Consider the following 72,089-nt stretch of genomic DNA (forward strand, 5'->3'; position numbering starts at 1 on the left):
GGGATCTATGCCCATGGCAGTGTGGTTGAACGAGGTGACCTTTAAATGTCCCTTATAAACCAAAACATTCTATGATTCTGTGATTCTATGATTGTAGATTTCGCTAAGTGAACTTCCATTGAATCCTTCTCTAGTGACGGGCATGGCTCAGCTCCCCCTTGAGATGTCTAAATAAGTCTATGCACATATGTGCCTGCAGGTAGCAATATGCATGTGAGCATTAAGCCTGCACTCTTGCTTGAGTCAGTTGAGAATTAAGCAGTGAAAAACAGAGAAATTAATCTGATCCACTAGTAAATGGCTATTTCACAATGAGCTGAATCATTCTTGGTACACCTTTACCTACTACATCCCTGAGAGGAAACCCTAAGTAGACACCTGTTACACAGATACATACATCCAGTGATCTGAATCTGGGGCTACCAAAGGAGTTTGCAAAAACTTTATCCTTTCCTCCTTCCTCCTTTTATATTTTTTTCCCCCCAGACATGGCATTTATTCTTATATCTTCTTTCTGGGGGCACTTCAAATTTTTTCCAGAAATTAACTTAAGCAGTTGAACTATGTCTTGCAGGGTTTATATTGCTGATGTGCTTAAGAACTTTGCTAACTCAGAGCTCAAAATACATGTTTAAGTCCTTTACAAGATCAGGGCTGTTGTTAAATAAATGTGTGTGTTGATTCAAGCCTAACTGGCTTAGTATTAAGAACACAAGACTATTAAGAATCAATTGATTTAGTTTTAATATAGAACATCAAATATATATCTAATTTAAAAAGCTCAAATAAATTGAATACAAACAAGTTTGAGTGTAACAGTGAAGTTACAAATTTTAACATACAAGAGCCAAGATACAGAAACAGTGCAATTCATCTAATACAGTAATAATAATTCAAACATATTGTAGCTATATAATATTTTTATTACCATCAGACTATTAAATGCATAGTTAAATCTATGCACAATATGCAGTGTAGGCAAATCTATTGTTACTCTAAAAACTGTAGCTTTTTCATTTCCTAATTGCAGTTTCATGGCACTACCAAGGTTTTGTGTTTAATTTATATAGGGATTTCTATGATCCTTAGAGCTGTTAATAGAATAGATTCACAAAGACCCCTATTATAAGGAATGTAAGACTGGAAAGACTGCTATTCATCATACCACCTTTCATCAGCAGGATTAAAAGAGTTTTTATCTACATTTTGCAAAAGGGAATGGAGTCACAAAACGATGATCTCATTCACCTGCTGCTGAGCAGCAGGCCAGTGGAAGTAGTACTAATAAAATCAAGGCCACTCAGGTCCTAAAATGATGCCTCCACTGAGGCACAGGATAGCTTATGAATCAGGTATCTGTATATACTTATGTCTGACTCTTCAAGGACAACATAAATATGCAGGGCCAGGACCTAGCCAAGTCTGCTCCCAGGATCTTCTTCCTTCAGTAAATAAATACCTAGAATACATAGAATAAACCAGGTTGAAAGAGACCTTCAAGATCATCGCGTCCAACCCATCAACCAATCCAACACCACCTAAACAAATAAACCATGGCACCAAGCACCCCATCAAGCCTTCTCCTGAAAACCTCCAATGATGGCGACTCCACCACCTCCCCAGGCAGCCTATTCCACTGGGCAATCACTCTTTCTGTATAGAACTTTTTCCTACCATCTAGCCTGAACCTCCCCTGGCGCAGCCTGAGACTGTGTCCTCTTGTCCTGGTACTGGCTGCCTGGGAGAAGAGACCAACATCCGTATGTCTACAACTTCCCTTCAGGTAGCTGTAGACAGCAATAAGGTCACCCCTGAGTCTCCTCTTCTCCAGGCTAAGCAACCCCAGCTCCCTCAGTCTCTCCTTGTAGGGCTTGTGTTCCAAACCCCTCACCAACTTTGTTGCTCTTCTCTGGACTCGTTCCAGCAAGTCAACATCCTTCCTAAACTGAGGGGCCCAGAACTGGACACAGTACTCGAGGTGCGGCCTAACCAGTGCAGCGTACAGGGGCAGAATGACCTCCCTGCTCCTGCTGGCCACACTGTTCCTCTTAGCTGCTTGGGCACACTGCAGGCTCATGTTCAGTCTACCGTTGACCAGCACCCCCAGGTCCCTCTCTGCCTGGCTGTTCTCCAGCCACTCTGACCCCAGCCTGTAGCTCTGCATGGGGTTGTTGTGGCCAATGTGCAGAACCCGGCACGTGGATGTGTTAAGTCTCATGCCGTTGGACTCTGCCCATCTGTCCAGCCTATTGAGGTCCCTCTGCAAAGCCTCTCTACCCTCCAGCAGATCAACTCCTGCCCCCAGCTTGGTGTCATCTGCAAATTTACTGATGATGGACTCAATCCCCTCATCCAGATCATCAATAAAGATGTTAAAGAGCATGGGGTCCAGCACTGATCCCTGGGGCACACCACTAGTGACTGGCTGCCAGCTGGATGTCGCACCATTCACCACCACTCTCTGGGCTTGGCCCTCCAGCCAGTTCCTAACCCATCACAGTGTGCTCCCATCCAATCCATGGGCTGACAGCTTGGCCAGGAGTTTGCTGTGGGGGACGGTGTCAAAGGCCTTGCTGAAGTCCAGGTAGACTACATCCACAGCCTGCCCCACATCCACCAGGCGGGTCACCTGATCATAGAAGGAGATCAAGTTGGTCAGGCAGGACCAGGGTGCTGCACTTTGGCCACGGCAACCCCATGCAGAGCTACAGGCTGGGGTCAGAGTGACTGGAGAGCTGCCAAACAGAGAGGGACCTGGGGGTGCTGATTGACACCATCTAAACATGAGCCAGCAGTGTGCCCAGGTGGCCAAAAAGGCCAATGGCATCCTGGCCTGTATTAGGAATAGTGTGGCCAGCAGGAGCAGGAAGGTCATTGTGCCCCTGTACTCTGCATTGGTTAGGCCACACCTTGAGTACTGTGTCCAGTTCTGGGCCCCTCAGTTTAGGAAGGACATCGAGACACTTGAACGTGTCCAGAGAAGGGCAACAAGGCTGGTGAGAGGCCTTGAGCACAAGCCCTATGAGGAGAGGCTTAGGGAGCTGGGATTGTTTAGCCTGGAGAAGAGAAGGATCAGAGGTGACCTCATTGCCCTCTACAACTACCTGAAAGGTGGTTGTAGACAGGAGGGGGTTGGTCTCTTCTCCCAGGCAACCAGCACCAGAACAAGGGGACACAGTCTCAAGTTGTGCCAGGGGAGGTTTAGACTCGAGGTGAGGAAAAAGTTCTTCACTGAGCGAGTCATTCGTCATTGGAATGGGCTGCCCAGGGAGGTGGTGGAGTCGCCGTCCCTGGAGGTGTTCAAGGGGAGATTGGACGTGGCACTTGGTGACATGATCTAGTTGTGAGGTCTGTGGAGACAGGTTGGACTCGATGATCCTTGGGGTCTCTTCCAACCTTAGTTACTGTGATACTGTGAATACTGTGTGATACCTGCCCTTCCTAAACCCATGCTGGTTGGGCCTGATCCCTTGGCCATCCTCTAAGTGCTGTGTGATTGCACTCAGGATGACCTGTTCCATAATCTTTCCTGGCACTGAGGTCAGACTGACAGGCCTATAATTCCCTGGCTCATCCAACGGCCCTTCTTGTGGATGGGTACCACGTTGGCCAGCTTCCAGTCATCTGGGATCTCTCCAGTGAGCCAGGACTGATGAAAAATCATGGAGAGTGGCTTGGCCAGCTCATCTGCCAGCTCTCTCAGCACCCTAGGATGGATCCCATCTGGTCCCATGGACTTGTGGGGGTCCAAGCTGCTGCGGAGAGCTCCGATCACTTGCTCATGGAACACAGGGAAACTATGCAGCTCCCTGGCCCCTTCTGCCAGCTCTGCAGGCCAGCTGTCTGGTAGATGTTCTTTCCTGCTAGTAAAAATTGAGGTAAAGAAGGTGTTAAGCACCTCTGCCTTTTCCTCATCCTGTGATACAACATTTCCCTCCATGTCAACCAAGGAGTGGAGGTTGTCCCTGCCCTTCCTCTTGCTATTCATATGTTTATAGAAGGACTTTTTGTTGTCCTTCACAGCAGAGGCCAGTTTAAGTTCCAAATGTGCTTTTGCCTCCCTAATTTTCTTCCTACATGCCCTAGCAACATCCTTAAACATTCCGTGGGTTGCCTCCCCTTTCTTCCAAAGGTGATACACCCTCTTTTTTTCCCTTAGTTCTATTAAAAGTTCATTACACAACCAGGCTGGCCATCTGCCCCGGCGGCTCCTCTTCCGGCACATTGGCACAGCCTGCTCCTGAGCCTTCATCAGTTCTTTCTTGAAGCAGGTCCAGCCCTCCTGGACCCCTTTATTTTTAAGGGCTTTCTCCCAAGGAAACCTCTGAATTATTTCCTTGAGCAACCTGAAGTCCGCCCTCTGGAGGTCCAGAGTGGAGGTCTTCTTGCTGCCCCTCTTAGATTGACCGAATACCGAGAATTCAATTATCTCATTGTCACTGGCCCCTAAACACCCTCCGACCACCAGCCCTTCCCTGTTGGTGAAGAGGAGGTCAAGCAAAGCCTTGCCCCTGGTAGGCTCACGCAGCACCTGGGATAAGAAGCTGTCCTCCATGCAGTCTAAGAACCTCCTAGACTGTCTCCTCTCTGCTGTGCCTCCCTGATGTACAGGACCACCCCTCCACCCCTTCTTCCTTGCCTATCTCTCCTGAAGAGCCTGTAGCCATCAATTGCAGCGCTCCAGTCATGTGAGCTATCCCACCACGTCTCTGTGATGGCAACTACGTCATAACTTTCCTGCTGCAGCAAGGCTTTCAGCTCCTCTTGTTTGTTTCCCATGCTTCGTGCATTAGTGTACATGCACCTCAGCTGGGCTGCTGGTTTGGCCTCTGACCCTAGCTCATTGCCCCCAGACTGTTGTCTGAGGGGACTAGTTTCAGCCCCTTCCCCCTTCAAAACTATTTTAAAGCCCTGTCGATGAGAGCTGCCAGTTCCCTCTCCAGATATAATATAAGATATAATCTCTCACTCTGACCAGTTCCTTAGGTGTAGACCCAATGCTCATATAGTTTAGCAAAAGTTTCTGGATAGGTCTCCATATAATCCATACCTAGAAAAACTTCAATTTTCTTTTGAATCCACTCTTCTTCATTTTGTTGGAAAGCAATAAACAAGCTAGCAAACAAAATTATTCCCAAGCATGATATAAATGAAACTTAAATACTGCTGTAATCTCAGGTTTCAACCTGTCAACAAATTATCTCAGTTAGCAATACAGCTTAGCTTCATGTCCTGTCACCCATTAGCAAAACACTTAGAGACATATCTTACCCAAGTTGTACAGTAAGAAAGCTATGCAAGCACTTTCTGGAAAGCCAGGGATATAAGTAAGTCTAGTAAGTCCTGAGAAAAAACAGCAACAATAAAATACCTGAATCTGGTCACAACAAAGTAGTTTCTCAGAGATTCTCAGTGGTAAGCGAAGTAACTACCTGAAAAGGTCTGGCCAATGTACAAATGACCCAGAGAGCTACGAAGTTACCTTCAGACATCACATGGTAGTTATTAACATGATCCCACAAGTCCCCTCAGACAGAAAATTTGCTCTGTTGCATGAAACCTATTACAATCTTTTTTCCCTCTTACTAGTTAGAATGCCCTGTCCAACCCTTCTCAAGGCTCTCAGTGGTTCTTTCAATGGCCCATTTTTCAGTTGTCTGAGATCTTGAGTCATTAGTACTGATGCTGTTACCCACCGTTCCTTTGAGTTTGTGAATCTGAGCATTTGATTTGTTATGGGTGTTTGTTGTCCTATTCTTTAATACTGAATAGCATTAACTAGATGCCCACACAAACCAGACATGCTTCACAGTACATATCTATACCACATGTAACCTGAATTAAGACTTGTGCATGTGGGACAGAGCTAATGACCCACTTCAGGGGTGAGACATCACAGCATACTAACACTGTGGTGGGCTTTCCAGACCGGTGTACAGTTGCAGTGTTTAAGCACCATAAAATTGCATTTAGCTCATCTAGATGCAGACAATAGACCATATATCTTCAAGGGATTACCTGGACCACATAGAAAAGGAGTTACCCTGTGCCTCTAGTTTTCTATTTGACCTCACAAGTGTCAGCACAGAGATAGGCTAAGGGCTCATCAGAGGATGTCCTATCTGGCCAACATAAGGGCATGATCTCAGGCTCAAGGGAAGAGGAGAAGGCATTATCTCTGTCAAAACAGCCTATCTATCACCTTGTGAGTTTTCTGAGCTCATGACCTAGTGCTACTCCAATAGCATCTGGTGCATAACATCTGAGCGCTGCTATACACCCCAGGGAGTTGTTCTTTAACAAAGTTACATTGCCAGTGGTTAGTTCAATATTCAGAGTATATTAGCTCAGTTTGCAATGGTGCCAACTCCTGGGCTTGTAGCAACCGAAAAAAACCAGCATGTGATTCATGTTATCTACCTTTAAATCACAGTAAGACTAATGTCTAGTCTAGCACAGTCATATGAGCTTCCTCTGTAGGTACCTTCTCCCTTCCTTAGAGGATGGAGAGACCTTCTAGAGGTGATAGAAGTGATATGAACCATCTTATGGAAATGACTCTCTCTACCTTGCTTATAGAAAGAGCTAAAGCAGCTGCTACTAGTTGCCCTATTTCATAGTGGATGACAAAGTGAGGTGAATCTCACATTATCTGGGAATCAGATTTTAAAAGTGGTGAAGACCATGGCAACCTCTGAATCTGTGTATTTGTCTAATCATTATAAGAAGAATACTGCTTTATTCTCTTTAAGCCAGTAGTAAACATTTGTCATAATTTCCTTTTGCTTTATAGCCTGAAAATAATAGTTATATATCATAGTCACTGTTGCACCATGCCTCTATTTTGGTCAGATTTTCAGACATTTCCTACTGAATAGGTTATAGCTTTAAAATAAGAATATAGACTATAAATCCAGGCTTTAAAATGAGGAGAAAGTAAGAAATAATAGGTTGTCAGCTCTCTTTAAAAAGGTGCACACATCAGAAGAAAAAATATACTATTGCTGTGCATAGGAGAATTCAGAAGCATTCAGATAATACTTATATCTGCTTTAATAATTCCATTTAAGCTGTCATTTTCAGCATTTACCTTGCAACTTTCAAAAGCAATTACACTTACATGTTCTCAACAGAGTCAATGCCAGTTTTAGATAGAAGAGAGGAAAAAAAAAGGAAACAAGAAGAAAATTAAAAGTGTATTTCAAATAACAAATTCCTTGCAGGAAATTAGCAATAATTTTAGGCCCACCACTGTTGAAGACAAACAAGTTTCAAGAGAAAAGTATGTTCTCCTTTTCTGTAAGTGGTAACAAAGGGTGGAAGTAAAGACAGAATTATCTCATGGCTTAGAGGAGTACATAGTATCATAATATCAGTCAGATTTGAAAGGGACCACAAGGATCATCTAGTTCCAACACCCCTGCCATGGGCAGGGACACCCCACACTAGATCAGGCTGGCCAGAGCCTCATCCAGCCTGCTCTTAAACACCTCCAAGGATGAGGCCTCAACCATCTTCCTGGACAACACATTCCAGGGCTTCACCACTCTCATGGTGAAGAACTTCCTCCTCACATCCAGCCTGAATCTCCCCACCTCCAGCTTCATTCCATTCCCCCTAATCCTATCACTACCTGATATTCTAAGAAGTCCCTCCCCAGCCTTCTTGTAGACCCTCTTCAGATGCTGGAAGGCCACAATTAGGTCACCTCGGAGCCTTCTCTTTTCCAGACTGAACAGCCCCAACTCCTTCAGTCTGTCCTCATAGGAGAGGTGCTCCAGCCCTCTGAACATCCTCATGGACCTTCTCTGGACACCTTCCAGCACATCCATATCCCTCTTGTAATAGGGGCTCCAGAACTGGACAGAGTACTCCAGGTGGGGTCTCACCAGAACTGAGTAGAGGGGGAGAATCACCTCCCCTGACCTGCTGGCCACACTTCTCCTGATGCAGCCCACGATCTGATTGGCTTTCCGGGCAGCAAGTGCACACTGAGATCTCATGTTGAGCTTCTCATCCACCAGCACCCCCAAGTCTCTCTCCTCAGGGCTGCTTTCTAGCCAGTCACTGCCCAGCCTGTATTTGTGCCTGGGATTGCCTCGACCCAGATGCAGGACCCTGCACTTGGTCTTGTTGAACCTCATGAGGTTGGCTTGTGCCCACCCCTCCATCCTGTCAAGGTCTCTCTGGATGGCATCCCTTCCCTCCACCGTGTCTGCTGCACCAGACAGCTTGGTGTCATCAGCAAATTGCTGAGGGTGCACTCAATGCCACTGTGCATGTCATCGACAAAGATGTTGAAGAAGACTGGTCCCAGGACTGATCCCTGAGGGACTCCGCTTGCCACTGGCCTCCACTGGGACATGGACCCATTGACAGCCACTCTTTGGGTGTGGCCATCAAGCCAGTTCTTTATCCATCTAGTGGTCCATCCATCAAACCCATGTGTCACCAGTTTGGAGACCAAGATGTGGTGCGGGACAGTGTCGAAGGCTGTGCTCAGGTCCAGGTAAACGACATCAGTTCCTTTCTGATGGGGCCCACACCTTCTCTAGTCTTCTTCTTGCCATTAATATACCTGTAGAAATTCTTATTGTTCCCTTTAACCTCCATGGTTAGATTCAATTCAAACTCTGCTTTGGCTTTCCTAACCAGGTCTCTTGCTGCTCGGGCAGCTTCCTTATATCCTGCCTGTTCTAGCTGTCCTTCCCTCCACTTCCTGTAGAGTTTCTTTTTAAGTGATAACGTGTGCAGCAGCTCCTTGCTCATCCAGGCAGGCCTCCTAGCATTCTTTCCTGCTTTTCTCTTTGTTGGTATACATAGCTCCTGGACACAGAGGAGGTGGTCCTTGAATACTGACCAGCTGTCCTGGGACCCTCTTCCCTCCAGGGCCTCGACCCATGACACTTTGGCTAGCAGATCCCTGAAGCAATCAAAGTCTGCACGCCTAAAATCTAGGGTCGTAAGCTTAGAATAATTCCTCCTGATTGCCCTGAGGATATTAAATTCAACTGCTTCATGGTCACTGCAGCCAAGGCTGTTGCTGAGCCTCACAACGGTTACCAGCCCTTCCCTGTTGATGAGAACAAGGTCCAGCATAGCACCTTTTCTTGTTGTTTCCTCTACCATTTGGAGGAGGAAGCTGTCTTCTATGCAGTCCAGGAACATCCTGGATTGCTGGTGCTCTGTTGTCCCTCCAGCAGATGTCAGCGTGGTTGAAATCACCCATGAGGACCAGGGCTTGTGACCTGGAAGCCACTTCTATTTGCCTGTGGAGGGCCTCATCTGCTTGGTTCTGCTGGTCAGGTGGTCTGTAGGAGACCCCCACAGTAATATCTCCTTCCCCTGTCTTGCCTTTAACTTTAACCCATACACTCTCAACCAGCTCATTATCCCTCCCCAGGTGGAGCTCCACTGATTCTAGCTGGTTATTGACATAGAGGATGACATCTCCTCCTCTCCTTCCCTGCCTATCCTTCCTAAAGAGCTTATACCTGTCTGTCTCTACATTCCAGTCATGAGAATCATCCCACCAAGTTTCAGTAATAGCCACTATGTCATGGCATCCCAGCAGCACAGTGGCCCTTAATTCATCCTGTTTGTTGCCCAGGCTGCGTGCACTTGCATAGAAGCACTTCAGCTGGGCTGGCCCTGTCATCCTCTTGTGCCAATTCCCCTTGGTTTCCACATAATGTCCTGGTGCATCATTCATGGCTTGCCTCAGGGCAGCAAGTTGAGAGCCCTTACCAGCTCTCCATCCCTCTGCCTCTGGTGAGCTGCCCCTTTGTTTGTCACAGGCCAGCAGGAGACTATTAACCCCTTTCCCCTTTAAATATAGTTTAAAGCCCTATCAATGAGCCCTGCAAATTCCTGTGCAATGTGCAAACATGCAAATATTTTGGAGCAGAAGCTCTGAAATCAAGGTGCTCTTCTCTGTAAGAACCTACATAAATTACTTCGTCTCCTTTGCCTCAATGTTTCTATGTGGCTTTTAATAATGGAAGCAGTGAAGCCACACTCATATTGCCACTGTGGAGCTGTTTTGTCTCCCCACATAGAGCCTTGTAGATGAAGCTCTAGGCTGTGTTCTGGTTTTGGTTCAGTCCTGAGACAGTTTTCCTTTGTGGTCTTGGGCAAACTGTTTAATCTGCTTGCTGCTTACAGCTTTGACAGATTCACTCTTGACAAATGCTGTGCTGTGATTTAAGCCCTTCCACACTCCTTTCAGCTACAGATGCCTCTTCATGCTGCCTGGAGCCATGGAAGGACATGTACTCTCATGACAGTCTCTCTAACTTGCATCCCACTATCTCAGCTTAAGCCTTCGCAAGGTTGCCAGGCTGTAGGTACTTAACATCTTCTGCTGTCTCTGCTTCAAGAGGAGTACTATCTAGCATAAATGCCAGATAGGAGCCAGTGGGGTACCATGAGTTGGATAATGCTATCTTCATCAGATCTCCTTGGACCTCAGTCATCTAAAAAGCAGGTTAAGAATATCATCCTCTTTGTCAAGCTATTCCTCCCTACACCACAAAACATCTGTGAAGGCTTTACAAAAGTCTTGTAAAGGAGTTCTGGATTTTCAGGTGTGGCTCTGAGCTTGTGTCCCTTAAACTTGCCTTTCACTATGCATGAAACAGCCTGGAAGTGAAGCTCAGCCAGTATCTGTCTTGTCTTGAGTCTGTTTGTACAAACATTTGCTTTGCTTCTAGGGAGTAGCTCTTCACATGCATGTTCCTAAGTAGGGAATATAGGAGATGGGAGGTTTATTCCCAGTTTTAAAGTAGAGAAATAGGGGCCTCAAATGCTATAACATATTTTTCTGTATCTGAATAATAAAACAGATGAAAAAGGTGAATGTTTATTTACTGAAACATTTCCTCAGTCTCCATTTATAACGAGATATTTTTGAAATTTAAGTCCTCTGTTTATGGAATAAGTGGGATAGGTGAGGTTAATTGACAAGTGACCACCCTAGGCCGTGGGAACATGAATAGCATCCTGCTCCCTGTAATACACACATGCTCAAGCTACAGATTTATGTGGAATTAGTAACACCACTTTCTTTTCTTTCTTTCTTTGGATCCCTTCTGAGTTCACCTCTGCCTTCTCTCTCTGGATGCAAACTGAAGCCAGTAGCTGCTACAGTGTGTATCCTTAGGAGCCCCTCTGCAGATTAAATGCCTACAGGTATTGTGCATTCATGATCTCTGCTGAAAAATCCTTTCTCTGACAAAGGAAAATTAAGAATCTAAATTCAGAATGGACCCAAATTACCTACTCTGGCTACAGGAAGTCCAACATACCATTACAAACTATTTACTTGTCTGAGTCCAATTTAATGTGACTGGCTTTTCTTGTGAAGAAAAAAACAAAACAATAAACCACACCATAAAATCAGTCAAGCAAACCAGAACTGAAGAAAAGAAAATTGGGTAATGATTTGTTATCTCTATAGCAGGTGTGAAGTGGACATTGCAACACAAATTGGTAGGTCTTCCACTGAGGGAGACTGTGGGATCCAGAGCTTTTTATTTGACTGGATAAGAGGTCAGTTCCATTGCCTGGTGTTTCCCCTGAAGTCACTCCTCGTAGCTTCTTCAGAAGCAAGCACAGGAATCCTGTAGAAGGCAGATACAGACCAACTGGCCTACGGAAACTTTCTTCCTCAAATTCATTAATTAGAGGGTAACTCAAGCCCTGAAGTATAAGGGTTTATATCCTGAGATTAAGCAGTGATGAGAAAAGCCTTGCTGGTCTCTGAGTTGGGAAGTGGCTTCCTAGGCAATTAATGTGCCTGAAAATCTATTCCCAATCAGAAAGACACTTTCCTTTCCCAGCAATGTATGATCACATTCTTTGGAGCATGCACACTTCACCAAAGCAGTTCAGTTCTTGCGGAGGGATAGACTACATCTCAGTTTTGGGCTTCTCCCATTGTGGCTTTACAAAAGGGACTATCACAGCTCTCATGTGGCTGGCCACTCTAGGGTACAGAAAATTGTAATTTGTCTGGTCATCAAGGATTCATTACTTCTGTAATGCCCTATACCACCAGCTAACTGACTGTGGCAATATTTTTTTGGAGGCAGTTCTTTAAAACAAACAAGAACAATCTTTCTCTGTTAGGAACTCATCAGGCTATTAAGGGTGATCTATGCATTACATGTTCCTCAGTGCCCATAGTATCCTGGGTCTGAAAACTTTTTAATGAAAATGGTTTAGTCTTAGATACTATATGTAGAGCTGATTACACCAAAACATTGATTCAGAAAGGCAATGAAGCTGGTGAAGGGTCTTGAGAATATATCTTATGAGATGAACCTGAGGAAGCTGGGGCTGTTTAGTTGGGAGAAAAGGAGACTGAGGGGAAACCTTATCACTTTCTACAACTGCCTGAAGGGACGTTGTACTCAGGTGGGTGTTGTTCTCCTCTCACAAGTCACAGTGTCACAGTATCACAGTATAACTAAGGTTGGAAGAGACCCCAAGGACCATCGAGTCCAACCTGGCTCCACAGACCTCATGACTAGACCATGGCACCAAATGCCATGTCCAATCTCCTCTTGAACACCTCCAGGGACGGTGACTCCACCAGCTCCCCGGGCAGCCCATTCCAATGACAAACGACTCGCTCAGTGAAGAACTTTCTCTTCACTTTGAGTCTAAACCTCCCCTGGTGCAGCTTGAGACTGTGTCCCCTTGTTCTGGTGCTGGTTGCCTGGGAGAAGAGACCAACCCCTCCCCAGCCACAACCACCTTTCAGGTAGTTGTAGAGGGCAATGAGGTCACCCCTGAGCCTCCTCTTCTCCAGGCTAAACAATCCCAGCTCCCTCAGCCTCTCCTCATAGGGCTTTTGCTCAAGGCCTCTCACCAGCCTTGTTGCCCTTCTCTGGACACGTTCAAGCGTCTCGATGTCCTTCTTAAACTGAGGGGCCCAGAACTGGACACAGGACTCGAGGTGTGGCCTAACCAATGCAGAGTACAGGGGCACAATGACCTCCCTGCTCCTGCTGGCCACACTATTCCTAATACAGGCCAGGATGCCATTGGCCCTCTTGGCCACCTGAGCACACTGCTGGCTCATGTTTAGGTGGCTGTCAATCAGTATCCCCAGGTCCCTCTCTGTCTGGGAGCTCTCCAGCCACTCTGACCCCAGCCTGTAGCTCTGCATGGGGTTGCTGTGACCAAAGTCCAGCACTTGGACTTGTTAAATGCCATGCCATTAGACTCTGCCCATCTGTCCAGTCGGTCAAGGTCCCTCTGCAGAGCCTTTCCACCCTCTAACTGACCAACATCTGCTCCTAACTTGGTGTCATCTGCAAATTTGCTGATGATGGACTCAATGCCCTCATCCAGATCATCAATGAAGATGTTAAAGAGGATGGGGCCCAGCATTGATCCCAAGTCATAACTCACAGGACAGGAAAGGAAGAGGCTGCCCAGAGAAGTGGCTGAGTCACCATCACTGGATGTATTTTAAAGCTGTTTAAATATAGTACTCAAGAATATGGTGTAGTAGTGACCCTGGTAGAGTTAGATAATGATTGGATTTGATGGTCTTTGCAGTGCTTTGACCTTGGATGGAGGCCAAATACCCACCAAAGCTGCTCTGTCAATCTCCTTCTTTGATGGACATCAGGGAGGGGAAAATAAACCAAAAGCCAATAATAAGATAGAAGCAGTTTAATAATAAGCAAAGAGAAGGTGCTCGGAAGGTGCTCTGAGGAGAGTTGAGTCTAGCTCAGCCAAACCCTTTACAGGTATGCATACAGATGTGGTTCTCTAGCAGCATCAAAAGAGAATTAAAGAGCAGATGTGAATCTGGTGCCAACTCAACCAACATTGAAGCTACTGCTGATGGAAGCAAGAGCAGAAGGTCAGCTGAACAGCAGACAAACATCTGCAGTATCCTTCTCTGAAAGATGTCCATGGAACAAGAAAGAGCAATAATGTATATTTATACACATTAACTCTGAAATGTCTTACTCTCCAGTGCTTCATTGCTGATGAATACCTCCGTAAGAATAGAATAGAATAGAATAGAATAGAATAGAATAGAATAGACCAGGTTGGAAGACCCTCAAGCAAGCAGAACTAAAGATTTAAAAAAAAAAAAAAAAAAAAGAGCTCAGCATTTGTAAACAGCATCTTTGGAAGGGATGGTTCCTCCTCAAAGACCTCTTTCTCTAGGAAGATGCTCTCCAGAGAATTAACTCCAGCTCAGACAAACCCAATAGTGTGGCAATAAGCAGTGTGAGCAATCTGGCAGTATAAGCTTAGAGTTTGACATGGTGGTAGGCCATGCTTAGCATAAGTGTAGAAGTAGCTAGCTGTTTCACAAAACAGTGATGTGCTAGCAACATGTAACTAAAGCAAGGTATTGGTAGCTATAAACACAGAGAGTTATCTTAGAATAACCTGATGCATATGTCAATCAACAACCTCATGTGATATTAGTAGTTTAACCAATAATCTGTAATAGTATGATGTGGGGTCATTCGTGGGGAACCAATGAAGCTATGGCAACAATTCTCTGCCAGTCTATATAAGCTGTAGAGGTTCCCTTAATAAATGAACAATACTAGATCATACTGGTTGTCCGTATTGATACCATTCTCCGTTGTCAACACAACACAATCTTGAAAGTTTTTTATAATCATAGTGATTCTGTGATTTCTGTCAGAAAATATCAGGTCAGTATAATGATATGCTGATGAAGCACTTAAAAGGGAAATACATCTTTTCAATAATGTGCAGACAATCTAGTCTAAAATTTTCAGAAGAGGAGGCATTTTTATTCCTTTAAAGTAACATTTCAGAGGCATAAAATTATTCTATAGTGGCATTTTAAAATATGTCAATATTTTAAAAACAAACTGAAACATTTATCATTATGAAATATTTTTATTGACCAAAAATTGACTTGTTTGCTTTTTTATGGTTTGTTTGGTGTTTTTTTTCTCTCTTTTTTCTCTCTAGAAGAATACTTTTCCCAGAGAGGGAGGGGGCCTAGATGAAGTCCAAAGAAGAAAAAAACAAACAAATGATCAAACAAACTAAACTGTTGCAGATGTATAATGTGTTTAAGAGAAGAAGACATCTTTTTCCATATAATACTAATGTAAATATTCAACACTTTGACCTGTGGACCCTGGAATGGAAGTGGGTGGAGAATTGTAGGAAGCATGGAGAAGCCAGAGGACCTTAAGGATGGTCAGTTCATGGTAATGGGGAAATCTTTCCCTTTAGCAAAGAAAATACTTTAAAAATATTACTTTAGTTTATGTTTCATAAGAAAAAAAAATTTTTTTTCAAACCCATTTGTGACTGACTTTTTGGAGAACTCGGTTCATAGCTATATAAATATTTTTAAATCAGTTCTAGGCTACATCTGTTTTTGCAGAACTCTTTAAGAAACTATTTTTCCTTGCCTTCATAAAAGAAGAGTGAAGAAAACAATGTTATAATTATTATTATTTTGTTAAATTAAACCTTGTATTTTCGGGGAGGAGGCCAGGGGTATGGGGGATCACCTTTGGAAGGAGGGGAAGGCTTCTCAAGGTATGTTCAAGGAAGTAGTTAGATTATGTAGGAATAAAATTAGAGAGGCAAAGGCCCAGTTGGAACTGAAGCTGGCCACCTCTGTCAAAGACAATAAAAAGCAATTTTACAAATATATCAACACTAAAAAGAAGGGCAAGAAGAACCTCCACTCCTTACTGGACATGGAGGGGAACACGGTGACTGAAGACGAGGAAAAGGCTGAGGTCCTGAACACTTTCTTTGACTCATTGTTTAACAGCAAGGCAGGAGTTCAGGACGAGTGACCTCCTGAGCTGGGCAATAGGGTCAGGGAGCAGTGTGATGCCCTGGAAATCCATGAGGAATTAGTTTGGGACCTGCTGAGCCACTTGGACACTCACAAGTCCATGGGACTGGACGGGATCCATCCTAGGGTGCTGAGAGAGCTGGCAGATGAGCTGGCCAAGCCACTCTCCATCATTTTCCTCCAGTCCTGACTCGCTGGAGAGGTCCCAGATGACTGAAAACTGGCCAGTGTGGTCCCCATCCACAAGAAGGGACGGATGGAGGAACCTGGAAACTCCAGGCCAGTCAGCCTGACCTCAGTGCCAGGGAAAGTGATGGAGCGGATTATCCTGGCGGCAATAACTGCGCACCTGAAGGATGGCCAAGAGCTCAGGTCCAGCCAACATGGATTTAGGAAGGGCAGGTCCTGCCTCTCCAACCTGATCTCCTTCTATGATCGGTGACCCGTCTGGTGGACGTGGGGAGGCCTGTGGATGTGGTCTACCTGGACTTCAGCAAGGCCTCTGACACTGTCCCCCACAGTAAATTGCTGTCTGAGCTGTCAGCTCATGGCTTGGACCACAACACTCTGTGCTAGGTTAGGAACTGGCTGGAGGGCCAAGCCCAGAGAGTGGTGGTGAATGGTGCCACATCCAGCTGGCAGCCAGTCACCAGTGGCGTCCCCCAGGGATCAGTACTGGGCCCCATCCTCTTTAACATCTTCATTGATGATCTGGATGAGGGCATTGAGTCCATCATCAGCAAATTTGCAGATGACACCAAGTTAGGAGCAGATGTTGGTCAGTTAGAGGGTGGAAAGGCTCTGCAGAGGGACCTTGACCGACTGGACAGATGGGCAGAGTCTAATGGCATGGCATTTAACAAGTCCAAGTGCCGGGTGCTGCACTTTGGCCACGGCAACCCCATGCAGAGCTACAGGCTGGGGACAGAGTGGCTGGAGAGCTCCCAGACAGAGAGGGACCTGGGGATACTGATTGACAGCCACCTAAACATGAGCCAGCATTGTGCTCAGGTGGCCAAGAGGGCCAATGGCATCCTGGCCTGCATTAGGAATAGCGTGGCCAGCAGGAGCAGGGAGGTCATTGTGCCCCTGTACTCTGCATTGGTTAGGCCACACCTCGAGTCCTGTGTCCAGTTCTGGGCCCCTCAGTTTAAGAAGGACATCGAGACGCTTGAACGTGTCCAGAGAAGGGCAACAAGGCTGGGGAGAGGCCTTGAGCAAAAGCCCTATGAGGAGAGGCTGAGGGAGCTGGGATTGTTTAGCCTGGAGAAGAGGAGGCTCAGGGGTGACCTCATTGCCCTCTACAACTACCTGAAAGGTGGTTGTGGCTGGGGAGGGGTTGGTCTCTTCTCCCAGGCAACCAGCACCAGAACAAGGGGACACAGTCTCAAGCTGCACCAGGGGAGGTTTAGACTCAAAGTGAAGAGAAAGTTCTTCACTGAGCGAGTCGTTTGTCATTGGAATGGGCTGCCCGGGGAGCTGGTGGAGTCACCGTCCCTGGAGGTGTTCAAGAGGAGATTGGACATGGCATTTGGTGCCATGGTCTAGTCATGAGGTCTGTGGAGCCAGGTTGGACTCGATGGTCCTTGGGGTCTCTTCCAACCTTAGTTATACTGTGATACTGTGATACTGTGGGATGGACACACACACACGTACAGACAAAAATACACCAGACAAACTTTTAAATAAAATTGACCTGCTATGATGCCAATTTAGAGTTCATTTGATTTCATTACTGACATGGCACAGGAAAATTCATGTACAGTGACCTTTTCCTTAACTGCTGGATTAGCTGGATTGTAGCTTAGGGCTGGTCAATGCAGGTGAGCATAGGCTGACCAGGGTTTTAGATTTGCATCTGTATGGCTGGATGTGAACTAAACAGCTAACAGCAGTGGGACATGTTAGATCAGGTACTTAATTAAGTATGAGTTCCAAAGTTCTATGCTGTGAGGGAGTGCTGAAAAAAACCCAAAAACCCAAAAAATAACAAAGGAAAGGTAATATGAGTTATTCTTCCATAAATGGTTTACTTTATCCTCCATGATGGCTAATTTGGGATCTGGGTCACAAAATTGAATGCTCTCAGTTGGGAGTCAAAAACTCTAAGAAACTCAGCATTATTTCTTCATTGAGAAGCCAGGAGATGACTGTGCTGAGGTAGATGCTGCTCTCAACTGAAATAAGCATTTTATCCCACACAGAACTTCATGGAGATGATAAGTTTATACCTCCTACATCTCAGTGCTGGGAGGCAGTGGGATCTAAGAATGGGTTCAGTGCATTTATTTTTCAGATAGAAGTGTCTCGTCAGTAAAATGGCACATATGAATTTAGGTTGGCCTTTAAATTTTTCTGGAGTGGGGTGGCTGCATACCTGCTCTCTGTTCTCTCTCTAATTTTGTTAATCAGCGCCCTGCCTGAACCACACCATTTATAACTGCATGGGAGAGTCATGACAAGTAAATTTCAGTCTCTCAGTGGAGCTGATATTCTTAGAGCTGCAGGAGCAGTCATCATGAAGGGGAAAGCTGTGAATGCCAATAAATTATTGAAGAAAGCAGGAGAAATATTTCCTTCTGTTGACACATTGGCATTCACCTTTGGGAATGTAATCATGGAAAAGGAAGGCAATCTTTTGTCATAAGGACCTTTCGATCTGAGAATTCAGCTTTAAAAAACTTCAGCAGAGAGTCTGCAAACTTTCAATATAGAAAGGATATTCAAGTAATGGGACATCTTCAGACAAGCAGATTGCTCAGCAACAGCTGAAACAGAATCAACCCTGCTGCACATTGAAACATGCTTGGTGATAGAAAAGAAGGTTTTCAGGATAGATGGTGAACCCCTCCATCCCCCTGACCCCTGGGGCAGGATTTGCTCAGGATTAGAACTGTTTCCTATGTATAAAACAAGGCAGCTTTTAAAAAAAATCAGACTACAAATGAGGAAGAATGCAAAGGCTGTATCAGAGCAGGAGGTGGAAGCCAATAGAGTTCTGCAGTGAAAGGTAGAGAATGAACAAGACTATGTGTGCCAGGAAGGACCATTCCCTCTTGGGCTGTGCCTCAGGGGAATGGCTGGGGACAGAACTGGATAGCTAGGATTGTAAAGAGACTGATTCTTCTTGCCTGAAACTCTGTCTGTCCTTCTTCCTGACACCACTGACAAAAATGAAGTTGCCCAGGCTCAGCAACAAGGAGGATTTTCCCCTCTGAATTTCAAATTCTGCTTGTAAAGCCATCAAATTAGCACTGATGTTTTATTCCAGCGTGAGAAGCAGCAGGGAAAAATACCCAAGAGCTCCTTGGATTTAAATCCACAAAATCAGTTCCAGTTTTGTTTAGACAAGATGAGTGAATAACACCTCCACCCCTCCACCCCCCTACTCCCCTCCCCCAGCATCATATTTGGCTCAAATCACCAATTTACTGGTTTACAAAAATCTAAAATTGCCCCTCTGGCAAATTATGGGATTATGTCAATCACTCAAGTCGTCTACCTGACAACAGCATGCAGCAACAGGGCAAAAGGTTTGATGCTCTGCTGGAATGTGATAAGGAGAAAATACCGAATGACACATAGGCAGAGTTATTACCAGCGAGATGAAGACAAACTGGAAGGAGTTCAGAGAAGTGCAACAAAAATGATTAGAGAGCTGGAGGGGCTGATTTACAAGGAAAGTTTTACAAGAACAGCTGTAAATATGCACAATAGGGCTGAGCAATGTCTGAGTGGGGAAGGAAAGCATGTTGCAAATGTCTGAACAGTGTATACACCCAGGGAAGAACAAAATTACCCAGAAGGGAAATAACTAAGGTAATGTGTTGAAATTAAGAGAAGAGGATAAACTTCAAAATAACTTCTCAGTGGAAAGACTGCAGAGTAATCTAATATGGGAAGATGTAGTAGAAGTCCAAAACAAACAAGCTATAAATTCCTTCCTAGGGACTCAGTAGATACAAATATCAGCTCTAATTAACTTTAGAAACTAAACATTTCTAGGCAATATGTATCAGAGCTTTCAGAATAAGCCAAGTGAGAGGATCCATTTAAAAGTAATGGCTTCCAGACAATGCACTGATAACTTTCTTCCTGTTCAAAACTATGTCAGGAAGGAGATGCAGAAGGCTTTTAGTTTCAGTTTAATGAAAGTGAGTACACTAGAAACTTCTGTAAATGCACTTTTGACAATCTGATCACTAGCATGCTCCTCAATTAATAGTTTTCCAGTTGAGATAGTTGGTGTAAATCTGCCTCTGGTATGGAGTGACTGGAAATCAACTCCAGGTAATGGCTGCTTGGTTAAAGATGTGACATGAGTTAATGCACTCAGTTGAACTTCTACTGACTATTGGACATGTGCTTACATTAGAAATGCTTTGAACAGCAGGATCAGCACTAAATTAACATCTACAATGACAGTCTTGCCAAAGACATCCAGAAGGGGATGGTCATTAGTAATGAACTACGTGTTCATCTTAGGAGTAAAGTCATTAGCAAGGTAAACTTTACCTCATAGGCTCTGAACCTCATCTTCACTACCACGTCACCTAACTGATTATATTTCAGTGTTCAAAGCAAATAATTTAGTATATTTCTTGTGCATACCTGAAGCAGATAAAATTAAAGAAAAATACTGTAAGCTTGTTTAGTAGATGCACATAATTTTACAAATAACTATTTTAAAGATGTTTTTTGACAGTGAAGGCACAAGTAATTTGTTGCATGTGACCTAATACATTTGGTGTAGAGAGGGTAGTAATAGCTGGAATAAATAAGGAAGTAAGCATGATGCTCTTCTACAGAGTGGTATCTGAAAGTCTGTCTGAGTAAAGCCACTTAGGCCATTTCTGGTTTATTGTTGTTACACTTTGGTGTGGCTTTCCAGTAATTTATAGGGCTGTCTGATGAGTTCATGAGCTCTTGAGACCTACTTCCAATAAAATAGTGATGTACTTTCTCTTGACTGAAGAGTCAATATGTCATTGTATGCAGTGGGTCTGATATAATTTTATGTCGGATGAGGGAAAAGGCTGTAAGGCTTCAGCTTATTCAAAAGAAGAAGAAAAGTAACAAAAAATGTCAATAAAGGACAGTGCATTGTGGAGGACACTGTTATGTTTCTGATTTCCTCAGCTTGATAAAGTAAGTTAGCAGGCAATGAATTTAGTAGGTTAATGTTACCCTTTAGTAGAAGATCCCTTTTTAGTTGATGGTCTGTTTCTGAGCTTGATACAAAGCCACAGAAGTTAATGAGTAACTATTAGATTCCCAGAAATTTCCGCCTGTATTGTAACATTTCCAAGGTATAGAGTACTAACCCTTTATGCCATTGAAGTGTTAACAACAATATCCTTTTAAATTTAATTTACATTTTTAAAAGTTACCTCTTTCTCTACCATTAACATCTTCCATGCTATCAAACAGTAAGTGATGGATCAGACTTGGCTGATTAGGTGTACAGAAGAGTTAAAATCACCAAAGGAGCAAGGTTTATTCTCAAAATAGCAGATTAGTCAAGACGTGATGACCAGGCAGCATGCAGAACATGTAGGAAACAACTCAAAACGACTAGAGATTCCTAGACCTACTGTGTGCCTCTATATAAAATTAATACAAAAATCTGCACCTTGTGAAAGACAAATTCAGCACGACCTTTGCTGTTTTTCTCAGAAGTCTAAGCTCACTCACACATCAATAAAAAAGGTCTGTGAGCCTTTCTCATGTGCTATCATGTGGTAGCACAGCTCACAATAGGGAATTAAAGGCCGTCTTCACACATAAACTCTACTGGACCCCAGCTAGAAACAACCAAACTAATGAACCCTGCAGTCCCCTATGACAGCAGCTGAGCCAGAGGTGATCTAGCTTCTCACATCTATGTGAAAAAGCAAGTGCTTTCAGTGGTGCAAATGCTAGTTGGCCAAGTATTTTCACTATTTTTCCATTGTCCCAGTACAGAGGGATGTGAAGGCACCAAACTTGCACATCAGCATAGGTTTCTCTATGACATCGAAAGTGATATTAGCCAGGTTGCAGACCTGTAGCTGTGCTGGTGGATCTGTCTATGGGCTATTTGGAAGGAGAAATGATGAGTGGAAAGTTTTGTTTTCTTTGTGAAATACAGTCCTGGATTTCCCTGTGATTTTCTACTGGTAAGTGTTAGCATATGAATTATTTAACATAAACTCAGAGACTGTGTTTATGTTAAATGGTGGTAAGTCTTCTGACTGACTTCTGTGGATTTCTTTATCTGACAGTTCATATTCCTCTGTGACAGATGCATTTTCTAATCTTACACTGTACCTTGTGCTGGCCCCAAAAAGGCAGCTTTAGCATAAAAAGCAGGGATATGTTAAGAGAAAAGGGCTCCTGTGTAGAGAAATATGTTAGCAATTAAAGCTTGTAATTTCTATTTTTAAATCAGTATTAAGAAAGAAATAGATCATAATTCAAATTAAAGGTCATCTTCGATCTGTCTGCATCTCCCTGCTTTCTTGTTACTCCCTTTGTTCAACAAAGGTATAAGCCCCCTGCTTTATGTCTGCATAAAGCCTTAAAGGGAACACAAGCTATTATAGATTCCCAGCTGTATTTTGCATCTTCTTGAAACTGGGAAGCCTTTCTAATACTAACTGTAAACACATCTAAGTACAAATAAGTGTTGCTTTGAAGAACTTAGAAGGTAAATGGACAAGCAATGGGAGAAAGGAAGTTGCTGCTGAGATGGGGAACCGAGGTGCAACAAGGTTAAGTGGCTTTCTAGAGGTCATTTGGGAAGTCTAACATTGAGCTGGGAAGAGGACCAAGCTCTTGTGAATCATCTTCCCCTGACAAGCCCATCCTTCTTCTTTTCCTACTAAATGGAACAATCCTGCATTGGTTGTGGTATAACGGTCTACATGACCGAGTAGGTCTTTTCCATTTCCAATGTCTATGATGAGAGTAATTCTGCTTAATGGAGATGCAGTCAGCTGGTGCCAATGGTTAAGGGTTGCTTAACCAGGTGTTAAATAGGTATGAAATTCCAAGCTCTGGGCTTTAAATGCAGAAGCTGTCAAATGAAAATTAAAATAAAATAAAATAAATTAAATAGAAAAGGGGGAAATACAAAAGAGAAGAGAGAAGAGGAAATGCCCTAGAGTATTAGATCCACATGCTCATGCACATTCAGTCTCATGTTTTCCTTCAATTCCCATATTTCAAAGGGTGTTTGAATAACATATTAGTTTAATAAGGTTAACAGACTATGCAATAACTATCTCTGTTTAAGTAGATTGCTTCCTGTTTTTCTTTTAATTAATGTATTTATTCAAATACACTTTTTTTTTTTTTTTTTTTTTTTTTAAATCATCTGTCACTTCTCTGGTAATGTCACCTTTAACTCACTATTGAAATTCACTGTTGTGGTGAAATTTCTGTTTTCCATTTGACAGGTGTGTTTATTTAATGCGTACTAATAAGACCGGCAGTTATATGCAGTCATTAGAAAGCAACAGACTCCACCTAATTGCCTTAAGTTAGGTTACTGTTATAAAACATGAATTTTCATATGATATATAATATTTTATATACATTCATGATAGGTATTCAATCTCACTGATCTTTTCTTTTTAGTGAGGTAAACACAAAATCCTTTTCTTTCTGGAAGGCTAGGTGTCTCACACTCACATTTCTTCCTTCAGTGCTTTGAAGTTTAGCACATCTGAAATCCATAAATTGTTTCACACCCATCAGTGTCTTTTCCCAGGTTAAATTATTTAATGACATTGTTTTATTGAAAGGCTCAGATTAGCTGCTGACACTTATTGACAGGAAGAAACGCATGCTTCCACTGGGATAAACCATATTTTTTTTTATTAAAGAAAGGAGGCATCCAGAATTGGGTTCCTGTCTTCCCCTCACATGAAAAACAGGAAATGGAGACATTTGGCACTTTAAATGATAGTGTGCCATGGTGACACACAGCACTGTCCTTTATTCTCTCTACTCTGTTTCTGCCTTGAAGTACTTTTATTTCAACATTCATTTCACTTCTTCCATCTAGTTTCTAGCCTTAATCCCAAATAGTAGTTGCCCCATGTAGAGAAAAAGATTAAGGCAACTCAGTCAAAGAATGAAACTCTAAGCTTTGATTTCAGTGGCTTTCATCATGTATCTGGAGCTGACTCACCAAGACTTGCAAAGTCAAACAGCTCTGTCACTTGCTGATCCTCAGCCATATTCACACAAAAGGGGTGTCCTGTTGGGTAGATGGGGAACCACATGTATGAGCAGTGCTGAGAGTCTTACTCGTATTCTGCTTTTTCTTGACAAGCAGCAGATTGATATCAGGTTGCTCTAGGAATTTACTACAGTTAAGTGCATGAGAAAAAAAACCAACAACCAAACACAAACAACCACAAAGTCCCCACACACAAAGTCCCCAAACAATAGAAAAATAATGTATACCCGAGCACACATATAAATGCATGCAGTTTAGATATATAGATCCACACACATAAGTGCATATATACATAAACATAGACATGTAATTGTAGCAAACAGCACTTTCCTTCCTTGATTTGTCAGAACCATTCTAGCTTCACTGTGCAAAACTTAGCACTTAGTGTAATGCTACAGAAACAACAGACGTCTTCCTTATAAAGGTATTACAAAGTCAGTTTTCTATTTGCTTCTTTCAGAAATTGCCTTTAAAGAACTGATGGAATTTGATGACTCACCCCAGAATACCTCCAGATGCACCAGGGAAGATCTCCTAGGGATGTAAACCTGGGGATGTAAACCAATGTAAACGCAGAGATAAGCATTGATGTTCTGCTCCATACCAGCTGAGTTTCCTGGTGAGCCCCAGTAGCAGCAGCTGTGTGTCCTCTGCTGGTTTTGCCTGGGCTGGAGTATCTTTTTTTTTAATAGTAGAATTATCCAGTCATACAAGGTTGGAAAAGACCTCAGAGATCATCAAGTCCAACCTATCACCCAACACCTCATGACTAACTAAACCATGTCTTCAAGTGCCACATCCAATCCCCTCTTGAACACCTCCAGGGATGGAGACTCCACTACCTCCCTGGGCAGCACATTCCAATAACCAAACACTCTTTCTGTGAAGAATTTTGTCCTCACCTCAAGCCTAAGCTTCCCCTGGCACAGCTTGAGACTGTGTCCTCTTCTTCTGGTGTGGGTTGCCTGGGAGAGACCAGCCCACATCTGTCTACAACCTCCTTTCAGGCAGTTGTAGAGAGCAATAAGGTCTCCCCTGAGCCTCCTCTTCTCCAGGCTAAATAACCCCAACTCCCTCAGCCTCTCTTCACAGGGCTTGTGCTCTCAAGACATCTCACCAGCCTCATTGTCCTTCTCTGGGCACGTAGCCACTGTGGGGTCATGTTTTGGATTTGTGCTGGAAACTGCTGACAGTACAGTGGTTTTTTTCAGTTACTGCTGAGCAGTGTTTACACAGAGTCAGAGTCTTTTCTGCTCCTTAAACCACTCTACCAGTGAGCAGGCTAGGGGTGTGCAAAAAAGTTAGGCGGGTATACATCTAGGACAACTGATCCCAGCTGCATAAAGGGGTATTTCAAATCATATTACATCATGGTCAGTGTGTAAAGCTGGGAGAAGAAGGACAAAGGGGAAAATGGTCAGAGTGGTGGTGTTTGTTTTCCCAAATACCTTAATGGAGCTCTGCTTTCCCAGAGATAGCTAAACACCTGCCTGCTCATGAGATATTGTGAATTAATTCCTTGCTTTTGTTTGCTTGCATATGCAACTTTTGTTTTTCCTGTTAAACTGTCTTTATCTCAACCCATGAATTTTCTCCCTATTACTACTCAAACTGATTCTCATCTTCCATCCTACAATGGGGTTTAGCAGCTGGCTGGAATTAAACCATCATGGTCCTCATGGAGATGGCTGTGCTGTGATGGAGAAAGGCTTTAGGGTGATTTAGGTCTCTGTGAAGAGGAGTGGGAGGTCTCTGCAGAGTGTGGAACAGTGGTGGTAGAAGAGGTGGTGGTGGCTTTTTCCATCAGTATCTGTTGCATCTAGGATGCCTTCATTGCCTTCTGCCTGGATGGTTTATCTCTGCCCAAATAATTCAAATCTATATGAAGGGGCAGTACAAATAGCAGTAAAGTTCTTGGTGGTTTTCAGCAACTACATTGCTGTAAAACACCATTTGCACTGACCTTTGATATTGCAATCCCCCATCAACAAGGCATGGGAAAGAAAGTATAGAAATTCATTGTTTACAGCCCTTTTGATTCAAGAAGCCATGGAAAAAAACCAACAGCCTGAAAGTTTTCTACACAATTTTTGTTTGTTCTCTTTGCCTGGGAAAAATTTTGATTAGTGAAAGAATCTTTCAAGGAAATGCTTCAATGACATTTTTACTACATAGATTATTTTTTTTCTCTGCAAAAAATTGTGTGAGAATGTGGAAAACAATTCAAGTAGCCACAAGATATTTTGTCCCCAGTTTGTTTGTTCAGGTCTTACAGTTAAAAATAAAAGGAAAAACAGAGCTTTCTGGTCTCATGGCTTCTGTAAGATGTGAGCCAGTTTTTCTTCTGTCTGAAAAATACAGCTTGATACTGTGTGTCCCATGTGAGATGCTCTTGCTGTGCAGCTAGTGCTAGCCCACTTGCTGGGTAGAGCAAGTGCCAGACCCATTTTCTCTTCCTATGAGTCTGATGAGAAAGCCTGATCTTAACCAAAAAAAAAAAAAAAAAAAAAAAAAAAAGTGTTCCCCTGGCAGATATTAATGAAAAAAACCAAAACAATAAACTATGTTTTCTGAAATGTTACTGGTCATCAAGTAGGAAAAGGAGTCCCCTGGGTGATTGCCCAGCCCTACATGAAACTAGGCTTCATCCTCTCTGAGAGCAGAGGATGCAGCCACAGTTGACCATAGTGCCTACAATGTGTGGTACCCTGCAGAATGTGTCACAAAGAAGAAAACCAGGGAAATTAAAGAATTGGAAAACCTAAAGCTACTGTCTCATTCTCCTCTGATTATGTCTGTCCTCTCTCTGATCTGAAAGGAAAATGCCTATATTTCAGTAGAACAGCTTAATGCGTCCAGGATCGAATAATGTGTGCTACAGCCTTATTCTTTATTCTCAGAAGAGTGCTCTAATGCCCTGTTTATACATAGGACACACACATCTGTGAAAAAAAAATACTGTGCACTTTAGTCTCATCTTGGATTTGTTCAGAAAGTAACTCCATGCTTGCAGCTGGCCTTACAGAAGTGGGAATGGAAAAAAAAAAAAAGCAGTAGAGTCTGTGCCTCCCTTACTTTTAGGTTAAAAATGACATTAATATGGCAAAGCTTCTTTCAAGACTTCATCATTTCCACCAGCAGAAAGGAGATGAAGGCTCCAGTCACACATGTGCTCAGACACGCAGAAGCAAATGCCAAAATGAATTAACTGGAATAGCTCTATTAATTTATGCCCCGGCAGTAATGACCTTAAGACACAGAAGAATTATATATTAATTTGTTTCTAGTGTATAACACTGTTAAGTTAACGCATTTAGGAGAATACACTTTCCTCGCCTCCTGCTGTGGAGGTAAATGAGGCAGTGTCTGCTGGTGACAAATCAGACCAGCTTTCCACTAGATGGCAGCTGGTGCTTGCACAACCTCCGGGCATATTTTGGTGCAGCAAATTCTTTTTCAGTGCTAATCATCTCACAAGCTGGAAAATGGGCCATTTCTCCTCTCCCTCTCCCCCTCTTTGTTGCTCACTTATTGGGGAGGAATGGGAGAGGAAAGGGGAAGGCAAGGGCATTATTTGACCGGTGATGTTTTGTGTCAGTCCTCCATCTGCTGCTGAGATGGTCTGCTTGCTTTTTAAGCCAGCATTGGCTCCAGGAATGCAATGGGAGAGATAAGAGAGTGTGCATGTTTGTGGGTGGACATGGGTAGGGGGAGAGAGCTGCTTCTGCTGATAAATTTCTCTGGAGTGATTTGTAGCAAGGATGGGTGGCAGACATATCTCTTCAATGAGGAAGTGTTTGTGACAGGGTAAAGGTATAGAGGAAAAAGGGAACGATATTGGGATAAGATAAGGAGGACCACCACTGCATGGTACCCTGTCCTCTGCATTAGCCTGATGGTGACCAATGCTGTGGTATTTGAATCAGGTGTCCTAAAGATTGAGATCACATAATGGGGGAAATGCATGAACATTCTTCCTCATGCATTTTCCTGCTGCTGGCCAGCAAACAGTGGGGAAGAGAAGCATTGAGAATGATACAGATAACTTACCTTTTTTTACAACAGGCAAGTATAAAGCATTTTAAGCTGGCTTTTTCACTTTTTCCTAGGCTGCTGTTCCCATTCTAAATAATAATGTCTACAGAAGTTTCCACTTGAGGTTCTGCAGGTTTTTAAGAATGTTGAAGGAGTCTTGCGAATGATCGCCACAGTGAACAAAGGGAAACTGAGGCACATGTCACCAACTTGCCTAAAGACGATGCATAGAAGTCTTGTGGCAGAAACAGGGCATTATCTCATTTTGTTACTTCTGTATGAATAACAGAAGTTGCAACAGATGGAGGTGGCAAGGTCTCCAGTATTGCAGCCTGGCGAGAGGGACTACAATAGGATATGACAGTGAGGGTCCCTTGAGGGGAGATCTTGTATTTGGAGGAGGTAAACAAAAATGTTATTGGTCCAGCGTGTTTCGTGTTTCTCTGATAAGAGAGATCAGGAAAGTTATTTTTCCCTTCTAAAAGCAGGCTACAATCAGCAGGTTTTGTTCTGAGACAGCGTTGACTTCAGCCTCCTCTCCCCCTAGCCCTCCCCAGGCCACGCTGAAGTTCCTGCCTATCTCTCTGGACCTGCTGCTGCTGCTGCATTGCTGACACTGACCCTCTATCTCACGTCCTATGAGTCACCCTCTGCGGCATTTTTTTCAGTTAACAAATTGTTACCGTTTGCTTGCCTCACTTCCTCCTCCTCCTTCAATAAAACAAAACAAAACAAAACAAAACACCAACAAACTAACAACAAAACAAAACCACCAAACACCAACACTTTCATCTCTACAGCTTCCATGTGACTCCAGCTTTTGGGCTGCTTCTGAAAATTTAGTACATCAGGCAGGAGATGCTGTGACACATTGAATCTCCTCTGACTAATTTTGTCTTGACTTTCCTAATTCTTCCCTATCTCCTGTTGTTTGTAGTTGAATGACTTCCATTTTGTCCCAAGACAGCTGATTTTTCCCCTCAGGGCATTGCCAGCTGCCATATATGAGCTTCTCCTATAGAGATTAAATGAAAATATATACTGTGCTGGAGTGTCAACTTGTAATGCAGCTATCAGCACAAGCACATATCACTCTGGGTGGCATTAGTCAATTATGACAGAAAGCCCATTGGTGACACAAGTCAATTGATAATAAAGCATAATCTTTCTTTCCCCCATCACATATTTACCAGCTATGAACTACTGTAGCATATTTCCTATTCACAGATGAATGCTCCAGCCATTCAGATAGGTATTTTTTAGAGCTGAATGCAATCTAGAGGGTTAATAGCCCTAGTGTGCAGTGGTCTGAGGATAAAGCCACTGCAGGTGCTCAGCTAAACGGGGAGTTAATTGGGTAGCAGGTGAACATAAACAGAGAGCACAGAGGGTGTGGAAAAGGCTTTAGTGAGGAGGAAAGACTGGTGGAAATGCTGAGCCATATAGCTCCAAAATAAAGATGTATTGAACTTTCCTTCCCTGTGCTGCAGTCTTTGTTGCACACAGTCGCTGTTCTTTATGTTTCATTTGACTCTCCAAAATGCTGCTGCTATTGTTATAGAGACTCCCAGCCTGGGATACAGATGGGAACCATCTTAGCAGCTGCTGCTGGAGGACGGAGCTTATGAGGCTTATTGGCAGATGATTCATCTCATGCCATGGAGACAGGGCATGTGGAGGGGAGGAAGGCTTCCTGTGATGTCAGAGATGGGCAGGTTTGGGAGGCAGACTCCAAGACTACTCCATTCTGTGAGGGTATGAGGCTGGAGGTTGGGAGCTGAAGAAGAGAAAAAAAGAGACAGAAATAGGGAAATGGAAACTGCTGTCCCTGCCTCTCTTAGCTGGACAGTGAAGCAAGCTGCAAGCCAGGCAGAGATAGGAGCAGCCAAGAATAGAGTGGTGAGTAGGCAGTGCAAAAAGTGGGGAAGGGGAGCTGTTACAATCTGCCTCCAACATGTACAAGGGCCCTGAAGGAGCCAAACTAAAACAAACCCCATAGACAGGGGTACAGATGGTACAGCCTTAGAAGACCAGCCATCTGAATAGGGTCATCTTCATCTCTGGTGAGGTGGGTGCTTTCCCCAAGCAAACTCAGTGTTGTCCATCACAAGCTGTGATCAAATTAAGTGTTTGCAGAGGTGGCTTACGCACTTCTCATACCTGCCATCTCCACATCCAGAAATCCCACCATCAAGGTCTCCCCCTGTATCTGCTTTACGGCAGCAATGTCTGCCAGATGGGCTGGATCAGACTCCTATGTGGGCAAAACTCCACAGATGGCGTTAAAGGCTGATCCCACCCCAGATCTCAGATGAACTTTCTATGTGTTTGGTGCTTTGCTGCTAAATCCTCATTTTTCCAAAGCTTGCAGAAAGGAGTAGTGAAAGCAGGCATTGTTAAGACAGTGGTATGCTGGAGGATACTGTACTGCTATTTGGAGCTAGTTGAAATAAAATATTCCTGATTCAATTCTGTTTCCTGTGTCCTTAAATCAACTGCTCCAGACAGATCTGTGGCTTTTAATCAGACAAAGGCACCAAGGAAGAATATTTTTTTTCTTTGAATATGAGACCTGCATTCTTTTAATTAATGCATCTCTTAGCTTTTGTGAGAACATATCAGGCTATGGTCTTTCATGCTGTGCTCCTTCAGAGTCACTCAGCTGATGGTGGGATGCTGGAGAAGCTGTATCCTCATCCTGCCCCACACTCTTCCATTGCTGGTGGCATGCCATGCTCCCCCGACCTCACTGGTCCCCTCCCGTCACTACCAAACATCCAGGAACCTCACACATGTGGACACTTTTATCCATACATGGGATAGGGATGAGTAAGGGGTGCTTTCAGGGGCAGCAGTCAGAGCTGGGTCCTCTCAGCTCTGGAGGTGAGGCAGCGGAAGGCCACCTTCATGGCTGAGTTCTCCCTTACAGCCTGTGCTTTATCTGGATATCGATAACCTGAATAGCTCCTCTAATCAGCTGGTAATGGATTCTACCAGAAGTGCCTTATTTATCTGCCACCTCTTCTGACTTTAGTTCTCTGTCTCCTTGCAGTCTCCTGGCCAAGCCATGACACTGGGCACACATCCATCATTTTTCAGGGGAGCACAATGCTCTTTTGCTGCAGACTCCTTTGAGGTGGTACTTCAAGGCAGATGAGGTAGTTTAAGCCAGATAAAATGGGGGATTTGATTCTGTTCTCACATATGGGGCTACTTCAGGAAGAACAAACACATGTTATTTACCCTCCCTACTGGCCACATGCTCCAGACACATTGTGCTGTGGCCAGTTCTGTGAGCAACAGGAAAACACAAGCCTCCTTCTGTATTTTCATGTCTGTGTGTATCTATGGATATGTGATAACAGTACATTACTATCAGTATGTTTTTCTACAATTTGTTGAACTAATATTTTTTCATCCTGCACCCCATCAGGGGAGGACAGAATCATTTCACACTCCAGCACAGCTTCTCTGTTGGTGCAGCTCTGCAGTATGACACAGTATTCTGCACACCAAGATCTGTGCAGTGACCACATTAGATCTGGAAACTCTTCTTACACATTTTGAGAGCCCAAAGAAGCTCAGACTTGTTCTCATGTGTGACAGAAATGATCCCTTTTGTTTTCCTTTCTGTGACTTCTAGGTACTGTTGGAGCAAAAGGGAGATTGGCTACTGATTCCAGTAGGAGTACATTTCTGCCCTAAAGGCAGCAGATAGTGTTTAGTGTTTGTCTATCCAAAGGCCAGGTGCAAAAGCAGTTCCTGGGGTGTGGGTGATGGATGCTCCCCTGAAATGCATAGGTTGGTCTTTTAAGTTAAGACAATGGATAATAGACACTGAAATGCCAGCATGGAGAAGGGAGATAAAAGGTGATTAATAAATCTTTCCTTTTTTTTTTTTTTTTTAAAATCTTTTTTCCCCCTCCATTCAAACCATGTGTACCCACAGAAAAAAAATCAGTGTGGCACAAGTAAAGGCTTATTACTTCACTGCCTCTAAGAACTTCTTTTTTTTCTTGGAAAGTATTTTCCCTATGACTGCTATGGTGTATTCATAAAAATCACCTCATCACATCAAGGAGAACTTGACCTGCTAATAGTTTTGTATAACTAAGGAAACTGAGGCATAGACAAGTAAAAAGCATCAGCCACCATCACACACACATGCTGAGATCAGCAGGATTTTTTAGTATATATTTATTTACTCTAGAAACAGAAACTGATTCACCTGGAACAGATGGAGTTATGTGTCTGTAAAATTGCTGTGAATGAGGATGAGTTTGGGCTTTAGGAGTCCTGCTTCCCAAATTCCTGTTCTAAATAGCATATTGTCATAAAAAAGATGAGTTTAAAACTATCTTGTGCAACTTTTTGCATGGAGAAACCAACAATTTACACAGTTGAGCAAATAACTCTAAATGTGAAGTATGAAAACATTTAGATTGGATTCAATGATCTCAAAGGTCTCTTCCAACCTGGCTAATTCTTCTAAAACCTGAGTGTAAATTGGAGAAGTACATCCCATTAATGAGAGTTTATGCACATTGATACTTGTCATTTTTTCCCTGCAATGCTGAAAATGAAACACTGAGACATAAATGCCTCAGGAGCTATCAGTGATGATGTTTCCGCATCTGTTAGGGGTGCTGGTGGAGGAGAAGCTCAACATGGGCCACTAGTGTGCCCTTGCAGCCCAGAAAGCCAATCACATCCTGGGCTGCATCAAGAGAAGTGTGGCCAGCAGGTTGAGGGAGGTGATTCTCCCCTTTTACTCCACTCTGATGAGATCCCACCTGGAGTCTGTGTCCACTTCTGGAGGCCCTATTACAGGAAGGATCTGGATGTGCTGGAGTGTGTCCAGAGAAGGCCACGAGGATGATTAGAGGGCTGGAGTTCCTCTCTTATGAGAACAGACTGAGGGAGTTGGGGCTGTTCAGTCTGGAGAAGAGAAGGCTCTGAGGAGACCTTATTGCGGCCTTCCAGTATTTGAAGGGGGTCTACAAGAAAGCTGGGGAGGGACTTTTTAGGCTGTCAGGTAATGCTAGGACTAGGGGGAATGGAGAAAATTAGAAATGGGTAGATTCAGATTGGATGTTAGAAAGAAGTTCTTCACCAGGAGGGTGGTGAGACACTGGAACAGGTTGACCAGGGAGGTGGGAGAAGTCCCAGTTGCTGGAGGGTTTTAAGACCAGTCTGGATGTGGCTCTGAGCAACGTAATCTAGTGTGATGGGTCCCTACCTGTTGTGGAATGGTTTGAATTGCAGGGACATGGTTTTATGGAACAGCTGCTTGAACAAAGTGTGTAGGCCGGACTCCATCGTGTTGTTTACTGCTCACAGTAAGCTAGTGTGCTGATGCAGCAAGGCCACCATAGCCTTGTGGCTGTGCTCGCAGTTGCTTATAAGATAGCAGCATATGAAACAAAGTATATGTGAAACAAAGAACTACTGAGAAAGGAGCTTGTGAAGTTGCACGTAGACCTAACCGCAAGGAGGCTGGACATTATAATGTAACCCTGGACTAATAGCCAATAGAATAATGACATTTGTGCATATTTAGCTGAGATGCTTTATAAGCCGTGCTTTCAAACAATAAAGTTGAAGCTTGCTTATCAATCATATTGATTGCTGCGAGCCTTTCCCTCACCCATCTCGCCGTTGGGTATTTCTTCCCAACACCTACCCATGTCAGAAGGGTTGGAACTAGATGATCCTTGAGGTTCCTTCCAACCCTAACAATTCTAGGATTTTATAATTCTATAATTATGTGCCCTGCATACCAGAGAAATCACACCACAGCCTTCCTGAGCAGTGGCCACAAATGTGCCTGAGATAAGGATCAAGTCTGAAATTAGACAGATGCTGAGAAAAATCAGCAATGCTCATGAGAATCAGATGTCTCTTACATCAGAGCATGTGTCACGTAAGTTGATGTTTAAGATGGATTTTGAGCCTGCCTAATATTAATTCTACTTTAGATTCCTTCTAAAATTTGCAGTTTCTATTTAATTTTTCTTCTTGGTTTGTATATTGGTTACATTCATAAAGAAGCTGTAGCTACTGTAGCTACTATAGTTTCCTAATGTATGCTTATACACATGTAAGCACCTTGCTGTATCTATTGAAGGAAGGTCTGTAGAGTTGCTCTAATTTATACTAATCTCATATCCCCTTTGAGATGGTTGCAGCCTGTTCTTGTAACAGTATTTTCATTGCTTTTGATGTACAGCTGTTTACAGAGTAGAGCTGTTTCCAGAGACATGCTTGTTAGCTTAGATTTTGATGAGATCATTTGTTTGGTGTCTTTCATCTTGGGAAATCTTCTCTTCTTCCATCACTGATCATCCAACGCGATACCTAATGATGACCTACAAATATGGAAAACTACCTAAATGTGTGTCCTTCTCTATGATAGCTTTAGCCTGAAAATAAAAAGGACCCCTAAACTAAGAAACTTCTACCAAAATCCTGGAAAACATTACAGAGAAGGTGGTGCCTAGAGTAATGTCCTGGAGGAAGAGATATGATGCTGAAAGATATGTCTCAGGAAGGGACTGGAAAGCAGAGAAGGATGCATCTTATATTGGGATTGCAATAGGGAATGAGAATGTAAGAAAACCAGGAATCCTGAATGGCAGTGAGCTGGAAGTGACAGGTGACAATAGAAGTAGAGCCAGTTCATTAAGATGATCCTTAAAATTTTATGCTAGCTGGAAACTGTGTGCGACAGATTGGAGAATGATTGACACCAATCAAATCTCCACCTGTCGTAACAGAAGGTGTCTAGTAAGGTCAAAGCACTAAATCCCCAGCTATATCCCTGACCACAGTATTGCAGAAGTCAGAGGCAGGGTCAAACTGAGGGGTGCAGACAAATCCTGTAAGTTTGATTTAAAATACTGAGAATTCATCAGTTTTCTCACCATCTCAGCACCATCTCAGTTCTGTAGGTAAAGCAAGATTTAAGGCATGATCAATACTTCTGCAGAAGACCTTATAGCTCAGGGTGGGGAGAGGTAATAGGGATGGAGCAACAACTAGACCTAATAAAGAAGCTGCCCTCTTGCCTAAGAGTGTCTTTTTAGCTTTTAGAGAAGGGGGTTTAGGCCTTACCCTTCATTCTATTCTGGTCCCCTGCCCCTTCAGGCCCTATAAGTGATCATTTAGGAACAGAGGTCAAAGCACTGACACAATTAGATAGCTGTTGTAGGTTACATGTAGACGTCTATAAAATGGAATGTGACAGGAGTCAGAAGAAGGAATATAAAAAGAATAAATACAATTGCTTTGTCATTTAGAGGATGGCATCTGGGGACCAGAAAATTGTTAAGTCTCCTCTAATTGAATTGCAAGACTAAACTGTTAAGGGTACATCTTTCTTTCAGGGACTTGTGTTGAAATGCAACATCTCCTGAAGACTTCTATTTAGACTTCTATTTTGCTGTTATTGGTGTTAGAACCTTGTGAAAGACAGGCAGTTTTTTTTCTTTTTATTTTCTCTTTTTCTCTTTTCCTTCCAACAATTTTTTACCTAGCCATTGTTAAAGATTCATCGTACTTATAAACACCCAGAGCAACTTCTCATTACTCACTACCTAAAACAATGCAGAATCTTTTTAACAGTTGTTTATTTTTCTCATCTTACAGATTGCTTTCTGGGGTGTAGTGAGGTTGCGGCAAAGATATCAATTCAAGCTTCACACCCATGCAGGAAAATCAGAACTGTCTTACTCCATAACTCCAGCCAAGCATATTGTGTATGGGAGAACACAGGACTGAAGAGGACTGTGTCCTCACTTTCACCTGTCCAAGCACAGGTGAACAAGAAAAGGTAAAGAGTGAGAAGAGCTCTGAGTTGATCAGATCTTATGAGCTGTGTGGTAAAGAATATAGAATAAGCCGACTCATATGTCTCACTTCTTGGATGTGGGAAAGGTTGCATTTAATAAAAGAAAAAGGTAAAAAATAAGTTAAATTCTCAACAGGGCTAGCATAAATTTGATGGCAGGTTAAAATTCATGAAGGGTTAACATTCTTTTCCTGCTCTGGAGCAATGTCTGAGTTGCATGCTGCTGGCCAGCTGTGTTGCACTGAACAAAGTATTTCCCTTTTCATCCCTCACTTTCTTCTATGGGTGAATCACAATGCTTATTCTTAAGTTGCTTTGAGGTCTCAGTATAAAATATGCTATTTAACAGCTCAGTATAATGACCTAAGTTTGAGAGTTGTTCTTGCATATTGTTCAGAATATATTTTTTTCCACAGATGAGATACTCTTATGTCATGCAGAGACGGGTGGATGGGCCAGTACAAACTGGAAGCTTTTCCAGACATTGCTAGGCAGCTAATCTGAAGGAAGGCAGAGGCTATTTCCCAGCATCATTCATGGACAGTAAATAAAATAAAAAATTATTTAGATGAAAAGCCCTTTATTACACTAAAGAGAATGCCTAGATGTGGTGGTTAAAGCCTTAACTGGAGTTCAATCTACCAAAAAAGAATCTGGAGTCAGTTTGGAATTAGGAGAAGTAAATTAAAAAAAAAAAAAAAAAACAACCAAAACACTAAACATATATATCAGTAACAGGGGGGATTTACAAGGGTGAGGAGTAAGGATGAAGAGAAGAATATACAAAACCAAATTTGGGTGGCCTTGTATCTCTCTCGATGTATGTGGATTTCAGTCCTTTAGGGAAGCATGGATGTGTCAGGGATCATGCCCAACCATGTGGCAGGGCCAGGAGGCTGGCAGCAGTGGTGGGTCCTTTCAAACAGGCGAAGAAGGAGCAAAGAGCCAAGATGGCTGCCACAGCCTCCCATTTATAGTCTTGCTGGACAGGAAGGGGGAGCACAGTCAGCTACATGAGAAAAAGGTCTTTGAGGAAGAGCCATCCCTTCCAGAGATGCTGTTTACAAATGCTGAGGTCGCTGAGGTCTTTTTTTTTTTTTTTTTTTTTTTTTAAATCTTTAGTTCTGCTTGCTTATGGAGGTATTCATCAGCAGTGAAGCACTGGAGAGTAAGACAGTTCAGAGTTAATGTGTATAAATATACATTATTGCTCTTTCTTTTTCCATGGACATCTTTCAGAGAAGGATACTGCAGATAAATGTTTGTCTGCTGTTCAGCTGACCTTCTGCTCTTGCTTCCATCAGCAGCAGCTTCAGTGTTGGTTGAATTGGCACCAGATTCACATCTGCTCTTTAATTCCCTTTCCCTTGCTAGAGAACCACATCTGTATGCATACCTGTAATGGGTTTGGCTGAGCTAGACTCAACTCTCCTCAGAGCACCTTCCAAGCACTGTGTTTTACAGTGCTGTAGGTGGGTCTTGATAAACACACCAGTGTTTTGGCTACTGCTGAACAAACACCCAGGCTGTGCTTTTCCAACATTTCACCACCCCAAAAATACGCTGAGGGGTAAGGGAGGGGACATAGCTGAGCCCACTGACCCAAACTAGCCAAAGGGATATTCCATGTCACATGATGTCAGCTCAGATATAAAAACTAAGTGAAAGAAGGAAGCATGGGAATATTCATCCATGGCATCTGTCCTCCAGAGAAACTGCTATGCATAAAGCCCTGCTTCCCAGGACTGACCACCATCTGCTGATGGGAAGTAGATAGTAACATCTCTATTTGCACATGGCCTTTTGCTTGTGCTTTTTATAATTATTAAATTACTTCTACCTTATTACTGGCTTTTGTTATATTTTCCCCTCTCCCTTGGCCATCTAAGAAGAGGTAATAAAGCAGTTTTGGTGGGCATTTGGCCCCTAGCCAGGGCCAAACCACCACAGTTGCCAGGGAAATTCTAACATAACTGCAGCTTTGCTTTAAGCCTGCTTTAGCTAAGATACAAGCTTCTGTGCTGGTCAAGGGCTTACTAGCAGCATTGCTTTGTTTTGGAATATTTCCTTTGTTTGGGAACATACCTAGACAGATAATGACTATGTGTTTTTTCATGTTGTTGGTAGCCCTGATGTTCTGTAGGAGCTATGCTGAGGGGTTATCATCTCTTTCTGCCCACATGAGATGAGTATAGAGAGTTTTATTATGCAAGCCCCTAGGGTTCTGGTTCATCCCTATGTGAGCTCTTCAATATTGCTGATCAACATCATTGGCATGCTACAGGCTTTGTGGAATCTGGTGCCCTCATGGCATGAAAGGAGATGGCCTTTGGGTAAGGAAATACTGAAATATGCCCTGAGGCAGCCTGTCCCTGGCTGGCAGGTCATGTGGAAGGATATGGGCTTTTGACGCTGTCTCCCATAACATTCTTGTGAGTAAGCTCATTAAGTGATGGATAGAAGAACAAACAGTGAGATGGATTAGGAAATGGGAGTTGAAAGAAAAAAAGGGATTGACATGGCTATGGGGGAGATGAATGTATCAATAGAGGACATGCCAGCATCCTCTACCACCCCCCACACCTCCCATGCCCGGCTGCTTGGGAGCAGATTCAACAGCACAGAAAATGACATGTGCTGCTGAAAAGAAATTCTCCTCTCCTAACAAACAACTTAAACTCCCTACAAATTGGAAAAGTCCCAAAGACTTTGTTCAGATGCCACTGGCTTACCAATCTCCAAGTGATCAGCTGAAAGAACATGTAAAAAGAGAGGAGTGTAATCAGCTTAAGAATCTACAGACTTCACACCAGCAGTTTCCTCCTTTGCCATCCAATAGTGAGAATGAAAATGAGGGGGAAGCTTTCACTCACAGTGTGACTGTGACCACACAAAAGACTGTGGAGAACCAAGGGGGAGGAGGGTCTCACTGCCCTCCATGGACCTTGACTCCTTGTAGTGTGACTGTGACCCCTTGTTCAGCAGCGAGATTTTAGCAGCAGGTTTGACGGAAAGCTGCTTCAGTAAGTGACTGGGATTTAGTGGAAAAGCTGGAGGCACCACATATAACTGCTGTCTCAGAAGAAATATATTCTCCTATGAGTGTTTCTGATGATTCTTCTAGTGATCCTATGGCTTTTCCTGTGGAAAAAGCAGTTCCAGGGATGGGACAGATAGATAATCATCAGATTTTGGGCTGGAAGGTTGTACAGGACTTGCGATCCACACTATCAAAGTATGGTGTGAATTCAAATGAAACAATGCAGCTTTTGAATATTATAGATACGATTTGTTATGTCCATTTGATACTCATCATCTTGCACAAATAATTTATCAGCCTGTTCAGTTTTCAGTATTCAAAACTAACTGGAAAAAATTAGCTGAAAAGGCTGCAGTACAAAACATGCAGAGAGACCAGGGCAATCTTCTGCGAGGAGTGGGGGTGGATGCCCTTATAGGAACAGGAGGTGTGTTTTCTAATCCAAACACACAAACTCACTGGCATCCTTCCATACTGAAACAGAGCCAAAATGTCTGCAATTTGGAAGACAATGTAGCTTGCATCTCCACATTCCTGTTACACAATCATTAAACAGGGTCCTAAGGAACCATTTCTACAATTCATAGGAAGGGTTTCTGCTGCTGTTGAGAAACAGGTGGATGATGAAAACCTAAGACAAATTTGTGTCAACAATTGACTAAAGCTAATGTAAATGCAGAGTGTCAAAAAATTATTGAGGCATTGCCAGGTGAACCATCTGTGGCTGATATGGTTGCTGCTTGTTCTAAGGTCAGCATCACTGATTCTAAGATGGCTGTGCTTGCAGCTGCCTTGAAATCAAAAGGTCCTCTAAAGTGTTTTAGCTGAGGGAAAGAGGGACATGTGAAAGCTAATTGTAAGCAAGTAAAAGATATACATGATAATGGGTAACTTTCAGTAGAATAAGTTATTCTACAAGTTCAGAAGTTAAGTTTTTCTTCTGATCCAAACCTTTTTTTGTGTGTGTATATACTATAGCATATCAAAAGAACTCTATGGGATATAGGTGAGGGTTGTGGTAAATAGGTTTTCATTTTCATTTCATTTAGTTAATGTACCATCTTTTTTGTTTCTTTTTTAAGACATTTTAATTTTAACATAGTTTTTTAAGTTTTTAGGGATTTTTGGTATTAGATTTTTTTTGTCTCTTCTTTGAATTCACAATAGCATTAAAATACTAATAACAATTAAAAAAAAAAAAAAAAGGAATGCATATGTTGTCACCTATGGGTTTTAGTGATACCATCAAGGAAAAGCCAACCTATGTCATGAGCTGGAAACATCAATTCTGCAGCTCAGTGCTGCAAACATCTCATCAGAAGGCAGCACAAGAATCAAGAGGAAAATCAGCAGACCTACATAACACTGATCACAATGACTGTCATGATAATCTGAGATTGAAAGCATTAATCAGAGGCTGATTGCATGAGAATGTCACCAGAAAACATCTGAATTAGGACTGAATATTATGGTTACTTAATTGTTGTGTGATTAGGGAATATGTTCACATGGAGTTATATGTTAATTTACATGGTTTTTTGGTGGAAGGGAATACAAAAGTGGATGCATAGTGTCAGGTGTAACAATGAATAGAATAGAATAGAATAGAATAGAATAGAACAGAACAGAACAGAACTAAACCATGGCACCAAGTGCCTCATCCAGTCTCTTCCTAAAAACCTCCAGTGATGGAGACTCCACCACCTCCTCGGGCAGCCCATTCCAATGGGCAATCACTTTCTCTATGAAGAATTTCTTCCTAACATCCAGTCTAAACCTCCCCTGGTGCAGCTTGAGACTGTGTCCTCTTCTTCTGGTGCAGGTTGCCTGGGAGTGGAGACCAGCCCACATCTGTCTACAACCTCCCTTCACGTAGTTGTAGACAGCAATAAGGTCTCCTCTGAGCCTCCTCGTCTCCAGGCTAAGCAACCCAAGCTCTCTCAGCCTCTCCTCATAGGGCTTATGTTCCAAACCCCTCATCACCTTGTTGCCCTTCTCTGGACATGTTCCAGCAACTCAACATCTTTCCTAAACTGAGGGGCCCACAACTGGACACAGGACTGAAGGTGTGGCCTAATCAGTGCTGACAACAGGGGCACAATGACTTCCCTTCTCATACAGGCCACACTTCCTCATGAAGGCCAGGATGTCATTGGCCTTCTTGGTCACCTAGGCACACTGCTGGCTCATATTCAGACTAATATCAACCAGTACCCCCAAGTCCCTCTCTGCCTGGCTGCTCTCCAACCACTCTGTCTGCAGCCTGTAGCACTGCATAGGGTTGTTGTGGCCAATGTGTAGAACCTGGCGATTTGATGTGTTAAATCTCATGCCACTGAATTCTCCCCGTCTGTCCAGCCTGGCAAGGTCCCTCTTCAGAGCTTTCCTACCATCTAACAGATAAACACTTGCCCCCAGCTTGGTGTCATCTGCAAACTTACTGATGATGGACTCAATCCCCTCATCCAGATCATCAATAAAGATATTGAACAGGATGGGGCCCAGCACTGATCCCTGGGGGACACCACTAGTGACCAGCTGCCAGCTGGATGTGGCACCATTCACCATCACTCTCTGGGCTCAGCCCTCTAGCAATTTCTTAACCTAGCACAGAGTGCTGCTGTCCAAGCCATGGGCTGTCAGCTTGGCCAGGAGTTTACTGTGGGGAATCGTGTCAAAGGCCTTGCTGAAGTCCAGATAGTCTACACCAATAGCCTTTCCCACATCCACCAGGCGGGTCACCTGATCATAGAAGGAGGTCAGGTTGGAGAGGCAGGACCTGCCCTTCCTAAATCCATGCTGGCTGGGCCTGATCCCCTGGCCATCCTGCAGGTGTGCATTGATTGCTCCCAAGATTATCTGCTCCATAATTTTCCCTGGCACTGAGGTCAGGCTGACCTGTGGTTTCTAGGTTCCTCCATCCAACTCTTCTTGTGGATGGGGATCACATTGGCCAGTTTCCAGTCATCTGGGATATCTCCAGTGAAGCAGGACTGGTGGAAAATGATGGAGAGAGGCTTGGCCAGCTCATCTGCCAGCTCTCTCAGCACCCTAGGATGGATCCCATCTGGTCCTATGAACTTGTGAGTGTCCAAGTGGCTCAGCAAGTCCCGAACTAATTCCCATGGATTTCCGGGGCATTACACTTCTCCCTGACCCCATCACCCAGCTCAGGAGGTCACTTGTCCTGAACTTCTCCTGCCTTATTGTTGAAAATTGAGTCAAAGAATCTTTTTAGAACTTCATCCCTTTCCTTATCTTTAGTTGCAATGTTACCCTCCAGGTCCAATAAAGAGTGCAGGTTCTTTTTGCCCCTCTTATTAGCATTAATATATTTATAAAAATGCTTTTTTTTATCTTTCACAGAAGTGGCCAGCTTAAGTTCTAACTGGGCTATTGCCTCTCTAATTTTTCTCCAACATTCTGCTTCCCTGCTGGCTCATCTTTTGGCACGTGGGAACTGCCTCTTCCTGTGCCTTCAAAAGCTCCTGTTTGAAGTAGGTTCAACCATCTGGACCCCTCTGTTCTGAAGGGCTACTGCTCAGGGTACTTTCCAAAGTCCACAGTAGAGTTTCTGTTGCTGCCCCTCTTAGCTTGACTGCATATTGAACACTCAATTATTTCATGGTCACTGGTCCCCAGACAGCCTCCAGCCACCACATCTCCCAACAGCCCATCTCTGTAAGATGAAGGTCAACCAAAGCCTTACCCCTGGTAGGCTCACACAGCAGCTGGGATAAGAACCTGTCCTCCATACACTCTAAAAACCGCCTAGACTGCCTCCTCTCTGCTGTGTTGAGTTCCCAGCAGATATCAGGCAGGTTAAAATTGCCCATAAGAACAAGGTCTGGCAATCTTGAGACAGCCTCTAGCTGCCTATAGAATAATTAATCAACTTCATCATCCTGGTTTGGTGGTCTATAGCAGACTCCAACCAGGATGTCTGCCCTGTTGGTCTTCCCTCTAATTCTCACCCACAAGCACTCAGCCCAATCATCTCTAATCTATAGTTCCATGGCATCTAGTGCCTCCCTGATGTACGGGGCTAACCTTCCACAGCTTCTCCCTCACCTGTCTCTCCTGAAGAACCTGCAGCCATCAATTACAGTGCTCCAGTCATGTGAGTCATCCCAGCACATTTCTCTGATAGCAACTACATCATAACCTTCCTGCTGTAACAAGGCTTCCAGCTCCTCTTGTTTGTAACCCAGTGTGCATGCATTAGTGTACATGCACTTTAGCTGGGCTGCTGGTTTCACCCTTGACTCCAGCCTCCTGCCCCCAGACTCCTGTCTGGGGGGGACTGGGTTCAGCCCCTTCCCCCTTCAAATCTAGTTTAAAGCCTTGTCAATGAGACCTGCCAACTCCCTTCCTAGAACCTTTTTCCCTTTGGGGGATACGCCATTCTCATGCCCTAAGATCTTTCTCCCCCTCTGAGATGGATATAGTCCATCTGTTGCTAGGTGATCTGGTGCCGTAGAAAGTTCCCCAAGATCAAAACAAACCAAAATTCTTTGGTTAACACCAGCCTCTGAGCCACTTGTTAATTACAGCTGCTGACCTGTTCCTTTCAGTATTTCTTCCTGCAACTAAGGGTATTGATGAAAAAATTACCTGTGCCCCCGACCCCTTGTCTCAGTCCAGAGAGAGAATGAAATTCAGTTATTCTGAATATTCCTGTGTTATGAAATTAGAGGCACAAATGAGACCAAAATATCAACAGTGAGGCTATTTATTAATAGATTAAAGTGGATGGATCAGAAGGGGAAAGGGAGAAAATAGACAGTGAGAGGGAGAAGAAGGAGAGAGAAGAGGAAAGGAATTATATTACCTCACACCTCACACCCCACCACCCCCAAGACAGTTTGGGTCTGTAGAGGAATGGTGCTGCAGCTTTGGCATGGAGGATAGATCTTCCTTGTTGGCTGTGCTGTCCTCTGAGCAGCCTCTTCAGCTCCATGAGTTGTAGCAGGCGGAATTTAGGACACGGAGAGAGGGTTCCTCTTGATCTGCTTCTTCCAGGCTACATGGTGATGTCTCTGTCATTTTTGGTCCCTGGTATTCTCGCCATTTTTCTTCAGAGCAGCATTCCCTGGTCTTTTCCTTCTCTTGTGTTTTCCTTCTCCTGTGTTTTCCTTCTCTCAAGCCTGTAGTTGCTTTTATACAGTTTTTAGGTATGTATATTCCAGAAAGTATTGATAGCAGTGGCTTCTGCCAATTATTTTCTGGGCATCTGCAGTCTGGTGAGCAACCTTTATGTGTGCACCTTTCATAGAGTTGTTATCCAGTGACAACTGCCCAATACACATCAGCTATTGTCTGGGCAAGCAGCAAAGGTGATTTTGTCTTTGTTGAATCACATCAAGAGAGATAAGATTTAGTCTCTCACACCCCTCAACCAGTTCTCCCAGATCCTTGAAGTCCTTTTTGATTGCCTTGGGACCTCTGGTTGTAACATCATCATTCCCTAACTGCGCAACTATTAAGGGATAGTAATCAGAGGACTGTACCAGGCTAGGCAGCCTTCTGGTAACATCTCTGACCCGGGCCCCAGGGAGGCACCAGACTTCCCCGTGGGAAGGATCTGGCCGACATATGGGGTCCTCTGTTCCCCTCAGGAGGGAATCACCAATAACAATTACTGTCCTCTTATTTGAGGGAACAAGTCCTGATGCAGGGGGCAGGCTGTTTTGCCTTATCCAACACCTCAGATGGTGTGTCTTCTGCCATCAGAATCACCTCACCCTCAACTTCCAGTGCCCCCTATTTCTTTTGAAAGGGCAGCAGGGAAGGTGAGGGGAGGTGTGGGGGTTTTACTCTATGTCTCCTAAGAGGAATCTGTATCCATTCCCTGATGGTTTTGGGGTCACTTGCCTCTGCTAGGGGAGTCTGCAGAGCCTGGTTACTCAAGATCAACTCCCTTTTACATTCCCTTACAGTCCTAAGTCTGGCAACTTCCTCCTTCAGTTCAACCACTAGGTTAAGCAGATAGTCAATCTGCTCATACCTAATGCAGGTGTTGTCTCCACTACCCTCCGTTTCAAGTGCCAGGCTCCAGCACTTTTTACAGCCAGTTGCCTGGACACCTGCCTGCTTATGTTTGTCCTCAGTCGGGGTCAACACTGATCTTTTGAAAACAGCTTTGTTGCAAGATGCACCCATCCCTATCCCTGGCCATGTGACATACTGGGAAAAAAGAAACAAAACACAAACAAGTTCTGCAGTGTGTGTGGCTGGCTGCAATCGAGTGAGCAGGCAGCAGCTTTCTAGCAAAATGCTAGACCGTGTGAGCCTCAGGCATGTTTTAAGTTTCCTGCGGCTTCACGATCTTGGGCAGGCACACGAGAAGATGGCTATGCCCGACCTTGCTCTCTGCCTAGTGACTGCTGGGGTCCTGCTGCTCCTAAAAAGCCTGAAAAGGAAAGTAGGATGAAGGGCCTTTTGTCTTGAGCTCGTTGGTCCCGAGTGCCGGTCCCGAGTCAGCTTTCTAGTAAAATGGGACCGACTCCAAATAACAAACAAGCCACAGCTTCTCATCAATTTTTTCATCACAACTATCATGCTCTAAAATGGCAATTTCATTTGTCCAATGCTGAATCTCATGGTGTTGTTGCTGCATGTCCTGACTGTCATGACCAGCATATCCCTCACTACTGTGGGAGCAACCCTAGCGGGTTACAAGCCCTCCAAATCTGCCAAACAGATGTTACACAAATTGCTGACTTTGGCAGGTTAAAATTTATTCATGTATATATTGATACATTCTCCTCGGTCATCATTGCTACTGTTCACACAGAAGAAACTGCTAAACATGCTATTCATCATTGGCAGCAAGCTTTTTCTACTGCTGGAGTTCCCCTTCAGGTAAAAACAAATAAAGGTCCAGTATACGTATCTGGAACGGTTAACTCATTTTTGCAATCATGGGGTATAACTCACATTACTGGTATCCCTCATTCTCCCACTGGACAAGGTATTGTTGAATGTGCAAAAACAAAAATGAGGAATGTCAGAGGATCCTCCAGAAGCTTGATTGAATGTTTCTCAGGAACCCCCAATCATTTTGGCTCATTAGCTACCACCAGTGGGGTACCCTCAGGAGTTAAAGTCAGGGTTCAGGATTTACAAACAGGTCAGTGGTTCTGATCCTTGTGATTTAATAACTTGGGGATGAGGGTATGCTTATGTTTCAACAGATTCTGGACCACGCTAGGTTCTAGCAAGATGAGTTCAACCAGCATTTTCATCATCCTCTGGATGCTGACTGCTGCAACAGCTATGTAGATTCTGAAGCAAGTGCAGAAGAATGTGTGGATCACACTTGCCAATGCCCTGAAACAAGATACACTGTGCCTCTCGGTATCAACACCCACAAATCCTTTCAGCACCTGCCTGGTGGGCATTCTGATGAATGGATGGAAGAACATTACTGAGAAGATTGAACCTTTGAGCTTAAAAAGATAATTTTATATACAGTTTTTATGGAATTTTAACAAAACATATGGAGGACTTAAAAGCTTTCATGGCTTTAGTTGGGAAGGATTTGAAAAGACTAATTTAACATCAGAATATGTGGCCAAGGGTTGGCATAATAGGACCCAGTACCTTTTGAGGGCTGCATTAGAGCCTCAAGAAATTGATATGTTAACATTGGTAAAAAGGGATTATAGTGTTATGTTTAATGCTACATCAGATGAAGCCATGAATATTCAGGATGTTACCCCAGCAGGAAGGGAGTATGGAAACTCTAGTGCCTGGTGTAATCAAACTAAATTTATAACAATGCCAATGCATTCTTATCCTCGTCATTTACCTGCAGGTATTTCCCTTATTTGTGGGGATAGGGCCTGGCCAGCCTTACCCTCACAAATGAGAGGAGAGTTTTGCAGTCTTGGTCAATTGACCATGTTAACACCCAATGCATCTGAAAATTTTAATCACCTTAGAATAAGGCAAAAGCATAACATTCGTGCCTTTGAGAAGGATTGTGATGACAGTATTAATTTCTGGAGGAGGGGACAAACTAGGATATCCTCTCTCCTCTCTCCAGGAGTGGTAGCAGCTAAGGCACTGGGCACACAAAATAAAATGGGATGTTGGTTAGCAAAACAGAGTAATGCCTCCTCCCTAGCTTTGAAAGAATTATTGTTTGACGTGGATTCCGTTTGACATGCTTCCTCACAGAATAGGGCTGCAACAGATTTTTTGCTGTTAGCTCAGGGTCATGGTTGTCAAGAATTTGAAGGATTGTGTTGTATGAATCTGTCAGATCATTCAGTCTCTATACACAAACATATTCAAGAATTGGAACAGGGAGTATCACATTTGCAAATAGATAATGAAGGATGGTTTGAAGGATTGTTTAAGGGATGGGGAGTCTCTGGCAGGCTTCTTTCGGTTGTTAAAACTGGGTTGCTGGTTTTGGTAATTGTGATTGTAGTGCTACTGATGTTGCTCTGTCTGATTAATCTGCTGCAAAGGGCCCTGCAGCAGATGATCAAAGCTACATTTTTAGCAGAAAACAAAAAGGGAGAATTGTGGGAAACTGTGATGAATCTTCAGACCTTTTGATGGGCCAGGAAGAGATCAACCTTGAAAACATCGCTGTATTTCCGTGAGAAAGTATTGTCATGTATCTGTGAATGAATACATTGCCATGTGCCCTTGAATGTCTGCTGCAAAGTCCCTGGACTGAATGTTTAGTTTCTTTGAGGATGAGAAACTACAAGATTGAGATAGAGGGGCCAGAGGGGCACAGCAAGTAACTATAGCAATGCTGTCACTAACCAGTAAGAATCTTGAGAAAATATTGTTAATCAGTCAGACACAGTCACACTATCATAACATACACACAAATATGTGTTGCTTTCTGGAATAAACTTGGTCTTTGTCTTTGTACTCTGCTTACCGCAATGGTGTGTTTGTCACTTTGTCCATCACCCGTTACAGCAATGGGGTGTGTGTGTGCTGCTGCTGTATGTTAGCCATTGAATCATAGAATCATAGCATCAATAAGGTTGGAAAAGACCTTAAAAATCATCAAGTCCAACCTGTCACCCAAGACCTCATGACTACTAAACCATGGTACCAAATGTCCTGTCCAATCCCCTCTTAAATACCGCCAGGGACAGTGGCTCAACCATTCTCCTGGGCAGCACATTCCAACAGTGAACAACTCTCTCTGTGAAGGACTTTCTCCTCACCTTGAGCCTGAACCTCCCCTGGCACAGCTTGAGACTGCATCCTCTTGTTCTGGTGCTGATTGCTTGGGAGAGGAGACCAACCACCTCCTGGCTGCAAGCTCCCTTCATGTAGTTGTTGTAGACTGTCTCCCCTGAGCCTCCTCTTCTCCAGACTAAACAATCCCAGCTCCCTCAGCCTGTCCTCAGAGGCCTTATGCTTGAGGCCTCTCACCAGCCTCGATGCCCTTCTCTGGACACATTACAGCAAGTCAGCATCTTTCCTAAACTAAGGGGCCCAGAACTGGACACAGGAATCAAGGTGTGGCCTCACCAGTGTTGAGGACAGGGGCACAATGACTTCCCTGCTCCTGCTGGCCACACTATTCCTAATACAGGCCAGGATGCCATTTGCCAATTTGGCCACCTGGGCACATTACTGGCTCATGTTCAGCCTGCTGTCAACCAGTGCCCTCAGGTCCCTTTTTACCTGGCTGCTCTCCAGCCACTCTGACCCCAACATGTAGCGCTGCATGGGGTTGTTGTGGCCAATGTGTAGAACCTGGCACTTAGATGTGTTAAATCTCATGCCATTGGACTCTGCATATCTGTCCAGCCTGTCAAGGTCAAGGTCATTTGCAGGTACTTACAATTAATAAACAGCACAAGGATCCCCAGGCCAAAGACCAGAGGAAGCTAATAGCTTCATCCCTCCCTGCATCCCCTTATCCCTCCATACATAAAAGGAACAAGAAAAAGGAGCAGAGACATGTTAGACTGAGCCAAAAAAGTGCAGCCAAGGTCAAGTAGAAGGGAGTTAGTATGTCTCCCAGATAGAAAAAGTGAAAGAAGAGAGTGATATTGCTTACATTACTAGCTTAAGTCTGTCAACATGCAGAAGTGAAAGCCATTCAACTCACTCTAAAGATTGCTGAGAGCAAAATGTGGCCAGTACTTTATACAGATTCCTGGATGGTGCCTAATGCCCTGTGGGGATGGCTACAACAGTGGAAGAACAATTTGCAACACAAGGGTAAACCCATCTGGGCTGCTTCATTGTGGCAGGACATTGCTGCTCAGGCACAAAACATGACTCTGAAAGTATGATGTGTTGGTGCTCATATACCTAACAGCTGTGCTAATGAGGAACACCAAAACAATGAGCAAGTAGACAAGGCTGCCAGGACTGATGTAGCTCAAGAGAATCTGAACTGGGAGCATAAAGGTGCAGTGTTTATAACTTGATGGACCCATGAAACATCAGGACATATAGAGAGAGTTGCAATGTACAGGTGGGCTCGTGACCAAGGGTTGAACTTGACCATGGACTTGACATGACTATGAAACCTGCGCTGCAATCAAGCAAGCCACCAGAGCTAAGCTTCCTTGGAACAGTGGGCAGTAGCTGGGTTTTTGCTATTGTGAGGCCTGTCAGATTCACTGAATGGACCGCTACCACGAACACACCAGGGCAAGCACAACATCCTCACCATGGTAGAGGCAACTACAGGTTAGTTGGAGATGTACTCTGTAAACCATGCCCCTGCCTAGAATACCATCATTGGCCTTGAGAGGAAAATCCTCTGGTGACATGGTACCCCTGAAAGAATTTAATCTGACAATGGGACTTATTTCAGGAATAATGCTATCAGTTCCTGACCAAGAAATATAGTATTGAGTGTGTGCAACACATTCCTTATCACCTACAACCCTCTCAGAAGACTGAAAAATGTAATGGTCTGTTAAAGACTGCATTGAAAGCATTAGGTAGAGGGGGATGGAAAAACTGGGATGCAAATTTAGCAGAAGCCACTTGGGTGCTTAATTCCAGAGCATCTGCTAAACATCCTGGTGCTGCTGAAACAGGACTTTTAGAATAGAACAGAGCAGAACAGAATAAACCAGGTTGGAAGAGACCTTCAAGATCATTGTGTCCAACCTATCATCCAGCACCACCTAATCAACTAAACCATGCAACCAAGCACCCTATCAAGTCCCCTCCTGAACACCTCCAGGGATGGTGACTCTACCACCTCCCCAGGCAGCCCATTCCAATGGCCAATCGCACCCTCTGTGTAGAACTTCTTCCTAACCTCCAGCCTAAACCTCCCCTGGTGCAGCCTGAGACTGTGTCCTCTTCTTCTGGTGCTGGCTGCCTGGGAGAAGAGACCAACATCCGCCTGTCTACAACCTCCCTTCAGGTAGTTGTAGACAGCAATAAGGTCACCCCTGAGTCTCCTTCTCTCCAGGCTAAGCACCCCCAACTCCCTCAGTCTTTCCTCATAGGGCTTGTGTTCCAAAACCCCCATCACCTTGTTGCCCTTTTCTGGACTCGTTCCAGCAAGTCAAAATCTTTCCTAAATTGAGGGTCCCAGAACTGGACACAGTAATCAAGGTGTGGCCTAACCAGTGCAGTGTACAGGGGCAGAATGACCTCCCTGCTCCTGCTGGCCACACTGTTCCTGATACAGGCCAGGATGCCATTGGCCCTCTTGGTTGCCTGGGCACACTGCAGGCTCATGTTCAGCCTACCATCAACCAGTACCCCCAGGTCCCTCTCTGCCTGGCTGCTCTCCAGCCACTCTGACCCCAGCCTGTAGCTCTGCATGGGGTTGTTGTGGCCAATGTGCAGAACCCGGCACTCGGATGTTTTCAATCTCATGCTGTTGGATTCTGCCCATCTGTCCAGCCTGTTGAGGCCCCTCTGCAGAGCCTCTCTACCCTCCAGCAGATCAACTCCTGCCCCCAGCTTGGTGTCATCTGCAAATTTACTGATGATGTACTCAATCCCCTCATCCAGATCATTAATAAAGGTATTAAAGAGCAAGGGTCCCAGAACAGATCCTGGAGACACACCACAAGTTACTGGCTGCCAGCAGGATGTGGCACCATTCACCACCACTCTCTCGGCTCGGCCTTCCAGTGAGTTCCAAATCCAATGCAGAGTGCTGCTGTCCAAGCCACGGGCTGACAGCTTGGCCAGGAGTTTGCTGTGGGGTTTAAGTCATTAGCATGAGCAAGAAGGGATTTAAGCATGAGAATAAAATGAGATGGTAAAATATATTGAACTATGTGGAAGGTGAGACTGATACAAATGGTATTAAATAAGGGGTGGAGATTATCACAGTATCACAGTGTCACAGCACAACTAAGGTTGGAAGAGACCCCAAGGATCATGAAGTCCAACCTGTCTCCACAGACCTTACAAATAGACCATGGCACCAAGTGCCACGTCCAATCTCCTCTTGAACACCTCCAGGGACGGTGACTCCACCAGCTCCCCGGGCAGCCCATTGCAATGATGAATGACTCCCTCAGTGAAGAACTTTCTCCTCACTTCGAGTCTAGATCTCCCCTGGTGAAGCCTGAGGCTGTGTCCTCTTGTTCTGGTGCTGGTTGCCTGGGAGAAGACACCAACCCCTTCCTGGCTACAACCACGTTTCAGGTAGATATAGAGGGCAATGAGGACACCCCTGAGCCTCCTCTTCTCCAGGCTAAACAATCCCAGCTCCCTAAGCCTCTCCTCATAGGGCTTGTGCTCAAGGCCTCTCACCAGCCTCGTTGCCCTTCTCTGGACACGTTCAAGTGTCTCGATGTCCTTCTTAAACTGAGGGGCCCAGAACTGGACAGAGGACTCAAGGTGTGGCCTAACCAATGCAGAGTACAGGGGCACAATGACCTCCCTGCTCCTGCTGGCCACATTATTCCTAATGCAGACCAGGATGCCATTGGCCCTCTTGGCCACCTGGGCACACTGCTGGCTCATGTTTAGGTGGCTGTCAATCAACACTCCCAGGGCCCACTCTGTTTGGGAGCTCTCCAGCCACTCTGACCCCAGCCTGTAGCTCTGCATGGGGTTGCCGTGGCCAAAGTGCAGCACCCAGCATTTGGACTTGTTAAACGCCATGCCATTAGACTCTGCCCTTCTGTCCAGTCGGTCGAGGTCCCTCTGCAGAGCCTTTCCATCCTCTAACTGACCAACATCTGTTCCTAACTTGGTGTCATCTGCAAACTTGCTGATGTCTGACTCAACCCCCTCATCCATATAATCAATGAAGATGTTAAAGAGGATGGGGCCTAGCACTGATCCCTGGGGGATGCCACTGGTTACTGGCCGCCAGCTGGATGTGGCACCATTCACCACCACTCTCTGGGCTTGGCCCTCCAGCCAGTTCCTAACCCAGCACAGAGTGTTGCTGTCCAAGCCACGAGCTGACAGCTTAGCCAGCAGTTTACTGCGAGGGACGGTGTCAAAGGCCTTGCTGAAGTCCAGGTAGACCACATCCACAGGCCTCCCCACATCCACCAGTCGGGTCATTGATCTTAGAAGGAGATCAGGTTGGAGAGGCAGGACCTGCCCTTCCTAAATCCATGTTGGCTGGACCTGAGCTCTTGGCCATCCTTCAGGTGCGCAGTTATTGCTGCCAGGATAATCTGTTCCATCCCTTTCCCTGGCACTGAGGTCAGGCTGACTGGCCTGGAGTTTCCAGGTTCCTCCTTCCATCCCTTTTTGTGGATGGGGACCACATTGGCCAGTTTCCAGTCATCTGGGACCTGTCCAGTGAGCCAGGACTGGAGGAAAATGATGGAGAGTGGCTTGGCCAGCTCATCTGCCAGCTCTCTCAGCACCCTAGGATGGATCCTATCCAGTCCCATGGACTTGTGAGTGTCCAAGTGGCTCAGCAGGTCCCGAACTAACTCCTCATGGATTTCCAGGGCATCACACTGCTCCCCGACCCTATTACCCAGCTCAGGAAGCCAGTCTTCCTGGACTCCTACCTTGCTGTTAAACATTGAGGCAAAGAAAGTGTTCAGGACCTCAGCCTTTTCCTCGTCTTTTGTCACCGTGTTCCCCTCCAGGTCCAATAAGGAGTGCAGGTTCTTCTTGCCCTTCTTTTTAGTGTTGATATATTTGTAAAAATGCTTTTTATTGTCTTTAACAGAGGTAGCCAGTTTCAGTTCCAACTGGGCCTTTGCCTCTCTCGTTTTATTCCTACATAATCTAACCACTTCCTTGAACATACCTCAAGAAGCCTTCCCCTCCTTCCAAAGGTGATACAACCTCTTTTTTCCCCTTAAATCCTCCAGGAGCTGCTTGCTCATCCAGGCCGGTCGCCTTGCCCGTCAGCTCATCTTTTGGCACATGGGAACTGCCAGTTCCTGTGCCTTCAAGTGCTCCTGTTTGAAGTAGGTCCAACCCTCCTGGACCCCTCAGTTCATGAGGGTTGGTACCCAGGGAACTTTACAAATAAGTTTCTTAAAGAGGCTGAAGTTTGCCCTCCGGAAGTCCAAGGTGAAGGTTCTGTTGGTACTCCTCCCTATCTCCCTGCATATTGAAAACTTCACTATCTCGTGGTCACTGCACCCTAGGCAGCCTCCCACGGTCACATCTCCCACCAGCCCTTCCCTATTGGAGAGCGGTAGGTCAAGCAGAGCCTGTCCCCTGTTAGGCTCACTTAACAGCTGCGTCAGGAAGCAGTCCTCCATTTGCTCCAGGAATCTTCTGGACTGCCTTCTCTCTGCTGAATTAAGTTCCCAGCAGATATCTGGCATGTTGAAGTCACCCACAAGGACAAGATCTAATGATCTTGAGACAGCCTCCAGTTGTTTGTAGAATAATTCATCAGCCTCCTCATCCTGGTTGGGTGGTCTATAACAGACTCCAACCAGGATGTCAGATTTGTTAGGCTGCCCTCTGATTTTAACCCACAGGCTCTCAATTCCCTCATCTGCCACCTCAAGTTCTGTGGCAGAGAGTGTCTCCCTAATATACAAAGCCACCCCTCCTCCTCTTCTCCCTCACCTGTCCCTCCTAAAGAGCCTGTAACCCCCCAGTGTAGCACTCCAATCATGCGTGTTGTCCCACCATGTTTCTGAGACGGCGATTATATCATAGTTGCCCTGGTACACCAGGACCTCCAGCTCCTCTTGCTTATTGCCCATGCTGCGTGCATTGGTGTACATACACTGCAGCTGGGCACCCGACCTCTCAATTGCTCCTAATTTGTGCTCTACTCTTTCCTCTGCAGAGGGACCAATATATTATATTTGGTTTGGCTGAGATAATTCTCCTTAGAGCATCTTCCTAGTGCTGTGTTTTGCAATGCTGTAGTTGGGTGTTGATAACACACCCAGGCTGTGCTTTTCTAACATTTCACCACCCCAAAAATATGCTGAGGGGTGAGAGAGATCTTGGGAGGGAACACAGCTGAGCCAGTTGACCCAAACTGGCCAAAGGGATATTCCATGTCACATGACGCCATCTCATATATAAGAACTAAGTGAAAGAAGGAAGTGTGGGAATATTCATCCGTGGCACTATGCATAAAGCCCTGCTTCCCAGGTGTGACTGACCACCATGTGCTAATGGGAAATAGAGGATATCTTCTCTATTTGCTCTTGATTCTATGCACATGGCCGTTTATTTAAGCTTTTATTTATTATTAAATTACTTCTACTTTATTACTGGGTTTTGTTATATTTACATAGAATATACATAGAATATACATAGAATAAACCAGGTTGGAAGAGACCTTCAAGATCATCATGTCCAACCCATCAACCAATCTAACACCACCCAAACAACTAACCCACAGCACCAAGCACCCCAACAAGTCCCCTCCTGAAAACCTCCAGTGATGGTGACTCCACCACCTCCCCGGGCAGCCCATTCCAATGAGCAATCATTCTTTCTGTATAGAACTTTTTCCTACCATCTAGCCTGAACCTCCCCTGGCGCAGCCTGAGACTGTGTCCTCTTGTTCTGGTACTGGCTGCCTGGGAGAAAAGACCAACATCCGTCTGTCTACAACCTCCCTTCAGGTAGTTGTAGAGAGTAATAAGGTCACCCCTGAGTCTCCTCTTCTCCAGGCTAAGCAACCCCAGCTCCCTCAGCCTCTCCTCGTAGGGCTTATGTTCCAAACCCCTCACCAACTTTGTTGCTCTTCTCTGGACTCGTTCCAGCAATTCAACATCCTTCCTAAACTGAGGGGCCCAGAACTGGACACAGTACTCGAGGTGCGGCCTAGCCAGTGCAGTGTACAGGGGCAGAATGACCTCCCTGCTCCTGCTGGCCACACTGTTGCTGATGCAGACCAGGATGCCACTGGCCCTCTTAGCTGCCTGGGCACACTGCAGGCTCATGTTCAGTCTACCATCAACCAGCACCCCCAGGTCCCTCTCAGCCTGACTGCTCTCTAGCCACTCTGACTCCAGCTTGTAGCTCTGCATGGGGTTGTTGTGGCCAATGTGCAGAACCCGGCACATGGATGTGTTCAATCTCATGCCGTTGGATTCTGCCCATCTGTCCAGCCTGTCGAGGTCCCTCTGCAGAGCCTCTCTGCCCTCCAGCAGATCAACTCCTGCCCCCAGCTTGGTGTCGTCAGCAAATTTACTGATGATGGACTCAATGTCCTCGTCCAGATCATCAATAAAGATGTTAAAGAGCATGGGGCCCAGTACTGATCCCTGGGGCACACCACTAGTGACTGGCTGCCAGCTGGATGTGGCACCATTCACCAGCACTCTCTGGGCTCGGCCCTCCAGCCAGTTCCTAACCCATCACAGTGTGCTCCCATCCAAGCCATGGGCTGACAGCTTGGCCAGGAGTTTGCTATGGGGAACGGTGTCAAAGGCCTTGCTGAGGTCCAGGTAGACTACATCCACAGGCCTCCCCACATCCACCAGGCGGGTCACCTGATCATAGAAGGAGATCAGGTTGGTCAGGCAGGACCTGCCCTTCCTAAACCCATGCTGGCTGGGCCTCATCCCTTGGCCATCTTCTAAGTGTTGTGTGATTGCACTCAGGATGACCTGTTCCATAATCCTGTCTGGCACTGAGGTCAGGCTGACAGTCCTGGAATTCCCTGGCTCATCCAACCGGCCCTTCTTGTGGATGGGTACCACACCCTCTTGCCTGTCCATCAAAGAAAGGTAGTGATAGAGTGGCTCTGGTGAACATTTTGTTTGGTCCCCAGCCAGGGCCAAACCACCACAATATCATAAAACACATCTGCATTGACATACCTTGAGGAAAGAGACTCACTGAGTAATTATTTGTATTTAATATTATTATTGGACTGACCCTTATTTTGCTTGTTTTTCTACTATTTCTTTGGGAAGAGAGAGGCAGCCATGTTCATACCACTGCCTTCCCATATGGTGGCAAGATTTAAAGAAATATATATTCACTTAAGAGAGGAAGTGCTACACCACAGAGCTGAATAATAGGCTTTAATAGGCAACCCAAACAGTTAAATAAAAGATGCACATGGCATGGTGAAACTTAAGGAATGCATATTCAATGCAATGCATTATTAAATACAACAGTGAACATATGGGTGCCTACAATTAATGTATATAAATAGCTGATAAAATTGCTCAGTATTAGAAAGCTAGCGGCAAAAATTACCTCATATGTCAAGTAGACAAGCAGGCAGTTACCATTTTCTTTGTACACCTTACAGATGATAAATTAGTTTTATGGTCTGCATGGGGCCCTTATCACATTACAGAACCAAGTGTTTGATAAAGAAAAAAAATGCCTCAGTTAAAAATCGAACTGAAATTTGGAGTCCCTGTGGACCTAATTTTTTTAACATAAAGAATTTTAACCTGTTTCCTTCTTTGAAAGATTTATTACTCTAAAGAGAAATGTATATCTCTATCCTATGTGCATTTTTACAGCTTCTCTTCCCTTCTTCTCCTTCTTCTTCTTTTTTTTTTTTTTTTTTTTATCCTCCTGACATTAGATATTATATGAGTCATCTACAACTGCAACTCTCTGAGGCAGGACCGGGGCACCACATTGTACGGAGCGGCACGTCCACCCCAACCCCCTGGGCCAGTTATTTCTCTCCTGAGAGGCCAGCACAGCATGGGCAGATTGCTGCAGTGGTGGGTGTTTTCACCAGAGGAAAGGAGGTGCTGAGTCACATGGGCTCATCCCTGAATTGTTCTCCAGTTAGGTCACGTGGGCAGGCACAGGGACGGTTGTAATTTGCCGCAAAGCTGTTTTCAAAAGATCAATGTTGACCCAGACTGTGGTCGAACTTAAGCAGGCATGTGTCCAGGCAACTGGCTGTAGAGAGTGCTGGCGCCTGGTACCTGAAATGGAGAGCAATGGAGGTAATACCTGCATTAGGTGTGAGCAGCTCAATTATATGCTTAATCTAGTGGCTGAACTGAGGGAAGAAGTTGCTAGACTTAGGACTGTAAGGGAATGTGAAAGAAAGCTGGATTTATGGAACCAGGCTCTACAGACTCCCTTAGCAGAGGGAGGTGACCCAAGATGCAGCAGGAAATGGATGTAGGTCCCTCTTAGGAGAGGCAAAATAAAACCCTCATGGCTCTCCTCACCTTCCCAGCTGCCAATGCAAAACAAGTATGGGGCACTGGAAGTTGAGGGGAGGTGAATGAGAAGACAGAAGACACACCATCCAAAGTGTTGCCTAAAGCAAAACAGCCCACCCCATGCATCAGGACTTGTTCCCACAGGGAATTCTTCTGCCTCCCTGGGGCCCGGGTCAGAGATGTTACCAGAAGGCTGCCTAGTCTGGTACAGTCCTCTGATTACTATCCCTTGGCAGTTATGCAGGTGGGGAGCGATAAGGTTGAAACCAGAAGTTCAAAGGCAATGAAAAAGGACTTCAAGTCACTAAGAAAACTGTGCCTGAAGGGTCAGGGGCATAGGTAATTTTTTTATCAGTACCCTTAGTTGCAGGAAGGAATATAGTAGGGTTGGTGGAATATGTGATGGTAGAAGGCTGTCTAGGGTGCAGTGACCATGAGATAGTGGAGTTTTCAATATGCAGGGAAATAAGGAGGAGCAATAACAGAACCCTTACTTTGGACTTCTGGAGGGCAAACTTCATCTTGTTTAAGAAACATATTTAGAAAGTACCCTAGGTAGCAGCCCTTAAGAACAAAGGGCTCCAGGGGAACCTTATTGATTCTATGATTCTATGAAAGAAACAGGAAAGCAGGTGTAATTAACAAGTCACTCAGAGGCTGGTGCCACCAGAAAAAAATTGGGGTTTTTGACCTTGGGGAACTTTCTATGGCACCAGGTCCACTAGAAACAGATGCAGTACATAGATCCCAGAGTGGGATCTTAGCACATGAGAATACCCTATCCCACACAGGGAAAATGATTCTAGGAAGGGACTTGGTAGGACTCCTTGACAGGGCTTTACACTAGATTTGAAGGGGGAAGGGGCTGAAACCAGTCACCCCCGACAGGAGTCTGAGGGTGGTAAGCTGGAGTCAAGGGTGAAACCAGCAGCCCAGCTGAAGTGCATGTACACTAATGCATGCACATTGGGTAACAAACAAGAGGAGTTGGAAGCCCTGGTACAGTAGGAAAGTTATGATGTAGTTGCTATCATAGAAATGTGGTGGGATGACTCACATGACTGGAGCACCAAAATTGATGGCCTCAGGCTCTTCAGGAGAGACAGGTGAGGGAGAGGAAGTGGAAGGCTGGCCCTGTATATCAGGAACTGGAGATTAAAGATTATAAATTGAGTGCCTGTGGGTGAGAATTAGAAGGAAGGCCAACAAAGATGACATCCTGGTTGGAATATGCTATAGACCACCCAAGAAAGATGAAAAGGTGGATGAATGATTTCATAGGCAGCTAGAGGCTGTCTCAAGATCACCAGACCTTGTTCTTATGGGTGATTCTAACCTGGCAGGTATCTGCTGGGAACTCAACACAGCAGAAAGGGGGCAGTCTAGAAGGTTCCAGAGTGCATGGAGGATAGCTTCTTATCCCAGCTGCTGTATGAGCCTACCAAGGGTAAGGCTTTGTTTGACCTTCTTTTTACAGAGAAGGGCTGTTGGGAGATGTGGTGGTTGGAGGCTGTCTGGGGACCAGTGACCATGAAATAATTGAGTGTTCAATATGCAGTCAAGCTAAGAGGGGCATCAACAAAACCTCCACTCTGGACTCTCAAGCTGTGCCAGGGGAGGTTTAGACTCGAGGTGAGGAGAAAGTTCTTCACTGTGCGAGTCGTTCATCATTAGAATGTGCTCCCAGGGAGATGGTGGAGTCACCATCCCTGGAGGTGTTCAAGAGGGGATTGGATGTGGCACTTGGTGCCATGGTCTAGTCATGAGGTCTACCGAGACACGTTGGACTCGATGATCCTTGAGGTCTCTTCCAACCTTAGTTATACTGTGATACTGCGATACCATGATCTGGAGAGTGGACTTCAGGTTACTTAAGGAAGTAACCTAGAATATGCTTTGAGAAACATCCCTTAAAAGCAAAGGGGTCCAGGAGGGGTGGGCCTACTTCAAGAAAGAATTCTTGAAGTTTCAGGAACAGGCTGTCCCAATATGTCAGAGGATGAACTGCTAGGGTAGATGGCCATCCTGGTTGGACAATGAGCTTCTGAACAAATTAAGGGAAAAAAAGTGGGTGTATCATCTGTGGAAGGAAGAAGAAGTTACCCATAAGATGTTTAATGTTAGGTCATGCAGGAAAAAAATTAGAGAGGCAAAAGCCCATTTAGAGCTTAGACTGGCCACTGCTGTGAAGGACAACAAAAAATGCTTCTATACATATATTAATAACAAAAGGAGGGGCAAGGAGAACCTCCACTCCTTAGTGAACACAGAGGGGAATATTGTAACAAGAGATGAGGAAAAGGCAGAGGTACTTAACGCCATCTTTGCCTCAATTTCTAATAGCAAGATAAGCTGTCTTTTGGACAACTATCTTCCTGAGTTGGCAGATGGAGTCAGGGAGCAGTGTAGTTCCCCTGTAGTCCAGGAGGAAGTAGTTAGAGATTGCTCAGCTTCTTGGACCCTCACAAGTCCAAAGGACCAGGTGGGATCCATCCTAGGGTGCTGAGAGAGCTGGCAGATGAGCTGGCCAAGCCTCTCTCCATCATTTTCCACCAGTCCTGCTTCACTGGAGATATCCCAGATGACTGGAAACTGGCCAATGTGATCCCCATCCACAAGAAGAGTCGGATGGAGGAACCTAGAAACCACAGGTCAGCCTGACCTCAGTGCCAGGGAAAATTATGGAGCAGATAATCTTGGGAGCAATCAATGCACACCTGCAGGATGGCCAGGGGATCAGGCCCAGCCAGCATGGATTTAGGAAGGGCAGGTCCTACCTCTCCAATCTGATCTCCTTCTATGATCAGGTGACATGCCTGGTGGACGTGGGAAAGGCTGTGGATGTAGTCTATCTGGACTTCAGCAAGGCCTTTGACATGATTCCCCACAGCAAACTCCTGGCCAAGCTGACAGCCTGTGGCTTGGACAGCAGCACTCTGTGCTAGGTTAGGAAATGGCTAGAGGGCTGAGCCCAAAGAGTGGTGGTGAACAGTGCCACATCCAGCTGGCAGTCAGTCAGTAGTGGTGTCCCTCAGGGATCATTGCTGGTCCCAGTACTGTTCAGTATTTTTATTGATGATCTGGATGAGGGGATTGAGTCTATCATCAGTAAATTTGCAGGTGACCTCAAGGTGGGGGTGTTTATCTGTTAGATGGTAGGAGAGCTCTGCAGAGGGGCCTTGACGGGCTGAACATATGGGCAGAGTCCAACGGCATGAGATTTAACACATCTAAGTGCTGGGTTCTACACATTGGCCACAACAACCCCATGCAGTGCTACAGGCTGGGGTCAGGGTGGCTGGAGAGCAGCCAGGCAGAAAGGGACCTGAGGATACTGGTTGACAGTGGGCTGAACATGAGCCAGCAGTGTGCCCAGGTGGCCAAAGAGGCAAATGGCAAATGGCATCCTGGTGTGTATAAGGAATAGTGTGGCCAGCAGGAGCATGGAAGTCATTCTGCCCCTGTCCTCAGCACTGTTTAGGCCACACCTTGAGTACCGTGTCCAGTTCTGTGTCCCTCAGTTTAAGAAGGACACTGAGACACTTGAATATGTCCAGAGAATAGCAACAAAGTCGGTGAGGGATTTGGAGAACAGACCTATGAGGATAGGCTGAGGGAGCTGGAGTTGCTTAGCCTGGACAAGTGGAGGCTCAGGGGAGATCTTATTGTCATCTACAATTACCTGAAAGGAGGATGTAGCCAAGTGGGGCTGGTCATTTCTCCCAGGCAACCAGCACCAGAACAAGAGGACACAGTCTCAAGCTGCACCAGAGGAGGTCTAGGCTGGATGTTAGGAAGAAATTCTTCACAGAAAGAGTGATTGGCCATTGGAATGAGCTGCCTGGGGAGGTGGTGGAGTGACCATCACTGGAAGTGTTTAAGAAGAGACGGGATGAGGCACATAGTAATAATAAAAATAAAAAGAAAAAGAAAAAGAAAAAGAAAAAAGAAAAAAACAGGTTGGAAGAGACCTTCAAGATCATCACGTCCAACCCATCAACCAATCCAACCCACCTAAACAACTAAACCATGGCACCAAGCCATGGCATCAAGTCTACTCCTGAACATCTTCAATGATGGCAACTCCACCACCTCCCCAGGCAGCCCATTCCAATGGCCAATCACTCTCTCTGTATAGAACTTCTTCCTCACATCCAACCTAAACCTCCCCTGGTGCAGCCTGTGACTGTGGCCTCTTGTTCTGGTACTGGCTGCCTGGGAGAAGAGACCAACATCCGTTTGTCTACAACTTCCCTTCAGGTAGTTGTAGAGAGTGATAAGGTCACCCCTGAGTCTCCTTCTCTCCAGGCTAAGCAACCCCAGCTCCCCCAGTCTTTCCTCATAGGACTTGTGTTCCAAACCCCTCACCAACTTTGTTGCCCTTCTCTGGACTCGTTCCACCAAGTCAACATGCTTCCTAAACTGAGGGGCCCAGAACTGGACACAGTACTCAAGGTGCGGCCTAACCAGTGCAGTGTACAGGGGCAGAATGACCTCCCTGCTCCTGCTGGCCACACTGTTCCTGATGCAGGCCAGGATGCCATTGGCCCTCTTAGCTGCCTGGGCACACTGCAGGCTCATGTTCAGCCTACCATCGACACTTGTTGCCATGGTTTAGTTGATTAGATGGTGTTAGATGATATGTTGGACTTGATGATATCTAAGGTCTTTTCCAACCTTTTAAATTCTGTGTTCTGTGTTGAGTCTGTCATAATGGATTCATTCTTCTTTGGGGGATGTAGTGGTTACAGCAGAGGTAAGGGGTAAGCAGGCCTCTTGGGTTCTGTTTCTGCCTTTTCTACTGACCTTGGGTAAGCTGTTTCAGCTCCCTGAGACTCAATTTCTCCATCTCCAAAATAGACACTATCAGACATGGATTGAGATAAAACTATTCATTGCACCTTGAAGCCCTGGAGGAAATCCAGGTACTAGTCTTGTCCTGCAACACTGGTGTAAAGGGACTCTGCAGTGAATACTGTACCCTGAGACACCTGCTATAACACAGAAATTAGTTTCCCCTTTCCAAAAGGAGAGAGACATAAAGATCTATTAGCCTAGAATTCCAGCAGCTTCTCCTCTCCTCTATTTTTTACTGATCTTTTGCTGCTTTCAGAAATCTCTGCTGTGTTGGCACAGGTGGCTCTTTATGGGCATATTTCCGAAGCCTTATGTCCATTTTCTGGAGCTGAAAGTGTTTCTGAGGCTGTGGGAGGGAGCTGGCAGGCACTCACAAGCCTGATGTTTGACTCACAGGCTGGCATGTGGGGTCAGGATACAGTCACACTTGATGCACTGGGAAGGCACACAGCATGAGATGCAGCAGTATTAAGAGGAAGCAAAACAATTTCATAGCCACCCCATGGCTCCATCTCCTTCTGCTTTGGAAATGCTCTTTTCAGAGGTAGTCTTCAGTAAATACCACTTTCCCAGCTTTAACTCATTATTTGACAGCTCCAAAACCTTGGTTTTTGTGTTTCCCATCCCCATTGTGCCTGGAAGAGGTACTCTGAAGTAAAGACATCAAGAAAACACCGATGTTCAGATCTTGACCTGCATGACACCAGGGCTGAACCTCCAACACATTCATTCTCATTCTAACTGCAATATTTTCCAAATTCTTTCATTTTCATTTAAACTGGTGTTCTGTCTTTTCAGACCACCTTCAAACACAGAGTTTGGGCATTCTTACTGCTACATGTGCACCCAGTTTGTTAGCACTGGCTTTCTGAAATAGAATCATATGGGATTGTCATATTATTCTTCTATTGGAAGGCATCTCCAGAGACCATTGAGTCCAACCCCCCTGCCAAAGCAGGGTCACCTAGGTTAGTCCACAGAGGAGACCATCCCGGAGAGTTTTGAATGTGTCCAGATAAGGAAACTCCACAACCTCTCTGGACAGCCTGTTCCATTGTTCTGTCAACTTCACTGTAAGAAGTTTCTCCATATATTGAGGTGAAATCTTTGGTATTCAAGATTGTACCCCTTGTTTCTTGTCTTATTACTGTGCACTATCAAAAAGAGATTGCCCCCCTCCACTTGACACCCACCCCTCAGTTATTTATAGACATTGATCAGATCCCCTCTCAGTCTTCTCAAGACTAAACAGCCCCAGGTCTCAGTCTGTCTTCATAGAGGAGATGCTCAAGTCCCCTAATCATCCTTGTGGCTCTCTGTTGCATTCTCTTCCTTTCTCTCTTGAACTGGGGAGCCCAAAATTGGACACAGTATTCCAAGTGTAGTCTTACTAGGAGAGAGTAGAGGGGCAGAAGAACCTTCCTGGACCTTCTGGGCATAGTTTTCTTGATGCACACCAGACTTTTTATAGTGATGATTATGGCAGGGGTTATGCCAGACAAGCATTTTGTTCCTAGATGAAACACTGAGCAAATATGTGCTTAAACACTCTGCTGCTGAGATTAGTTATTTAGGTACATCTCTGTGTCTGAGTCTCCTCCCATCAATGTAAATAATAAGCTACTTAAGATACAGCTTTTTAGGACACTGCTGCATGGGAAAACACTGTTTGCATTTAATTACTTTCTGAAACCACTAAGAAAATATTAATATTTATGTGCTTAAAATTAAGTATAGAGTTAAACACTTTTATGAATTAAATTAACATGTTCTTGCCATGCAATGAAGTTAAAAATACCTTTGGAAATCTCATAAAAATGAGTAACACTGTATTTCCCCAATGACATATCATCAGCTGAAATATCGTACAATGAAAGAATTTATAGCTGTAAACAGAGCTTGTGAAGAGGGAGGCAACCTCCAGAATTTAGCAATCACATTTGTTAAGGTTTCTCTAAGCCTGAAATCCCAATTAACAAGCAAATCATCATCAGACAGTCAGTGAATGGCAAATTCATTCTATTCAACATCTTTTTCAGAACTGAATTTTGTGCACTTATCTCCATGAAAACCCAGCAGGAAAGTTTTCCATGAGAATGATCCTACATCTGCCTGTTTTTAATGACTGTAATGGCAAGCAATATTCTACAATTACTTTGGTGATCTCATTTCAAGCATGCAAATCATATTATTTAAGAACTCAGCAAAAGTAATTTATTTCTTGGAACTACCAAATAACTTCGGCGGGGTAAGTGAGTGCTGCACTTAGAATTAAAAGCCCTGATGTCTTGTAACCTCCCATGGTGTTGTTGTGAAATTTGCCCAGCAAGGTCAGACAAAAAGTCCTGAAAATAAGTCACAGAAAGTGAGGGAGAGAAGGGAAGTGTCTGTGGGGGAAGACCCACCACTCTGTATAGTACATTATCAAGTCATCTAGCTGTTCTCTTAGCTATGAGCATGAAAGAAGAGTTCATAACAGGTTCACGACATTAAATACCAGCAAACAAAACTGAGTATGTCATCTCAGAAGGGTATATTTGAAATAAGATATTTTCATTGCCACTATGACCATTCTGAAAAGCTGATAAAAATATTTTTCTGATTTTGTTGTGAACAAAACATTTTTATTATTTTATATATATATATTTTTTCACTCTAGAGATTTTAGGTGTCTATATGATGTTTCAGGTTTGGTACCCCATACATGAAGATGCAGATAATATTGTACTATCTATCTTCGGTTTGTACAACTCTGTCTTTACAATTTTTTTTTTTTAATGGGATGGCAAAGACAAGGGTGTTGGACTACCAAGTCTCAGTAGCTGGCAATGAATTTTGATGCTGTAAACACACAGTCTCAAGCTGTGCCAGGAGAAGTTTAGGCTCGAGGTGAGGAAAAAGTTCTTCACTGAGAGAGTCACTCACCATTGGGATGTGCTGCCCAGGGAGGTGGTGGAGTCACTGTCGCTGGAGGGGTTCAAGAGGGGATTGGACGTGTCACTTGGTGCCATGGTCTAGTCATGAGGTCTGTGGTGACAGGTTGGACTTGATGATCTTTGAGGTCTCTCCCAACCTTGGTGATACTGTGATACTGTAATAATTGCCTTAATACAGCCTCTTTTTAGCACACAGGTGTTCAGGTGTTTGAGATATTTTGGGTTTGTTTCGTTTAATTTTGTTGGCTTTCTGTTTGTTGTGGTTTGTTTAATTTGACTGGTTGTTTTTTGTTGTTATTTTGTTTGTTTGTTTTGTAATTGTTTTAAGCTGTCTGTCTCGGGTTTTCAATGTTAATTTAACCCGAGTAGAGACTCGGTGAAAGGTGTGACCAGATATATGTAACGTGAACAATTTAACAAGATATATGATACCATTTCACTACAGGTTGCCCATTCTGTCTAAGCATAAGAAATTCTGACCAAAAAAAAGAGGTTTTGTGGAAAGGTGAAAACTTATTATCAGTTTCTTAAGTGACACCTGATTAAAAAATGTCTAACTGGACTACTGAGCAGAATGTCTTAAAGTAGGAGAGATGTATTCCTTAAAAGGAGGTTAAGAAAGGCTGTGAGGGGGGCCTTAGAAAGCCATGAAAGTTTGTCTCTGCCATTTGCTTTCTTGAAGCTCATACTTTCATTCCTTGCCAACAGCATTCCAAATTTTGAGGTGCTCAGAAGTCAGAGGAGTTATGTCTATGAAAGTATTAAAGCTTCACACAGAAACTTTTTATTTTCCAGTTGATCTGTCACTGATCAAAATGAGAAATATTGCTTCTGTTCTCATTCACAAAGGTATTAAATCAAAATAAACCTGAGATTTTCCACTGAAGTGTACCAGATTGATATGCCAAATACCCATTAGTTTACCATATGTAGAGTACAAAGCTTCTAGCATGTTATTGCAGATCTCCCACCACATGATATTTATTTCCTTAAAGCCATTGAAATCAGTGGGTTTAGGCTTTTTGATATTTTTATAGGTCTGGGACATTTACCATTGTATTAACTTGCATAGTGATTACTGAGCTTTGGTTCTCTATTATTCTCTCCATGATGGAGTCATCAAGTCTAGCCATCAGTTCAGTCTTTTTAGCCTGGCCACTGTGATGACACAGTTTCAGCCAAGTTAATGGTTGTATTGAGGGTTACACAGGTCTGGGGAAAAGTGGTGTTCTTTACTATGTATGTAATAGTATGCCAGGTTCTTCAGAAACAAATGAAGCTCACAGATCTTACCCTCAAGAGTCTGTGATTTGAGTGGATCTATATCATGATGAATGGACACAATAGAAAGAGAAGGAAGAAAGAAAAATATAGAAGTGAGCATCACTAAAAATATCTGTGTCATTTCATTGATGACTTATACATACATTTACTGGTCCTATTTCAAGTGTTGTAGAGTGTAATTGGTATTGTACGTACGTATACATGAAAGATGACCTAGAGATAAGATTGTTAGAAATGAGTTGTTGCTGCTAATGCAGCAAATCAGATATATGGCATATGTATGTATGTGTGTGTGTATGTAAATATATAAAATTATTTAATATTATATTGGAAAGTTTTAGTCCCCTGGGTAACTAGCAGCTAGCATTCTCTCAGCAGCATGCTGGACAGTCTTAGAACAGTGCAACTGGCTTTTCGAGGAATGGGGATGTCAAGGTTTTAACACAAAACATACTTCTGCCCACTGTGATCAATAACTATGTTCTTTCATTAGTTACTTGCATTTTAGTCTGTGACACTTGTTCTACTTGACCTTATTTATTCCACAATGGAGTTCAAGATAAAGAAAACAACCATTAACCAAACAACACCAATAACTGTGATCCCTGTATATACGAGTCCAGAGATAAATGCCCAAAGTTACAATTTCAGCTAGTGCTGTTAACCAATGATTTGCTTTGATTATTAATTTAATAAGTGATAATTCTTTTATTAACTAAGCCAATTATACCTTATTCTCAATTTGAAAGGCAAGGCTTAAGAAGTCTGGACAATCTTAAACACATCCTGGGGACAGGGCAAATTATGCTTTTGCTAAGATCCTTTCCCAATTCTTTTTAATACATTCAAGAGGCTTTATTCAGGGCAATGCCCCTCCCCCCCACCCAAAAGAAAAAAAAAAAAGAAAAAGAAAAGAAAAAAGGACACCTTGTGCTAAGTAATAATAAGGAAATACAAGATGACAGGGTAACTGCTCTTAGGTTAAGGTGGCTGGAAAAGTGACAAGGGGTGTGTGGTAGATGTGTGTGAGAAAAAGAATAATCAGATGTTATTTTTAGAATAGAATAGAATAAACCAGGTTGGAAGAGACCTTCAAGATTATCATGTCCAACCTATCATCCAACACCACCTAATCAACTAAACCATTCAACCAAGCACCCTGTCAAGCCTCATCCTGAACACCCCCAGTGACAGCGACCCCACCACCTCCTCAGGCAGCCCATTCCAATGGGCAATCACTCTCTCTGTGTAAAACTTCCTCCTAACCTCCAGCCTAAACCTCCCCTGGTGCAGCCTGAGACTGTGTCCTCTTGTTCTGGTACTGGTTCCTCATAGGGCTTGTGTTCCAGGCCCCTCACCAACTTTGTTGCCCTTTTCTGGACTCGTTCCAGCAAGTCAACATCCTTCCTAAACTGAGGAGCCCAGAACTGGACACAGTACTCGAGGTGCAGCCTAACCAGTGCAGTGTACAGGGGCAGCTCACTCAACAGCCAGCTGACTCAACAGCCAGAGATAATTCGTGTAAGAATTAAGAAGGTGAAAAACTAATAGGATAAAAGTTTTACACTGATATTTTTTTTCCCTGCTTTTGCTTTTTTCCTCAGGCTGTTAAGTAATGACCATAAAATCTGTTCTGGAGTCAATAACTAGAGTGGGCAACAAATACACACTCCATACATAAACTTTTGACAAAACTTTATCACATATGATACAGTCCTCTACCCTGCCCAATAGTATTTCCTGATGTTTTCTAGCTTCACTACTACCAACTACATAGATTAATAATTGTATATAAATCTATATTTAGAATCTGCCAATGTCTGATGCTTATGTTGCTGATTTTAAATTACTTAAGCCATTTTTCTGTGTCATGGTTGGAACTTATATGGCTCTGGAGTTGCATGAAAGCTGTTATCAGATAAAACAGTCAGGTAGCTGTGCTAGTTTAAAGTTTGGTGTGGGCCGTAAACCTTGCCAAAGGAGGGAAAAGAGGGAAATAAATATTGTGACAGTAGTGCATTTGAGCACTGATGTGCAGAGCTACAGAAACAGCTAAACAGAAACTAACTCAAAATGGCTAGATGGGTTATAGTTGGACTTTTGACTGCAGTAAAATAATTTAGTTTAGTCTGTCTACAAGTAGTCTATCTGCTTACTTGTCTAACTCTCCTGATCATGTGAAACCAAAGAATGAATTAATAGCAGCTTTCTCAGATGAAAACAAGTGTTGCTTGTTTTGGTTTTTTTTTCTGAAGTGGGCCTACATTTGATCATTTCACTGTGTCCAGTTGTTATGTTAGATTGTTTAATGTAACAGAATACACCACATATATCAGAATTATGAACACTGGAAAGAGACAGTGATAAAGTATTTTGAGATACATGCAATCCTGATAGCGCTATAAGTTTTGGCAATTGATTAAAGACATCTCCCCTGTGCCACCTCATTACTACACATCAAAGGAAAAATACACAAGGGCAAGCTGGAGAGCAAAAAAATATATGTTGTTGTATCCATAGAGCATAAATTGCCTAGCTATGTTAAATTAATTTGTATATACAAGTAGAAGTAATCATGAGAGAGGCTAAAACAGGTTTGAAGGGCAAAAACCTTTGTGTTGGTTGTCTTGCTGATTGACATGTGAAGGAAGTCTATGGAAAATCATCTGAGCAAATATGAAAATTACAAACTCAGAATTGCTGTAGAGATCAAAGAGCTCACCAGTAGCTGCAAAAAATGATAGAGATACTGATTGTTCAAAATGACTGTTAGGGTAGACCTGAGTCCTGCTTCTCTACAATTTAAAGATGCTCACTTGCAACATTACTTTTACCTACAGTTACGATCAGATTGAGCTGGGATCTTTGGAACTCAGTTTATTTCAGGTTTCTGTGAATATACAAGACACTCCAAAACCTTTTTTTTTATACATACTCATTGTGCTCTTTTAACATTCGGTTGTGAACTAAAGTTTTATATATATAGCAGACTGTTGATCTGTTCTTAGAATGAATGATGGTTTTCTTAGCTCATGTCAAATATACCCAGACTTTAACTGATTGTTTTTTAATAGAGATTGAGAAAATCTGTAGAAACCATGAGACTAAAATGAGGGGTAGCTAATTCATTGATCCAGTGAAATGCCATAGTGTTTAGTGGAAGAACTGCAAGCAGGTGTGTGCTGCTTTGAGCTTTACCTGGTGTGTTAAAGCCTAAATGGTAACAGATAGAGATTCCTTCCTACTCTCTTTCTTGGTAAGATAAGGTAAAACAAAATCAGGTAGGGGAAAAGGAGAAGTAAATCCACAACAGATATAGTCTGTAATCAGTTTGGAAGTAAAAGAGGTGATTTTTAAACAAAGCTGGCAACAAGCCTTATGAGGAGTTTGAAGCACAAGCCCTATGAAGAGCAGCTGAAGGAGCTGGGGTTGTTTAGACTGGAGAAGAGGAGGCTCAGAAGAGACCTTATTGCTGTCTACAACAACCTGAAGGGAGGTTGTGGCCACGTGGGGGTTGGTCTCTTCTCCCAGACAACCTGTGGCAGAATGAGAGGACACAGTCTCAAGCTGCACCAAGGGAGGTTTAGGCTGGATGTTAGGAAGAAATTCTTCAGAGAAAGAGTGATTGGCCATTGGAATGGGCTGCCCAGGGAGGTGATGGAGTCTCCAGCACCAGAAGTGTTTAAAAAGAGACTGGATGAGGCACTTAGTGGCATGGTTTATTTGATTAGGTGGTGTTGGGTGATAGGTTGGACTTGATGATCTTGAAGATCTTTACCAACCTGGTTAATTCTGTATTCTCTTCTGTATACATATAGCAATAACAGGGAGGGTTTACAAAGGTAAGGGATAATGACATATAGGAAAATATACAAAATCAAGCTGGGATGGCCTTGTATTCCCTGGATGTAAGTGGATTCAGTTCTTCAGAAAGCGTGGATGCAGCTTGGAGAGTAGGCCCCCACCACATGGTCAATGCAGGAAGCAGCAGCAGCAGATGACCTCTCTCAAGCAGGCAAAGCAGGGAAGGAGTGAAGTAAAAGATGTCCACCCTTTTTATAGGCTTGCTGGACAGTAAGGGAGAGTAGAATAGACCACCTTTGACTCAGGGCACCCCTCCCCTTGGGAGAGGGAAAAACAACTCTCTCTTTGCCTACCTGGATCAAGTTTCTTTTGTCCACCTTGGGTTCTTTCTTCAGCCCCCCATCAAAGATGGGTGTAACCCAGCACGAAGTGCCAGAAAATTTCAAATGTGATAAGCACAAGAAAAAAATGTTCAGCGCAATACATTTTGTTTCCAGTGACATGTGACTTTCATACAGACCACATTCACAAAGTATCAAAAGAGCTATAATTCTCATGTACAGATGCTGAACAATGAGGGAGAGAATCAAAGAAACAATATCACGTGAGGATATTGGGGTAATTATCTAAGAACTAAACCTGCATAATTTGTTTTTCAGACCCGTATTTTAATAAATAGATTCTTACCTCCTTCATTAAGGTATTCTGTAGACCAAAAGACTTCTTCCCCTGTGAAAGGGGATGCTTATCCATAAATAAGCAAAGTTTTCAATGAAAAGCCAATGAGAAGCTTGTAAAATATGGCTTCCTTTTATGCCATTGTGATGAAGACCTAAAAATGATTGACACAACTGAAAGATCTGAATAGAAATTCTTAACAGTTATTTGGTCATCTTCAAGGACACAAACTGGTCCTTTTGATCCCAACTGAAATGCTTGTGGACAGTCTCTGGGAAAAAAAAATAATCACCAACAACCACAAGCCAAAATTTGTGCTTGCATTGAAAGGAAAACTACCTATCATACATCGATACTTCAGAGCAGAGTGAAAGACCTCAGGTCAAGCAGCCTTATGGGAAAAAAGTAAGTGCTCCTCCCTCTACTCCTTCTTAAGGACTAGCAGGGGAATATTTGATGGAAAAATTACTAAGCTGTCACCTTTTCCTATAATTTAACTCACTTTCATAGGAAGAAAAAAAAAATTTCAAGTCTTTGAAGTCACAAAATTTCTCTCCAGTTTTCAAACCATTGTTTTCTTCATAGTGTTGACTCATTCAGTTCATATGTTTTAACAGAAGTTCTTGTCCAAGCTTACAAACATCACAGCAGAGGAAATTATATGTAATAAGACATGAGTATTACTGGGCTTAATGACATATACTCCCTCTCCAGGGAAAGAGTAGGAAGACATGTAAGTTAAAAAATCTAGCTAAAAAATACCCTAGAGTATTGTATCAGTCTGCACTGTCTAAAGAATTTCCATGTACTCCAGCATATATATATATTTATAAGTATATATATATTTATATATATGTAAAGGCTTAGAAAGTGCAATATTAGCTCTACCAAATGTCCTTCATTATAAGGCAGAACAAGACCTGAAACCACACTTTGTTTATGACTTGTGCTCAATAAAGGCTGGTCATTGCAAGTGCCAACTCAATGAAAATTATTTTCCCAGTCATAATCAGATAA

Source organism: Dryobates pubescens, chromosome Z (genome assembly GCF_014839835.1).
Source record: "Dryobates pubescens isolate bDryPub1 chromosome Z, bDryPub1.pri, whole genome shotgun sequence".
NCBI classification, from domain to species: domain Eukaryota; kingdom Metazoa; phylum Chordata; class Aves; order Piciformes; family Picidae; genus Dryobates; species Dryobates pubescens.